Source organism: Hordeum vulgare, chromosome 7H, assembly GCF_904849725.1.
Source record: "Hordeum vulgare subsp. vulgare chromosome 7H, MorexV3_pseudomolecules_assembly, whole genome shotgun sequence".
NCBI classification, from domain to species: domain Eukaryota; kingdom Viridiplantae; phylum Streptophyta; class Magnoliopsida; order Poales; family Poaceae; genus Hordeum; species Hordeum vulgare.
The window spans coordinates 508,838,739-508,910,827 of record NC_058524.1 but is presented as its reverse complement, the minus strand read 5'-3'; the positions used below and the strand labels follow the sequence as shown (position 1 = coordinate 508,910,827).

Here is a 72,089-nt window from a genome sequence, read left to right as displayed (position 1 = left end):
AGTTTGTGAGATTTTATGTTTGTCTAGCTCCGTGTTAAATTTCATGCTTTTTCACTTCCTGTAGATATCGTTTTGGAGGCTGCCAAAATGCTTCAGAGCATAAGCAGCTGGTGAAAATCTGTGATTTTCACTAAGTCCCAGAATCTGTGATATTTTGTCCAAGTTTGTGTCCATAGATCTGCTCATGGGTGATTACTTTGTATTAACTTCTTGTTCAGGGTTGTAGAGATTTTGGATGGCTATTGCCTCATATCTTGCTTGCTTCATTTAGATGGATGTAGCTACTTCAAATATTGTAGACAAACTGCTATGATGCTGTTGAAAACAGATTGCATGTTTTTGTTGATTTGAAGTTTATGGGCATTGTTGATGGTGTGGTGTGTACCCATGCACCACCCCACTTATATTTTGTTGCTTGATCATGTGGCAACCTGGTAACACCAGGGGAGTGCCATTGGAGTGTGTTTGTGGCTGATTTGAACCGTAGGTCTCCATATCTTGTTTTGTAGTTTTCGGTTGATCCGTAGCTCCGTTCTCTACGTTCTTTATATGTTTTTGCATCATTTTCTCGTGATGCACATGTTCATGCCATATTCATGTATGTCAAGATAACTTAATATGAGGTTCTGTCCAAAATTCAGTTAACTCAATTAATGCATATGAAAGTGACTAGAATAGTGATGCATGCTTCCTTCTTCACACATGCATCATATTGCTTGTTGCATCATGTTGTGTTGGTGTTCATTGTCTGTTATCTTATCTTGGGTAGCATCGGGATCGGAGAGCGAGTACGTGGATTCTGGAGAGTACGTGTAGGAGGATCAAGAGCAGTTCCAACTGAAGACATCACATGCAAGATGACCGTTGATGGGGTTATAGTCCTAGGGTAGGGTCATAGGCCTGCCCTGTAGGTCCTACCCAGGGACTACCCCTCATAAGAGACAAGGCCCTTAGTCAGTTTCGACTGAACTAAGGACTTCCCATCATCCAGTCGGTAACGAATCCTCCACCATCCAGTCGGAGGTGAGCATTCGGAGTATATCAAACTAACCGACTGGATTCCACTCTGTGCATCGTAACCCCCCTGGAGGGAAACGGTCGTACGTTTCCATGTGCCTTTATTAGCATTGAAGACATACGTTACCTGTAACGTAGGCATTTATTCGCCACTACTTCACCCCTGTGCACCGAACCGTTGTGGAGGGCAGCGCACTCTATATAAGCCGCCCTCCCCCACTGGTGCAGGGGTTAGCAATTCATGTAATCCATATTCCACTCGACAACAAGCTCCGAGATCACTGAGACGTAGGGCTATTACCTCCACCGTAGAGGGGCCTGAACTCATACAACCTCGTCGTAGCTAAGGCTCTGCCCATCCTTTCGTACCCTACACATCTACTGTCAGACTTATACCCACGACAGTTGGCGCCCACCGTGGGGCAGGCGTCTAATCGACTTCCGACGAGTTTGCGACTACATCGTTTCGTCATGTCGTCCAGTGGAGATTCGAGCATGGGTCACGAGATCCTCTTCGGCGCTCTCTCCTTCATCGTCGATGATTCGGCATGGCTTCGGGACGCCCCTCTCGACGTCGAGGCGCTTCCCCGCCGCGGGGCTACGCACTTCCGTGCTGGCGCCCGCGGCATTCTTCTTCTCCAGCAGTCGGCTCCGGTGTCGACCTACACCGCCGTCACGCGCCGCAACAAGCGGTCCCGCCGTCCGCGGCTCCAGCGTTGGGTGCAACACGCCCAGGCGCGCCAGAACGCGTCTTCACAAGTAACGGTCCTAGAGTCGGTTGTGGTTGCCCCGCCGTCCCAGCGCTCGGACTCGGTTCCGACTGAGTTTCCTTCCGAGTACTTGGGTCGCGGGCCTGCTACAGAAGTACACATGGCCAACTCCCATGAAAGTCCCCATCAAGCTGGCCGGAACGAGCACGAGATCGCCGAAACATCCGGCGCTCGCCGTCCACCTCGTCGTTCTCCCAGTCGGCAGACTCGGCGGAGCAACGTGGAGTTGTTTCGCACACCCATCCTCAACTTGGCTGCCGCTGCCAAAATAGCCGATTCCCTTCAGCCGACTGATTCAGAAGCTGGCAGGGGGATCGAGCAAATCCGCGCACTGCTGCACACGGCGCAGCAGCAAAATTCGGCGGTCTCCCAGTCGCACAACAGGATGCACAATAGTTCTGTTCATGCGAACACGCATCGGTCAGTTCACAGCCCCGGTTCTCATCAGCGACCCAGGGGAGTCAGCCGTTCCATGAATCCCGAAGATCGTCGCCGTTCACGCACCCCTCCGCGGGGTGGGCCCTACAGGCCCCGACATCATGATGATCGGCGTTCAGTCGGTGACACTTACGATCCAAGGCCCGACGCGAGAGGGCATATCGCCCAGCGGAGGGTCGACAGGGGCCGAGCCCACCGCGATGGTTACGATATTGACCGTCCGAGTGGAAGCAGGACCATCGTTTCTGGTCCCGAGTGTTTCAGTCGAGCCATCCGTTTGGCTGACATCCCTCCCAATTTCCGATTGGCGACGGGGATCATCAAGTTTACAGGAGAGTCCAAGCCAGAAACGTGGCTGGATGATTGCCGAGTGGCAGTCCAGATCGGAGGAGGGGATGACCACGTCGCCATGAAGCACCTCCCTCTGATGCTCGACGGCTCGGCGCGAGCGTGGCTGAACCAGTTGGCCCCGCAAGCATCTACAGCTGGGCAGATCTGGCCCGAGTGTTCATCAGGACCTTCGAAGGGACGTGCAAGTGCCCTGCTGGCCTCGTGGAGCTCCAGCACTGTGTCCAGAAGCAGAATGAGCCCCTGCGCGATTTCATTCAGCGATGGACGACCCTCTACCACACGGTGGAGAACATCACAGAGCATCAAGCAGTCTGCGCCTTCAAGGCAGGCGTGCGGTACAAGGATCTGTACCTGAAGTTCGGCCGAACAGGCGACATCTCCATGAGCAAGATGATGGAGATAGCGGCACGCTATGAAAATGGCGAAGAAGAGGACCGCATCCGAAGCGGCAAGCACAAAACAGTCGCCGATGGAGATGGGAATAACACTCGGAAGCAGAAGCAGAAAGCTCCATCCACTCCGCAGGCAGAAGCTGCAGCTGTTACCAACGCCAAGTTCAAGGGCAAGGGGAAGGCTCAGTTCACCCCCAAGAAGAAGCAGTTCAACAACCCCATCCTGGACCAGCCATGTCCGATCCACACAAAGATGGATGAAGAGGGCAACACCATATATCCGAAGCATACCACTCGGCAATGTCGCCTCCTAATCCAGGGGTTCGGCGAAGGGCAACCGAGTGACAAGGACAATGAGCAGGATGAGGAGGACAAGGAGGATTCGTTCCCCCAAGTCCACGCAACACTGATGATTTTTGGTAAAGTTGAGAACAAGAGTCGACTGAAGCTGGTGAACAGGGAGGTGAACATGGCCACGCCTACCAACCCCAAGTTCCTCAAATGGTCTCAGACTGCGATCACCTTTGACCAGTCGGATCATCCAGCACACGTACCCACCCCAGGGAGACAGGCTCTGGTCGTCGACCCGGTGGTGGAAGGAGTCCGACTGTGCAAAGTCCTCATGGACGGCGGCAGTGGCTTGAACATCATGTACGCCGACACTCTCAAGGGGATGGGCATTCCGATGTCCAAACTCAGCGAGAGAAGCATGCAGTTCCATGGAGTCGTCCCTGGACGGAAGGCCAAGTCACTCGGCCAGATCGCGTTGGACGTCGTTTTCGGCTCCGACAAGAACTTCCGCAAGGAAAAGCTGACGTTCGAGGTGGTGGACTTCCAGAGCGCGTACCACGCAATTCTGGGCCGCCCGGCGTATGCACGTTTCCTGGCCCATCCATGTTACGTGTACCTGAAGCTAAAGATGCCAGGCCCGAAAGGTGTGATCACTATCACAGGCAATCGGCAGCGGGCCAAAGAATGTCTGCAGCAGGGGTCAAGGATCGCCGATCAGCAGATGGATGTCCTCGAGCTTCACGAGTACAAGAAAACAGTCGACCCGCTGACTTGATGCGTGCGAAGAAGCCAACTTCGGAGTCCGCATTCCAGTCGGCGGGAGAGACGAAGAAGGTCAGCATCTACCCGACGGACAATACCGCTGCCCCGACGAACATCTCCACCACCCTCGATCCCAAATAGGAAGCCGAGCTCACCCAATTCCTCCATGAGAACTGGGACATCTTCGCATGGAAACCCTCTGACATGCCAGGTGTACCCAGGGAGTTGGCTGAGCACCGACTGCATGTGAATCCCACCACTCGGCCTGTCCGAGAACGCATGCGTCGGTCCGCCGCGCACAAGAGGAAGGCAATCGGAGAAGAAGTGGCCAAGCTTTTGGCAGCCAACTTCATTCGCGAGGTACACCACTCCGAGTGGCTCGCCAATGTTGTCATGGTGCCCAAGAAGGACAAGTCGCTCCGAATGTGCATCGACTTCAAGCATCTCAATAAGGTCTGCCCGAAAGACCATTTTCCGATCCCCCGCATCGATCAAATTGTCGATTCGACTGCGGCTTGCGAGCGTTTGTCATTTCTTGATGCCTATTCGGGCTATCATCAGATCCGTCTGTATGGCCCCGATGAATTAAAAACCGCCTTCATCACCCCATTCGGGTGCTTCTGCTGCATCACTATGCCATTTGGTTTGAAGAATGCAGGAGCAACCTTTATGCGCATGATCCAAAAATGCCTCCTCGACCAGATCGGTCGGAATGTGGAGGCGTATATGGATGATATCGTAGTCAAGTCACGCAAAGGTTCCGACCTGCTGACTGACTTGGCAGAAACATTCGCCAACCTTCATAGGTACGATATCAAGCTCAACCCCGCCAAGTGTTCATTCGGCGTTCCCAGCGAAAAGTTACTCGGTTTCTTTGTTTCCGAACAAGGGATCGATGTAAACCCCGAAAAGATTGGGACCATCGTCTGAATGGAGCGGCCGGTCAGAATACACGATGTTCAACGGCTCACAGGTTGCCTAGCGGCTTTGAGCAGGTTTATCAGTCGACTCGGCGAGAAAGCACTTCCTCTGTACCGACTCATGAAGAAATCAGATACTTTCGAGTGGACAGACGAAGCTCAAGTTGCATTTCGACGACCTCAAAGTCCTACTTTCCACCCAGCCGGTTCTTACTGCTCCGCTCAGTAAAGAGCCCCTTCTTCTGTACATCGCGGCTACAAATCAAGTCGTCAGCACTGTTCTCACAGTCGAATGAGAAGAAGAAGGCAAAGCATATAAAGTTCAGCGGCCAGTGTATTACGTCTCTGAAGTCCTGACTCCTTCCAAGCAGAGGTATCCCCACTATCAAAAACTTATCTATGGGATTTACATGACTGCGAAGAAGGTGGCTCATTATTTCCAAGACCACTCGGTGTCTGTCGTTTCTGATGCTCCGTTGTCATCCCCGATTTGTGGGCTGAGTGGCGAAGTGGGCAATGGAGATGTTGTACTGCGACACCAGGTTCGAGGCCAAGAAAGCTATAAAGTCTCAAGCTCTGGCTGACTTCATAGCAGAATGGGTAGAACAACAGCAACCGACCCACATCTACTCGGCTCATTGGACAATGTTCTTCGATGGGTCCAAGATGTTGAATGGCTCTGGCGCTGGCGTTGTGATCGTATCGCCTAAGGGCGACAAACTCAAGTATGTGCTGCAGATACATTTTGATTCCTCCTACAATGAGGCATAGTATGAAGCTCTACTTTATGGACTGTGCATGGCCATCGCACTCGGCGTCCGTCTTCTGATGGTCTATGGTGATTCAGATTTGGTAGTTAATCAAGTGATGAAAGAGTGGGACGTCAGGAACCCCACCGTGACCACATACAGCAATGCAGTGAGGAAGCTCGAGAAGAAGTTTGAAGGTCTAGAACTCCACCATGTTCCGCGACTGAAGAACCAAGCAGCCGATGAGTTGGCAAACTCGGATCCACTCGGAGACCAGTCCCGAGTGACGCCTGCCTCGAGCACCTCCACCTTCCCTCAGTTAAAGAAGATCCTTTCACAGAGGAACCAGTACAACCAAAGAGCTCGACAGATCCGACTGAAGTCGACGTACCTGCTGTGGTTGATCTGATCATGGAGATTCTTGTTGTCATCCCCGATTGGACTGTGCCGATCATTGCATACATCCTGAGGCAGGAATTACCAGAAGACGAAGTCCAAGCTAGGCAGATCGGCGGCACGTCAAAGTCGTTCACTGTCATTGATGGCCAGTTGTACAAGGAAAGCGTTTCAGGTGTTCTTCAACGATGCATCTCCCCAGAGGAGGGACAATTAATCCTGGAAGAAATTCACTCGGGAACCTGCGGTCATCACGCCTCTTCAAGAGCAATCGTCGCCAAAGCATTCAGAGCTGGCTTCTTCTAGCTGCAGGCGAACGAAATGGCTAAAGATATGGTCGACCGATGTGAAGGCTGCCAGTTCTACTCCAACAAGTCCCACAAGCCAACGTCTGCGTTGAAGACAATCCCTCTAGTTTGGACGTTTGCAGTATGGGGATTAGATACAGTGCTCCATTCAGGACAGGCCAAGGGGGATACACACATCTGTTGGTGGCAGTTGACAAGTTCACAAAATGGATTGAAGCCAAGCCCATCAAGAAGCTCGACGCCCTAACAGCCATCAAGTTTGTCAGGGACATCATCTCCAGATTCGGGGTACCTCACAGCATAATCACGGACAATGGGACAAACTTTGACTCAGAAAGATTCAAAGGTTTCTGTGGAAGCCAAGGTATCCGAGTGGATTTTTCATCTGTGGCGCATCCTCAAACAAACGGACAAGCAGAGCGGGCGAATGGACTTATTATGTTAGGTTTGAAGCCCCGACTCCTGCGAGAGGTGGGACATGCCGCTGGCGCATGGGTCACCGAGCTACCTTCAGTGCTTTGGGGTCTCCGCACAACCCCGAATAGATCTACAGGGCGATCGCCGTTCTTCCTCGTTTACGGAGCAGAAGCGGTCCTTCCGAGTGACTTGCTCCACAATGCTCCACGAGTCGAACTCTTCTCCGAAGCTGAAGCAGAACAAGCAAGGAAAGACGGAGTGGACCTTCTAGAGGAGGAGCGCGAGATGGCACTGACTCGCTCAACCATTTATCAACAAGATCTGTGGCGCTTTCACGCGCGACACGTCAGGAGTCGTACATTCCAAGCAGGCGACCTGGTGCTCCGAGTGCATCAGCAAAGACCTCACAAGTTGGCTCCCGCCTGGGAAGGGGCCTTCATCATCTCCAAGGTGCTGAACAATGGAGCATACAGACTCTACAACATCGACAAGGAAACAGACGAGCTGTGAGCATGGAACGGAGGTCTCCTGAAGCGCTTCTACACGTGACCGTCGACTGAAGCAATGTAAAGAACAAGTATTGGTGAAATAATACAAAGCAGATTGAGTTTTTGCAGATTCATAATTCTTCCGCGGTCGCAGACTCCGGTCTAAAAAAAACTTAGGTGCCATCAAGAATCGCCTAAGTACTAACTTTCTCCGAGTGTGCACTAAACGTCGCACTCGGAGACTTAGCTGCGATCAAGAATCGCCTAAGTACTAACTTTCTCCGAGTGTGCACTAAACGTCGCACTCGGGGACTTAGCTGCGATCAAGAATCGCCTAAGTACTAACTTTCTCCGAGTGTTCACTAAACGTCGCACTCGGGAACTTAGTTGTGATCAAGAATAGCCTAAGTACTAACTTTCTCCGAGTGTGCACTAAATGTCGCACTCGGGGACTTAGCTGTGATCAAGAATCGCCTAAGTACTAACTTCCTCCGAGTGTGCACTAAAAGTCGCACTCGGGGACTTAGCTGCGATCAAGAATCGCCTAAGTACTAACTTTCTCCGAGTGTGCACTAAACGTCGCACTCGGGGACTTAGTTGCGATCAAGAATCGCCTAAGTACTAACTTCCTCTGAGTGTGCACTAAAATTCGCACTCGGGGACTTAGCTGCGATCAAGAATCGCCTAAGTACTAACTTTCTCCGAGTGTGCACTAAACGTCGCACTCGGGAACTTAGCTGCGATCAAGAATCGCCTAAGTACTATCTTTCTCCGAGTGTGCACTAAACGTCGCACTCGGGGACTTAGCTGCGATCAAGAATCGCCTAAGTACTAACTTCCTCCGAGTGTGCACTAAAAGTCGCACTCGGGGACTTAGCTGCGATCAAGAATCGCCTAAGTACTAACTTTCTCCGAGTGTGAACTAAACGTCGCACTCGGGGACTTAGCTGCGATCAAGAATCTCCTAAGTACAAACTTTCTCCGAGTGTGGACTTCACGTCGCACTCGCGGACTTAGCTGCGATCAAGAATCGCCTAAGTACAAATTTTCTCCGAGCGTGCACTAACCGTCGCTCTCGAGGACTTAACTGCGATCAAGAATCGCTTAAATAGAAAGCTTCCTTCGACTGTATCCTACAGATACACTCGGAGGCTCAGCAGACCCTCATTGAGGCTCATGTGGATGTCAAGACCACTGACAATTACATGAGTAGCAGACCCTCATTGAGGCTCATGTGGATGTCAAGACCACTGACAATTACATGAGTAGCAGAACCTCATTGAGGCTCATGTAGATGTCAAGACCACTGACAATTACATGAGTAACAACTCGCTCCGAGTACGACTTGACAGTCACACTCGAAGACTTAGCCGCGATCACGAATCGCCTAAGTACTCAAATGCCTTCGACTGTATCCTACAGATACACTCGGGGACTCAACAGACCCTCAGTGAGGCTCATGTAGATGTCAAGACCAATGACAATTACATGAGTAGCAGAACCTCATTGAGGCTCATGTGGATGTCAAGACCACTGACAATTACATGAGTAACAACTCGCTCCGAGTACGACCTGACAGTCGCACTCGAAGACTTAGCCGCGATCATGAATTGCCTAAGTAATCTATTGCCTTCGAGTGTATCCTACAGATCCACTCGGGGACTCAGCAGACCCTCAGTGAGGCTCATGCAGATGTCAAGACAACTGACAATTACATGCTCCGCATGTTTGCCATTGGCTTCACCAAGAAACGCCAAACAAAAACACGAGCCAAAATCGTATAAACAACTCTTTGGAAAAAGAAGAGCAAAAGGTTCGATTCAAATTCAAAGTTCACCTAAGGATAGTTGGCTCGGTGTAGATCAAGCTTATCCACACCGAACCAAGAATGTGACAGCCAACAGCAGTGGCCAAAGTTTATTACAAGCAACACTCGGCATACCGAGGTAAAAGTTTTCTCAAGCTTCGTCAGGACTGGCGCTGGGACTGGCAGGCTCTACGAATGTGTCAAGGTCGATCCCGTCGGCGATGCGGGTGGTGCTCTCAAGGAAGGTCTCCATGAAGTCTTCGAATTGAAGATTTTTCGTGTTGGAGACCTGCAACGCCTTCAGCTTCTCTTCGCGCACCTCCTTGCAATGCACTCGGACCAGAGACAGAGCGACGTCCGCACCACAGCGAGCCGCAGACTTCTTCCATGACTGCACTCGGTTCGGGACCTCCTCCAGCCGAGTCATCAAGCCTTCCATCTCGTGCCGAGACTCGTCTTCAGGCCAAAGCTCCTTGTCGATTCGGCCGACGACTTCTCTCAGTCGACCGATGAAAGATCCAACTTTGCCCTGGCGAATGTGTGTTCGGAGCAGATCTCGATTGGCGTCCTCGCCGAGTGGAATGTTCTCAAGCATCGATCGCTCAACGTCAGCTGCTTCAATCTCAGCGTCCATGCAAAAATATGCAAAGACACGACGAGCAAACAGTCAGCGCAGAATGAAATGCACAGTCCACAAGCACTCGGAAGAACAAGACTTACCATCGAGAAGCGCTATCATCTTCCGGGCCCAATCACTGACGTAATTCTCCTGTGCTATGCACCGCCTGTTCAGCACCTTCATTTGCCCCATCAGCTCCGTCCTTTGTTTCCCCATTTTTTCCACCTCAGCAGTCAATGCCTTGTTTGCCTCACGGGCCTGCTCCAAGGAATTTTCTCGTTCCACCAGAACATCCTTCATTCCAGCCATTGCAACCATTGCTGCATCCAGTTCCCCATCTCGCAAGTTTTCTGCAAGTCAGCGCCAAGAGACGGTCAGACAAATTCAACAAGGACAACAATACAAATTCTAAGTTCTTTAGACCCCTGCCGACGCAAGCAGTCGACAGCTGTCTCAGGGACTACACCCAGTGGGTTCGCTAAGAGTGACCCCATTGGCATGAAACTCCAACAGGTCCGCCCTATTGAGCTACATGACAACACCTAAGCCTATGAGGCTACTACTACCCGACCTGAGTAAAATTACTCTCGGGGACTCATCCAGTAGGTGCACTCCGAGTGCCCCAACTGTTAACATTCGAACAGATTAATTTTTGATCTGATCAAGTTAAAGAAAATGTGTATAAAGACAACTGCCGGTGCAAGCACTCGACAGAAGTCTCGGGGACTACACCCACTGGGTTCACTACGAGTGAACCCATTGCACAAAATCATATGATATCCGAGCACACCCAGTGGGTTACAAGAGGAAAGTAAATACTTACTAGCCCACTTACTCGGATATCGTCCCGCAGTTCCAAGCTTCGCTTGTACAAGGACGCGATGGAGTCGTACGCCTTCTTGGCCTCTCCCGCCATCAGCTCCGCCTGCACCATGGCCCCCTTGGCAGCTCCCACCTGATCTTCTGGGAGGCGGTGGACGTTGTACTCGACAGTCGACGGGCCTGGCATCGTAGGAGGCTCCTTGGGCATCCCAAGGCCTGCTCCAGTCGGTTCAGCAACAATCAGCGCCGGTTCAGTCGACGGCATCACCTCAGTCGGCGGCGCGTCCATGGTGAGAGTGGTAACCGGCGGAACAGCCTCAAGGACAGGCACCGCAGCTTGCTCAGACCTCCCCTGGTCGCCCTCCTCCACAAAAATCACACCTGAGAGAAACCCGACCGAGCGGCGTGAGACCACAGGAAAAAGGCAAGACCAAAGACAGAATTAGTGACGCAATAACGTAGACTCTCGGAGTCACTACGACGCACCTGGCTGGGATGTGGCGACGTTGTCCATGTCCATGGGATCGTCCCCCTGGCGTGTCGGAGAGGTGGCAGAGGTGGCAACTCTGTCGAGTAAAATTCATTCAACCAATAAGCAGGAGTTCAATCAAATACTGAAGGAAGATAGAAAGACAATGCACTTACTTTGAGGTGACGGGGACCGTGACCCTCATCCGCGGCAAGGACTTCCGAGGCTTAGATCCACTCGGTTTGGCCACTTTGGAGGGTTGGCCCGCGAGCTCAGCAGCAGAGTCCTTGGTCCTCTTTGTGCTCCGAACACTCAGAACCACAAGAATGGCTGGCGAAGCACTCGGTACCACAAGAGCAGCGGGCGGAACTGGCGGCGCACTCAAGGATGCTGGAGGAGCTGAAGGAGCCACAGGTTCATGACGGCGCTTAGTCCGAAGCTCTGGCGGTGGAGGTGGCGAGTTCTGCTCCTCATCTGCCTCTTCTTCTTCTGCGGACTCCTCTTCCGTCTCCCCGCTGTCGGAGACGTACTCGCCGCTCTCCACGCTGCCCTCCTGGCTGCCTTCCTCCTCCTCGGCCGGATTCCCGTTCGAGACGGGAGAAAACCAGTTAGTCCACTCCTGCACAAGATACAGTCGACGACATCAGACGTCAGACAGTGATTCAAGAAAGCAATAAAACTAAGACAGTTGTGTGCACTCGACAAGTTGTACTCACTGCGTTTGGAGGAGGATTGTCCGCCCGGAAAGCCTTCACTCGCCGAGCTCCTCTGGGGTTTTTGCAGGCGCCGATGATGTTGAGGACCCATGACGCCACCATCTCCCCGGTCACGCACTCGACGTTGGTTCGAGTGGAGTCCTCAGGCCCTGTGTAATGCCACATGGCGTGGTGTCGAGCTTGCAGAGACTGGATACGCCGACCCAGGAAAACCTCCAGCAAATCTATGCCAGTGACTCCCCTTCGGACGACCTCTACAAGCGCGTCGACCAGAGGCTGGATCTCGGTTTTCTCCGCCTTCATGAGCGCGAGCTTCCTAGGAGGAGCCAGTCGGTCTAAGCTAAAAGGAGGGAGTCCAGTGGTAGCATTTGGGCAAGCAACGTCCTGGCAGTAGAACCATGTCGACTACCAGTTCCTAACAGATTCACTCAACTGCAGAGCAGGATAGCTACTTTTACTCTTCTTTTGGAAGCCTAAGCCTCCGCAGAGCTAGAGAAGGTGGGTTTTGTCATCCGACTGGCTAAGCCGTTTGATGGTCTGGGATCTAGCAGAGAAGATATGTTTGAAAAGCCCCCAATGGGGAGGACAGCCAATGAAACAATCGCACAATACGGCGAAGGCAGAGAGATGAGCTATGGCATTGGGAGGAAAATGGTGGAGCTGCGCCCCGAAGTGGTTCATGATACCTTTGAAGAAGGGGTGTGGAGGCAGAGAAAAACCTCGGTACACGTGGCTGAGGAGCAAGACGCTCTCCCCCTCCCGGGGCACCGGTTCGGTCTCGCCTTCCGCCGGCAACCTCCACGACTTGTGCGTGATCATCCCGTGCTCCACCAACTCCAGCAGGTTCTCCTCCGTCACCGTGGAGGGGAGGAAATCCCCCTGGATCCACCCCGCCGGGAGCGTTCGCTGCCGCCGCTCAGCAGGAGCCGCCGCCTTCCCCTTCTTCTTCTTCGCCTCTAGCTTGCTAGTTTGCCCCTTGGTCATGGCGGAGGGTGCGGATTCGTGGGGGAGAAGAAGGAAGGAGCTTGGGGTGCGCAGGAGGTGGCGAGAGGAGCGGAGCAGGCAAGTGCAAGATATCCGGCGAGTGTAACGGAAAAACCCTCACCGCTGAGGTTTAAGTAAGGTTCCGACTGGGTCACTGGCAAGTGGCCCCGAAATCTTATCCCCCGACCGGTCGCGGCGATATCAGTGGAGAAGATGAAGGCGCGGGAATCGAGGCGTCAGGTACTACTCGAGCGCGATGTCGTTATCCCCGCTGAGCGCGCGGTATCCGAAATTTGAGGATCCCGGAAAATCCGCCGCTGTCAGTTGACTCGTCACGTCAGAAGATACCACGGAAGCACTCGGTTTCCCACAGTTTGTTTCACAAATACTTCCACTCGGATCATTGGTCAAAGAAGATAAAACGGATCGAGGCAAGCAACGCCAAAGTCGCATCCGTACCAGTCGGATCCACACTTCAAGCATCGCTTCGTCGTTCCAACCCCAATCCATTCAGGGACTAATGATGGGGTTATAGTCCTAGGGTAGGGTCATAGGCCTGCCCTGTAGGTCCTACCCAGGGACTACCCCTCATAAGAGACAAGGACCTTAGTCAGTTCCGACTGAACTAAGGACTTCCCATCATCCAGTCGGTAACGAATCCTCCACCATCTAGTCGGAGGTGAGCATTCGGAGTATATCAAACTAACCGGCTGGATTCCACTCTGTGCATCGTAACCCCCATGGAGGGAAACGGTCGTACGCTCAATGTGCCTTTATTAGCATTTAAGACATACGTTACCTGTAACGTAGGCATTTATTCGCCGCTACTCCACCCATGTGCACTGAACCGTTGTGGAGGGCAGCGCACTCTATATAAGCCGCCCTCCCCCACTGGTGCAGGGGTTAGCAATTCACTGTAATCCATATTCCACTCGACAACAAGCTCCCAGAGCACTGAGACGTAGGGCTATTACCTCCACCGAGAGGGGCCTGAACTCATACAACCTCGCCGTAGCTAAGGCTCTGCCCATCCTTTCGTACCCTACACATCTACTGTCAGACTTATACCCACGACAACCGTGACCTTGATACCGTATCTAGCTTTGTTATGCTTAGAATCACGTTTCCTTCATTACATGCTCGCTATCTACCACTTGATATAACTGCCTCCTGTCTCTGCCATGAACCCCAAACACCTCCCTCTCCTAACAAATGTTGTTTGGCTAAGTAGGCTTTCTAAACTCCTAATGAGTAGCTTTGCTAGTTGCAGGTGCTAGCTGTCTCATGTGATAACATGACTATATTGATATCATTATGTTTAAACTGCTATTAAATTAATGCACCTATATACTTGGTAAATAACGGAAGGCCTAGCCTTTTGCCGGGTGATTTGTTCCGTTGTTACCACCTTAGTTTTGGTTACCGCACTACTGGAAGAACCTAATTTGCCGACAACTTTTGGCTTTGCCGTTAGCATTTTCACGGGGCTGACGGCATAGAGGCTTTACCCTCAGCCGAAAATAATGCTGACGGCATAGGCGCGGCTGACGGCATAGAAACTCTATGTCGTCCGTTCTATCTAAGCCGTCAGCCAGCTGATGGCAAAGGAGCGAAAGACTGACGGCAAAGGGCGGCTAACGGCATAGGGAGGTTCTCGGTCCCACGTTCGACCACGGCATAACGGGAGCCGTCTATGCCGACAGCCAGCTCACGGCAAAGCCTAACGACTGTCTTTGCCGACAGCCAGCTCACGTCATAGTCGGGTGGTTATCCCCCCCGTGCAGGCCACGACCTAACCCCTCTTCTCTCTCACCTCTCCCACCCTGCTCTCCCGACCAGCCGCCGTCGTCGACCCATGCCCGAGGCATCGCCCCCCGCGCCAGCCCCGCCCTGCGCCGCCCCGTGCCGCCCCTACTCGCCGGCGCCGCCCCGAGCCAGCCCCGCCCCGAGGCATCGGCCCCCGCGCCGCCCCGCGCCCGCCCGTACTCGCCGGCGCCGCATCGCGCCGCCCCTACTCACCTCTGCCCCGCACCCACCCCTACCCGCCTCTGCCTCGCGTGGCCCCTACTCGCCTCTGCCCCGCGCCAGCCTCGCCCCGCCGCCGCCCCACGCCAGCACCGCCCCGACTCGCCGGTGAGCTCCTCCTCCCATTCTTTCTTTTTTTAGTTTATTTTTTCTATGTTAGGGCCTCTGTTGGCACAATCATTTGTATGTGGGCGTCCTCCATGTCATCTTAAAGTGGTTTGCCTAACCTCTGGTCATAATTGGTTGAACAAATTATGGAGGACCCTCGCCTCTCGAGATGGACACAGAGGTAATCCTCTGATCCTTTGATTGGCGGAGAAGTAGGGGCAGCAGATGTACCCTTCCCTAAGGTCTGGTGGCAAAGCTGACAAAAAAAAGCAAGGACCCGATGCATGTTTGGCATCTGATCCCCCAAGGCAACATAGGAGTCCATGATGAGTGTCCATGGAAGTTGTTGGTTTCAGCTATAGGGCGGCAATCATCACGCCATTTGTTGAGACGGTCGTCCCGTCCTGATATGTTGTTGGAACAGCGAAAATCTGAGGAAATTAAGGGCATCGTCAGCATAGAGCACAATACATGTCCTGGGAGCGGCGTTCCGAGTTGCGTATAGTGAATCGGGTGGCGGTGATGCTCGACCAGATGATGTTTACCGCCGTACCTCTACCTAGTACTCCAACTAGGGTGCTATACTATACTGGAGTAGTGCACTTGTACTGTTGTACAGGATCGCAAAAACATAGGAATAGGAAAAATGTAGGAAAACTATCGGAATGCATGTGTAAAACTAAGGATTGAAAAAAACAGAGGAAAAGTACAGGCAAAGTACAGAGGAAAATTTAGTTAGCAATTACTTAGTGGTAGAGTTTTAGTTAGATTTAGTTAGCAATTGATGTTAGTACATGTAAGTACTAGTTAGCTAGCTGTTAGTATTAGTTAGCTAGCTGTTAGTATTAGTTAGCTAGCTGTTAGCAATAGAAATAAAATAATAAGAAGAAAAGAAATAGAAGAAGATAAGAGTAACAAAATTTGAATAATAAATTATTAATAATAGATGTTAGTATTAGTTAGCTTAATTACCGCGAGTGTGTATTTGTGTTGATTGAGTGCATTTAAATGTGCAGTAGCTTCTCCGCGAGGGTTTGGTTTTTGACGACCTCCCCTGCATTCGAAAGTGAGCACATTTGTTAACTCCTCCTCCACCCCCTTTATTTTGCTCTGTTCCGGCCTTCATGCTGATGACACTATCTAGCTAGGTATTTTTAGTATTAAAATGCAAAGTTGTTGCGTAACCAATATGCGTCTCCCATTCGAAAGGGTTCCTGTCATAAATATGCATGCATTTGCATATTTATAACGGTGATTCTTTCGAATTGTCCAACGTTATCCATGGACAGCCTGGGTATGTGTAGATTGGGTCGTTTCCCACGCTTTGCTCCGGATCCCATGCAGAGTTTCGACAGCTCCTCCTTTTTGTTCTCCGGGTACACATCCTCTCGGTTAGTTGCCGAGACGTGTATCAGGAGAGCAGCGGGGAGGTGCTGCCGAAATTTTGTGTTGGGTCGGGAGTAGAACATTGGGAAATTACCCAATCTACACATACTCGGGTGGGATTAGGACCCATCTTTACCTAGTAGGTGGTAGGTGTGCATGCCGTGCATCCCAATGTATTAACCATGATTAAAAAATGGCCATAATTAATTTAATATACTTGATGAACTCATAATTTATATTGTTTTATATGTGGATACCATGTAGCTAGCTTGCCAGAATGACTGATCGTGAATGGATGTACACCGGTCACCATAGTCAGAGAGATATGACCGATGAATGGTTGAGCAAAACCTATGAATTCGTGGAAATGGCATTTTCTAAAGGCCAGCCAAAAACATGGTGCCCCTGCACTAAGTGCAAGAATTATTCGCGACAGACAAAGGATGTAATGGGTAAACACCTGCAGAGGCGTGGTTTTACTCCCGGCTATACCTTGTGGACATTTCATGGTGAGTCGGCCCAACGTAACAGAGACGAGGTGTTGCGTCGGCGCACCGATGATTATGGTACAGGGATTGAAGACATCGTGAATGACTTTGATGATGCTCGGAACAAGGACGAAGAGATGGAGGAATCCGCGAAAGCCTTCTATGCCATGTTGGAGTCTTCAAAACGTCCTCTTAATGAGCACACTAAGATTTCTCAGTTAGATGCCATGGCACAAGTAATGGCTCTGAAAACCCAATTCAACATTGGAAGAGACCTGTTTGACTCAGTGATGACCCTATTTGGGCGCTTTCTACCAGAAGGTCATATTATGCCTTCAATCCTATATGAGTCAGACAAAATCCTTAGTGCACTCAAGATGCCGTATGAGCAGATACATGCTTGTGAGAAAGGATGTGCCTTATTTAGGAAAGAGTATGCGGACGAAACATATTGTCCATTTTGCAAGTCCTCCAGATATGTTGAGGTAGAAAACGTTGAAGGTGAGAAGAAGAAGAGCAAAATCCCCGTGAGTGTCCTACGGTATCTGCCGATCCTACCAAGACTTCAACGACTTTACATGCTCGAAGAAACAGCAAAACAGATGACATGGCACAAACATGGAATTAGGAAAGAGTTAGATGAACATGGAGCTCCGATGTTGGTACACCCTTCAGATGGTGACGCATGGAAGGCATTCGATAGTATACATAAGGAAAAAGCTAAAGAACCAAGGAATTGTTGAATCGCCATCAGCCTCGATGGGTTCAATCCTTTTGGTATGACGGCTACCCAATATAGTTGCTAGCCTGTATTTGTCATTCCCCTCAATCTTCCACCATCATCCATTATGCAAAGAAAGCACATATTTCTGATGTTGATAGTTCCAGGGCCAAACTACCCGGGGAAGAATATGAGTGTGTACATGCAACCGCTGATGGATGACTTGAAAGAAGCTTGGGTGAATGGGGTCAACACATACGACGCATCTAAGAAAGAGAACTTTCAAATGTATGTTTGGTACCAATACTCGTTGCATGATTTGCCGGCATTTGCGCTTTTCGTTGCCTGGTGTGTGCATGGAAGGTTCCCATGCCCACAATGCAAGGCAGCTCTTAAGTTTCATTGGTTGCCGGCGGGTGGGAAGTATTCCTTCTTTGACTTGCATAGACAGTTCTTGCCTATGGACCATCCATTCAGAAAAGACAAGAAGAATTTCATGAAAGGTAAAGTTGTCAAACACTCAGCACCACCTGTGTTGACGGGAGCACAAATTAATGAACAGTTAAAATCTATGGAGCCTGATCCAAACCGTCCAGGGTATTTCTTGGGTTATAATGAGGAACACGCCTGGACCCACAGGCCATGCATCTGGGATCTCCCCTACTTCGAAGACCTCTTACTTCCACACAACATTGACATGATGCACACTGAAAAGAATATCGTCGAGGCCCTTCTTGGCACATTTTTCGGCACTGATAAGGGCAAAGATAATACAAAGGCTAGAGTTGACTAGGAGACTCTGTGTGATAGGCCATCACTAAACATGCGAGAACCGAAAGGAAGAAAAAATTGGTCCAAACCACCTGCCTGGTACAATCTTGAGAAGGGAGCAATAAGGGAAATCCTCTTGTGGGTGCAAAAAAAGTTGTTGTTCCCCGATGGGTATGCTACGAATCTAGCGAGGGGAGCGAGCATTGAAAAAATGAAAATTTTTGGGCTCAAGAGTCATGATTGGCACATATGGCTTGAGCGGATAATGCCGATGATGTTGCGCGGCTATATCCCCGAGGCTGAATGGCTAGTATTGGCCGAGTTGAGCTATTTCTTCCGTGTTCTTTGTGCTAAAGAGTTGTCACGTGCCTTGATAGATGACATGGAAGAGTTGGCGCCTGAGTTGCTCTGCAAGTTAGAGAAGATTTTTTCACCGGGCTTCTTTAATCCGATGCAACACATGATTTTGCATCTCCCAATCGAGGCAAGATTGGGTGGCCCTGTGCAAAATCGTTGGTGCTAAGCAACTGAAAGAATGCAGAAGACACTTCGAGGAAAGTGTAAAAATAAACGTAGAATTGAAGCATCGATGGCCGAGGCGTTCATTACCGAGGAGGCGGCAAACTTCGTAACAGCACACTATGATGCCACTATGCACAGCTTGCATAATCCAAAGCCTCGGTACAATCTGGGCGACCCCAAACGACATGAATCCAATCTCAGCTTCTTCAAAGGGAAGCTCGCACCTTCTGGTGTGGGAAAACCAAAGTTGCTGTGCGTCGAGGAGTGGCGCACACTAACGATGTATATGTTGAACAACTTAACAGAAGTTCGGCCATACATCGAGTATGTGCTTTGTACATTGTTTCACAACTTTTAACAAGTTTTGTGTCTAACAACTATTATTAATTGATACAGTCGATACGTCGAACAATTCTCGAATGGTGTTGCAATCGAAAAAGAATCCATTCTCGAGTATGAACTTCTTGAAAAGACAGGAGACGGCTATCCCGGTTTCATCTCTTGGTTCAAAAAAAGGTACCTCCCTTATATATAATAAGTGATTTCCTTTGTTGTTATTACTCATGAGTAACACACCAAATTCTATCTTTTCTTAACTTCTAGGCTAATTCAGATGAGCAAATCGATGATGAATTGAGACAAATAGCTAATGGTTTTGACTTTAAGGTCCGTACATTTCAGAAGTACGACATCAACGGGTATCGCTTTTGTACTGCTAGCAAAGAGCTTTCAATGCCCGGATGAAAAACAAACAATTCTGGTGTCTCTGCTATAGGCGAGGGAGGTGTCGAGTATTATGGAAGACTTGAAGAAGTCTACGAACTTCATTATTATGGTGAAAATCCTTCGAACGTTGTTGTGTTCAAATGTCATTGGTTCGATCCTACTAAGACAAGACGGACTCATGAACATCTTGGGATTGTTGAAATTCGACAACACAGGCAGTTAAGCGGTGCCGATGTCTATATTGTGGCTCAACAGGCCACCCAAGTTTTCTATCTGCCATACTGTCGTCAAAGTGTTAAGAACCTGGAAGGTTGGTATGTCGTGTTCGATGTGCCGCCACATCTTAGACCACCTCCCCCAAATGAAGACGATTATGAACCTCAAATTGACCCAATAACATATGATGGATAATTCTTCCAAGAATCACGTGGCGTCAGACGTCGTACCCGAAACTGCTCTACGTCCACCCTGAACACGGAGGAACAAGACTCACGTGATGATGAGGAAGAAGTGGAAGTAGAAGAAGTTACCAATGCCGATGAGCTACCAATGCTTGATCGGTTACAAAAAGGCCTTCCACATGATGTCCCTGAACCCGATGACGATATCAGTCATGACGACACGTGTGATACTAATGATGCTTTTGCTTCAATTGACCATGGAGAAGAGACAGATGATCCAGACTATTAGTACTTTGTATGCATCCAAACATTGTTGTTTAATTATTCAATTATTAGTTGAATTATTCATGTATTTATTATTGTTCATTTAATTATTGTCCTTGAATTTGTACTAATTATTTAACTATTTATCGTTACAGGTGGTGAGACATGGCAGGCGGGGATAAGTTGAGGATAGCACCTGGGCAGCTACGGAGAACTTTATTGCAGAGCTTTGCCGAGGAGCCCCGTGGGAGAGGCGTAGGAAAGAAGAGAGGCAGAGGACGTGGTCGTGGGAGAGGGAGGCTGCATGATAGGAGCCAGTCGCCACCACCCTCGGCTACTTCTGTCTCAGCCACTTCACCCTTGCAGATGAGGGTGTCACCGGTGCGGGATCCTCCGTCCAGGAGCAGACACCGATGCAAGGGGCTGAGGCGAAGGCTGAGGCGGAGGGTGCTGAGGCGGAGGCTGAGGCGGAGGGGCTGAGGCGGAGGGTGCTGAGGCGGAGGCTGAGGCGGAGGGTGCTGAGGCGGAGGCTGAGGGGGCTGCCAGCAAGTCGGTCTACCAACGTGGTATGACACGAGTTCCAGACCGATTGGAGTTGCAACACAGGGCGTTCATTAAGCGATGGCGAGAAGTAAGTTGATATATATTGTGTACCTTATATCATTATATTTCACCAAGTAGCTAATGTCTTTGCCTTATCATTATGTAGGGGGTGGGATTACCCGAAGAATACCCGGAATCCAAACTGCCTCCTTGGTGCTTTACTTAGGGAGCACTTCCCCGGGATAGTGCAGTTGCCCAATGAGGGTATGGTTCCCGAGCCAAGACTCAAGTGGGAGCACTACCAAGCCGCTCTGCTCCCGGAAAACACACATGTCAATGGTGTTGTTTGCGTGAGCGTGGCCGACAAGGTGTTGGCTGATTTTTGGGTAACTATTATTTTACCCAGTAAAAAGTATACAATGTTATATATTGTTATTTCCTTCCAAATCATTTCACTATTCATCTGTGCATATATTTGGCATAATTGCAGAGTTACTTTAGGGTCGAGGAGCGGATGGAGGAGGCGGCCAAGAAGAACATCGTGAAAGAGTGCAAGAGTTTATTGAATAACACGAGGCACGAGCTGCGTGTTCAGGCTGTTCGAGATTGGTACGCCATGCAAGGGAAGCCGAAGACAAAGACTGAATGTCGAAAGATTTACCTTGATAAGACCGAGTACATGGAGGTATGTACATTCCAAAGATCAATTCTTAGGGCTAGTTAGGTCTATTTAGTTATAATACTTAGTTTCATTCTTCATTAACTTACATTCATAGGTGCCCCCGAGATGGTTAGCCGATAAGATGGATTGTTGGGAGATGATAGTGGACAGGTGGTGCACAGAGGCTTGGTTGAGCACCCACACTATGGCCAAGGACCGTCATGCCCAATTGTTGGTGTGCCACACCACCAAGGCAATGCCAACATCAAGCAATACGCCAAAAAATGGGTATGTGTGCCTTGTTTTGTTTCATCAATAATTCATTCGTTCATGATTTTTGTTGTACTAATTCTTTGTCTTTTTGTGTGGGCCAAACACAATAACCAGCCCGAGCCTGAGGGATACGCCGCGTTTAGCATGGCCCATAAGGGATCGTACAAGACGGCGAAGGCATATTCTGAGGGGGACGGGTCGTCGGCGTACACAAGCCTGTCCGCCTACAACAAGATGACGTCTTATTCTGAGGTGGTCAAACAGCTGCGCGGGCCTGACTTTGACCCGAGCCAGAATCCTATCGATCTAGAGGCATTGATGATCTCTGGTGGTGGTAAGAGTCATGGCACGCTGGCCATGTGTGATGGCTTCGTCCCTATCACTCAGACTCTATCTCAGATCAAGGCGAGGCAAACGAGCTCCGCTCCTGTAATACGGCAACGCGCGAGGCTAGTTGATCTTGCCATCGAGGTTAGTTTTCTTCATTATTTCTTTCGCTCTTTTGTCCCTGGATGGATGATGAAAATTCCTTTTGAGGAGTGGTTGCAGGCCCCACTTACGAAGGAGACGGAGGCCACCAAGCTCTTGTTGAAGGAGAGGGACCGGAATATGCAGAGGTTGCTTGAGGAGGAGAGGGCACACAATAATGCCCATGCGAAGGCCATGCATGACTTCGTTGCGGTAAGTCAGTTGTGTGAGAAGCAAGACTATGTGTGAGACGCAACAAGGCTATTTCTTTGATTCCTCGAAAACTAATTTGCAGGCTATGTGTGAGAAGCAAGGTTTGCCGCCCCTCCGCCGATGACTTCTCCGGTGGGAACGGTTAGTTCCCTTTCAATGACCAACCTTGCACGGTCTTATACCATTGTCTGTCGCCGTGCTAACCACATATTTTAACTCTTGCCTTGTTGCAGCATCATTCCAGAGTTGAATCCCACGATCCCTTTACTTCTCCTGGTGAGAGCCCTAGCAACCCAGCGACCAACGGAGATGGAGCTTCTCCTTCGTTTCTTAGCATTCCGTAAGTTATTCCTCTCCTTCTTATTCTTCTTATTTTTTAGATCAACTTAAATTATGCCATGCTTTAGTTAGCTTAGTAAATTCTAGTTGATATTAGCCATGCTTTAGTTAGCTTAGTAAATTCTAGTTTATATTAGAGCTCAAAAATGACATAATTAGTTTAGAAAGTTTTAAAAGAAACCAGAAGAGAAGAACAAACAAGAGATGAAGAAATAAGAGAAGAAGAAAGAGGAGAAAAAGATAACTTCTCTTCTTTCTTTTTCTCCATCTTCTTGTTCTTCTTCTTCCTCTTCTTCTTCTTCCACTTCTTCTTCTTCTTCTTCTTCTTCTTCTACTTCTTATTCTAATTGTTTAGCTTAATTTAGATAACTTCTTTCTTATTGTATTCTTCTTCTAACTTCTTTCTCATTATGCAGATTTTGATAAAGCAGCATGACATATGGATGGATGCTCGAGGGACTTTGTAATGCACTTGTGTAGTCTTAGATGAACTTTGTAATGCACTTGTATTTGCGGATGCACTTGTGATGCTTTGTAATACTTTGTGATCTTGTTTGCACTTTAATTACATATATTCGTGTTGTTTGCACTTGGTGATGCACTTGTGTTGTGCTGTTTGCACTTTGTGATGCACTTGTGGTGCTGTTTAGGGGCTGGGCAAATATATATATGTTGTTGTTTGTATCTATGTTTTGCAAATGCAGGGAATTAACAGAAAACAAATATGAAAAAAAGCAGAGAGGGTCTTTGCCTACAGCTTACTGACGGCAACGGCTTTGCCGTCGGTGGACTGACGGCAAAGAAGACACGTGGCGGCAGCCTATGTATCCTGGCAACTCTGGGAATACCAAATTTTCCCAGATTTAAGGCTTTGTCGTCAGCTGTGCTCCAGCTGTCGGCAAAGAGGCGACCAAGGGGACCCAGGTTTTCGGCGTTGCCGTCAGCTTTGCTACGGCTGTGGGCAAAGAGTGGACCCAGGGGACCCAGGGTTTCAGCTTTGCCGTCAGCTTTGCTACGGCTGTCGGCAAAGCCTACCGTTAACCTTCTAACGGGGCTCGGCATGCGCCGTTGCCGCCATTGCTCTTTGCCGTCAGCCCGTGCCACAAAGCTGATGGCAAAGTCTTTGCCGTCGGTCGACCTTCAGCTGACGGCAAAGAAGGTGATTGCCGATAAAATCTTGGCCGGTTCCTTTGCCGACTACACACTGACGGCAAAGCCTTTGTCGTCCGTTAAACTGTCCTTTGCTGTCAACTCTAGCTGTCATCAAACCAGCACATTCCAGTAGTGTTGGTGTTTGATTCCATAACTGATCGGTCCTAACACGTTCGGGGTTGTTATGGGGACCCCCTTAATAAATCGTGTAGTGTTAAGGCTTGTCCGGCCGGACCCAACATTGATTTTAATCTGCTAATCACCTAATAATAATTTGCATAGGGAATAGTTACCCCGAGGATTTAATCAACAACCCGGGCCAGTGCTCCTCATGAGTGTTGGTCCAACCCAGAGGAGCTTATTGCGCTCCCCGGGGCAACTCGGTGTTTTGGCATGGTAACCATCCCTCATCCGTCGTGTCTTGAGACTGAGATACGCGGCTCCTATCGGGGTCGTCGACACGACGGGAGGTCCTGCTAGATTTGTCTTACCTTACGATATATCTTGCGTATACGGATTCCGGTGAAACTTTGGGTCTCCTCAAAGTTGAGGTTTTCCTCTAAGGAATCCGACGAGATCATGGGTTTCGTGATAGAGGATGATTTTTCGGCCCGTGGCAGTTTGTGATGGACTAGTTGGAGCACCCCTGCACGGTTTAATCTTTAGGAAAGCCGTGCCCGCGGTTATGTGGAAAATGTGGATATTTTGTTAACATCCAATTCTAGACAACTTGAAATAACTCTAATAAAACTGCCAACTGTGTGCGTGATACGTCCATTTTGCATCATGCTTTCATGTTGATATTTCTCGATTTTTGAGCTGTTATTACACTTCACGGAACAATAGTTATGCCTTTTCTCTCTTATTTTGCAAGGTTTACATGAAGAGGGAGAATGCCGGCAGCTGGAATTCTGGCCTGAGAAAGGAGCAAGTTTGAGATACCTATTCTGCGCAACTCCAAAAGCCATGAAAATCAACGAGGATTTATTTTGGAATTTATAAAAAATACTGGGCCAAAGAAGTACCAGAGGGGAGCCAGCAGGAGGCCACAAGCCTGCTAGGCGCGGCCTACCCCCCTGGCCGCGCCTAGGGGGCTTGTGGGCTCCCTGCTGGCCCTCTGGCCCCCCTCTTTTGCTATAAGGAGGGTTTCGTTCCAGAAAAAAATCAAGAGGAGGCTTTCGGGAGGAATCGCCGCCGCCACGAGGCAGAACTTGAGCACAACCAATCTAGAGCTCCGGCAGGGTCGTCCTGCCGGGGAAACTTCCCTCCCGGAGGGGGAAATCATCGCCATTGTCATCACCAACACTCCTCTCTTCGGAGGGGACTCATCACCATCAACATCTTCATCAGCACCATCTCATCTCCAAACCCTAGTTCATCACTTGTAACCAATCTCCATCTCGCGACTCCGATTGGTACTTGTAAGGTTGCTAGTAGTGTTAATTACTCTTTGTAGTTGATGCTAGTTGGATTACTCGGTGGAATATTATATGTTCAGATCCTTGATGCTATTCATTACCTCTCTGGTCATGAATATGATTATGCTTTGTGAGTAGTCACTTTTGTTCCTGAGGACATGGGATAAGTCTTGTTATAAGTAGTCATGTGAATTTGGTATTCGTTCGATATTTTGATGCGTTGTATGTTTTTTCCTCTAGTGGTGTTATGTGAACATCGACTACATAACACTTCACCCTTATTTGGGCCTAGAGGAAGGCATTGGGAAGTAGTAAGTAGATGATGGGTTGCTAGAGTGACAGAAGCTTAAACCCTAGTTTATGCGTTGCTTCGTAAGGGGCTGATTTGGATCCACTAGTTTAATGCTATGGTTAGGCTTTGTCTTAATTCTTCTTTCATAGTTGCGGTTGTTTGCGAGAGGGGTTAATCATAAGTGGGAGGTTTGTCCAAGTAAGGGCAGCACCCAAGCACCGGTCCACCCACATATCAAACTATCGAAGTAGCGAACGTGAAACATATGAACATGATGAAAACTAGCTTGACAGAAATTCCCATGTGTCCTCGGGAGCGCTTTACCTCCTATAAGAGTTTGTCCAGGCTTGTCCCTTGCTACAAAAGGGATTGGGCCATCTTGTTGCACCTTTGTTACTATTTTTACTTGCTACTTGCTGCGAATCATCTTATCACACAACTATCTGTTACCGATAATTTCAGTGCTTGCAGAGAATACCTTGCTGAAAACCACTTGTCAGATCCTTCTCCTCCTCGTTGGGTTCGACACACTTACTTATTGAAAGGACTACGATAGATCCCGTACACTTGTGGGTCATCAGTGTGTAACCGTGACTGTCTCCTTCGGAGATCTCTCTTCGAACGAGAACATGGTGGGGTTATGTTTGACGTAGGTAGGTGTTCAGGATCACTTAGTGATCAATCTAGTCTTCGATCGCTCACGTAGAACACCATATAATTACTTTGATCATCGTAAGTTAGCCACCATATATGCTTAGGTTGCTGCAAACCCATACACTAAACCTTTCTCACCTAATAACTTGGCTAGATTCATTACCAAGGTCATTAGATTGCTGAGTCCCCGTGGCTCACGGATTACTACAAACCCCAACAGGTACAGGTACGCCCGACGCGGGAGATCCTGATGACAACCAGCTGAAGTGGGAGTTTGATGAGGACTTTGGCCATCTGTATGTGAACTATCTGGAGGACTGAGGCCGTGGTCGTGATCGTGGGCTAGCATACGGGATGTGTTAGATCATCTGTTTTCTATTTAAAGTCCGTAGCTGGACTTGCTGCTACTCTGAATAATGTGTGTCTGTAAGCTATATGATATATTCTTAACAGATGGCAAGTGTATGCCCTACTTGTTACTCTTTAATTATGTATTGTGATGATTATCCTGTTTGCGAAACGCGTAGATGCGCCCCTTTCCCCTTTTGAGGCCTCGCCCCCAATTAAGGAAAGGGCCGCATCTTAGTCGTTACACTGATAGTTAGAGGTTCAATAATAATGGGTAGTACGCCAAGACAAGTAGACCGTTTATTCATTAGTATCTACTTACTAATCATCCACCTTGAGATATCTATCCAGAACATCTCTCCGGTATTAAGTTGCGAGCCCCACCCAAAGTGTAAACTCAAAGCAACGGGCAACTTCATTAACGAACTATGTGTAAGGTAAACAATCCTTGCAACCGTGGTCACAAGCACCGTTGTTTTCTCCCTGGTGGCAACAACACATCCCCTAGTCTCATGTTTCTATCACTCAAGCTAGACATCGAGGGGCATGAACCCACAATCATGCATGACGCTCCCTCTTGGAGTTACAATCTACTACCAGGCCCAAGCAATAAATAGCAATGGAGAACAAGCATGAATCACTAAGGAACATAATACAAAAGGATAATCAAATATATAACTCATAACAATCTGAACATAATCTCATAATCCATCGGATCCCAACAAACCGAGCATAGAAATAGCAAGAGAATTACATAGATGCCTTGATCATGTAGGGCAGCTCACAAGGACTAACCATTGAAGCACAAGATTGGATAGAAGACATCACATACCTACTGGTCATGGACCCATAGTCCAAGGAGAACTACTCACAGCACGTCCGGGAAGCCTCCATGGTGGTGGAGAAGCTCCCGGAGGTCAATCCTCCCTCCGGCAGGGTGCCGGGAAGAGGTCTCGTGACGCTCCCGATCTCGGAAGCGCTGTGGCGGCGGAATGATGGAGAAATTCACGATTTTGGAAGTTGTGGAAGGGTTTCCTCTTGGAGGACTAAATATAGGCCAAAGGAGGACACCGAAGGAGGTGGGGCCCACCCAGGCGACCTGCTGGCGCGGCCAGGCGGTCGGCCACGCCAGGAGGTTGCCTGGGTTGCCCTTTGCCCCCTCTGGCCCATCTTTGGTGATCTCGAAGCTTCTGTGACGCTGATTTTTTATATATTTTTCCTGGAATTTTTTGGGCTTCGGAAAATTGTATAAAAGCCCCTGCAAAATAGACATCAATAGACAGAAACTAGCACTGTGTGCACTGAGTTAGTAGGTTAGTCCAAATATGTGTAAAATGATATAAAAGTGTAGCAAAACATATAGCAATGTCACCCAAAAGATCATGGAACAAGCAGAAATTATAGATACGTTTGGGACGTATCACAACGTGAGAACCCATTAGACTCGGCAAAAGAATTTCAGGTCCTGTTGAAAAGTTCATAAATGAGATACATCTTTTGTAACCAAAAACAACAGGTTTCCTTATTACCCATAATATCTCTAGTAGTATATGGAATAACAGTATATGGAACTCAATCTACAACATGTGTCATGCTGGGGCATGTACCTTTCCCCTCTCTTCTTCTGAATGTTGGAGCATCATCCATGCGGAGCTGACAATTTGTAAATTAGAGATGAATACAAAGATGCAATGCAATGGTTCAAAAATGTTGAGGTTGAGAAATTTGTTGAGTTTGTAAATGTTGAGTTTGAAAGTATGAAATGTTCCTCTTTTGCTAAAAGGTTACATGTTGTCATTAATCAAGCCCCAACATGAATCTACTTAACCATGTTGCTGCAAGAATGCACAATCAAGCCCCATCATCAATCATCCATGTTCCTGCAAGAATGCACAATCAAGCCCCATCTACATAACAATTTATCCCTCTATATATTAACTTTTTGTGTGCACCGGTAAAATGCAATCGCAACATGAGCACATGATATATATGCAATGTGAACTATCTCATTTTTTATGTCATAACACATGTTTCAACTTTGATATTGAACTTAAAGACATCATGAAGTTTGTAAAAAAAAAACTTAATACGTGTATCTTAAATACAAGAAAGGGATGATGAAAATAAAACATATTTTTTTAAGCAAGAACGTGTCCCTCATTTCTGTAATCTTGTCGAGGGCTTTAGTTGCGGCCCTTGAGCATTTTTTGGGATCATTTGCCATCACGACTCTCAAATACGGACAAGTTGGTACCGCATGTTTTGGCTCAGACCAAAACTACCATTTAGGGGTGATGCCGCTGCCTCTGCCGCTTATGTTGCAGCTTTTAGGGGTGCACATGTCTAAACATTGTGCCCTTCTTGATTGCAGTACTTGTAGTGAACAGTCCTATTTCCAGCTCTTGGCTTCCTTATTTACATTGTCTTCTTCTCTTGTTGTTTCGCCTTCTACTTTTGCTCATCGTCATGCTGCTCTGCCAGTGTATTCTTTCTCTTCTCTCTTTTAGTTGGTTGCCCTTACTTAGGCACACGAGCCAAGTTTTGTAGCATCTCTGAGTGTTGAGATTGTGGTAGGTCATGATGCATTGTTCCTGTTGCGGTAGTGGGTGGTGTTGGTGGTTTTATCTGCTGTTGTTTTGGCAGCACTCCCCTCTTTGCTACTGCTATGGAAGGTTCAAGAACCTTTATTTCTTCATCGAAAATTTGTAGGCATCATCATTAGAACATGCATTGGAGGCGAGCCATGTTAATCTTTAAACACAAGGAGTTGTATTTCAGCATGTTTGTTGAGGGGTGCCCGAAGTCCAACAAACGCTCAGTTCTGCCCATGCTCGTTCTTGCTGCTTCAGACCACCTATCCAACAAGTATCGTTGTGGAATAACTTGCACATTCAGGTGCACCATCACCCTAATTATGTGTGTGCAAATCAAGCCTTTCATCTCAAAGTAGTGGAAACTACATTAAAACACAACTTCTTCCATCATAACTTGCATAAAAAAGAGCTTTGGGTTCTCATAGAAGCTTGATGTTAGCTGGAACTGTAGGCCTTGTCCTTGGTACTCAAGGTCTTGGTTGATGATGTAGCCGGTAGATGTAGTTACTTGTTTCTGGAACTTGCCAGAGGCATTCCATGTGTAGTAACCAGCAGTTTGGAGCTCAATGTTGTACCCGCAACATCACAAAATGAAACAAAGGTCAGAAACAAAATCACAGACATGCTCAACCTAGCACAAACATTTTTGGTGTTCTTTTGGTATAGTGAAGCTCCCATACCAAGCGTATAGTGGCGGAGCGGCTGTTTCACCGGTGAAGCCAGCATTGTCCTCACGATCATGCATTGTTTCCTAGCACATTTCGTATTGCTACACAAACCTCCAAACAGAATCAGTCGGATGAATCAACGTCTTGAAATATGAGTTGAGTCCCTCGGACGTGCCTATTGTGCTCGTGAATGGGAATACGTTGTTTTTGAAGTATGTTGGAGCCCACATGTGCCTTGTACGCCACATGTTCTTCATGTGTTTGATTTTGCACACTTCAAAACAATGCAACATGTGCTGCCATGTGACCTCAAATTCCTCAACAGTTCCTGATTCATTGATGCAAGTGTAAAACATGTCTACAAATGCCCCATCTCTGCTCAGCAGCCTCCCTAACTTAGAGCGTGTGTTTCTAAATACATGAAACTTGTAAAACCTATGGAAGGTGTTTGGAAAAACTTGCTCGATACTTGTTTTCATCGCCTGGTCCTGGCCGGTCATTATATTTTTTGGATGCTCGTTATCCATTGCAACCATCCACTGCTCAGACACCCACTTGAATGCTTCAATTGTCTCATCCGGAAACAAGGTACATTCAAGAGCAATGGTCTCGAGGTGGTTGTTGACCCCAACTATAGGAGCAAAAGGCATGTTGTACCTATTGGTGCAGAATGTTGTATCAAAGAATACATAATCTTTATACTTCCAGTACAACGTCCTTGTTCTTTTATCAACCCAAAACAGCGCAATCACCGAGTTTGTTCCGGGATATTTCTACACCGCAAAGAAAAAAATGGATTCTCGGCCTTCCCCCTCTCAAAGTACTTGATTGTCATATCCATGTCTCAGAATGATATCCCTTGTGGGAGCTTCGCATGTTCATAAGAAACATCTCTCTTTACATATGGGAGTATCCTCGGGTCACCTCCATGGATTCCTCCAAGGACACCCATGCAATCTGAAGTTGACACGTTGACATCATGCAATGTCAACAAGAGCTGGTAATCCTCGGTAGGTATTTTCTGGTGTAGCGGTAGTACCTAACATGCTCAGATTGCTCCATCAACGGATGTGTATGCTCCACAACAAAGTAAGTGATGGTACATCTCTCATTACTAAGCCCAACAATCATATGTGCCTTACAATAATGACAAGACATCATATTCTTCTGACATGTTCTTGTTACATTCATTCCGGCGCTAGGCTGCCTGCTGGAGTTGTTGTTTTCGGTTTCAATGCTCTCTCAGATGCTACTTGTTTCCGCTTTATCGGGTTTTCTAGCTTGTACACACTCAAATATCCTCTTGATTATTATTGCATCCTATTTCTTTCTTGTGCCCCCTCTTCTGGTTAAACTTTGTGGAAGATATATGTGTCGCAAACCCCAACTTGAAGGTGTAGTCATTGTAGAATTTTTGGGCATCGTCAAGTGTGTCAGACACCATGCCAACATAGGGCCGCAGTGGTTGCGATGAGACCCTCCATCATCTGAATTGCCTTGCACTGAATCATCAGCATGCAACAAACTTTCCGAATCTTCACCACCACCACCAAATTTGCCTTCGACATAGCTCTCTCCCTCTTCAGCGCCAGCTTCCTGCAAACAAGCCATATTTTTCTTAGAGAGAGAAACAAAGAAGTGTTGTGCATTCATTTTTTCCTCTGCATGGAATCAACCATTCCTGCCTTGTTTCAGAAATAGAGTTATCATTTTTCTGTCATGCTTCATGGGTTAATTAAGATGCAACTTCTTTTCCTGTAGCATTAGATAAACTTCCACTCACTGTGGTTCTCCTCACATAAGCACACACAATCAGATGATATCAGAGGCATTGACACCTGAGTTATTTATTCCTTTTTTATCATCAAATATGATGATCAACAAGTAACAAACAAGAGATAAATGCAACTAAAAATAAAGGCCATGTTTCAGTTACACAAGGAGCAGACTGGATGGTGGGATTTGCACTGTTTGTACCACAAACAAAAAAACCATAGTGCTTTAGGTTTACACAAGGAGGTATGTTTCTGTACACTGTGTTTTAGGTTCACAGGCACATGTGTTCATGTTTCACAGATATGGGACTCCCCAACTCCCTTGATGCGATCCGGTCGTAGGACCTTCTGGAAACACAAAGGGGGAGGGAGTTGTGAACCAGGCTGAAACTCCAGCTCACGGTGGAAGTACCCCGACAACGGTCGAAGCTGAGAATGATTGTCGTGGTTGTTCTCGAAGCAGGGAACCTCGGTGAGGTCGAGTCGCATCGGATCCAACCATCTGACGAGCGACATGGCGCGTCATGGTGTTGTTGGAGGAGGGACACACGTTGGAGGAAGCAAATTTTTGCGATGACTGGGGCGGCGCCAAGCTGGCCGCAGCTGCGTCGGGTCCGGGCGGATAGGGCGTGCTTTCTGAAACAGAGCTCAGGGCTCCATTGTGGCATGAAGCTATTAATGGTCAACTGGGCGCGGGTTGTTAGATCCAGCTCATAACGAAAAAAAACATCGGACGGACCTTCATGTGGCGGATGTTTCTTATACTTCCTTCGTTTCTAAATATAAATCTTTTAATAGATTTTACTAAAAAATTACATAAGAATGTATATAAATATATTTTAAAGTATAGATTTATTCATTTTACTCCGTATATATATTTAGAAACGAAGGAAGTACATCCGCCGGCCGCACAACACGGCTCACTGTAATTATACGAGGACGACCTTTACTAAAAAATAGACGAACTATAAAGTTGACCCTTGCAGACCCACCAACCAAACCCATCCACCCGTGCATTAAAGGAAAGGGTTAAAATCTCAAATCAATCAACTTGTCGTCATCATGGAGTTCCACAATAACTCGCCTCGAGGCCTCGTCATTCCAAGTACTCCCTTGGTCACGGTTTAGAAGACACAGTTAAACTTACGTGGGTTTTCAAAATAAACAAGGTTTAAGGCGCGAAAGCAATTACTCTTATTAATTAGTACTAGTACTACTCATGCATGCGTCCTCCCAATTTGCTGATCACACATTAGTACTACTATTTTCTCAGTTGATTAGGCGCATTAGCATCTACACCTGCTACATCTCACAACTAATCGGTGACTATCTTGGTTCCAAAGATTTTACAAATATGCTTTCTAAACCGTGACGGAGGGAGTACTTACACTTGAGCAAGCCCTTCACAGACCTTGCCCATACATGGAGCAAAATAGCACGCTTCTTTGGCGCGTGCTGCAGAAGGCAGCACAAGCAGCAAGAACCATTGCTTACCTCCGCCAACACCGTCAGCTCCCTGCCGCTATCTCCCACTGAGCCTGCTAGACTGCACCGACGACGACGATGACGACGACGGGTCACCGAGCTTCCACACGGCGGCGAGCACGCCAGCGGAGGCGCCCCCGTCCGTCCACTCGAGGACGGACAGCCCTGACACCGCCGACATCGACAGCCGCGCCGCGGAGTTCATCGAGCGGTTCCGGCGCAACGCGTCCCTCGAGCTATCGTACTGCTCCCCGGTGACCCCCGCCAGGCCACCCGCGTCGCCGGACGCCTACTTCAACCTCTCGAGGCTGCACGGACCGGCACTGGCACATGCGCGGCCGGTGTGCGGGAGGAGCTCGCCGGGGGCGAGGGCGAGCGCTACGTCCATCAAGTGGCCGACTAGCACGTGCCTCGGAAGAAGGCCTACTGTTCAGGTGTGGCAGTAGCGCGCGGTGCACCGGTGGTGATCCGCATGCAAACCGGAAGAGTCGGGGTTGATCGGCGGACAAAGTTTGGTCAGCCCTTGCCGAGATGGTTTTTGTTTTCACGACATTTTGCGGTCTTTGTGAATATTGTGACTATTTTCTTTCGATCTGTATCAATAGCTATGGGTCTCTCTTTTCACTTATTTACTAGTATGACGCTAGTGCGTTGCTAGGGATTAAAAAATGATTCAGTTGTATTAAACTAGTACTTCCTCCGTCCTAATAATTTTGTTTTAGATTTGTCTAGATATAAATGTATGTAGTCACGTTTTGGTATTTAGATACATTCATTTTTAGATAAACTTAAGACAAGAATTTTAAAACGAATGAAGTAATATATAATATACTGAAGTGATAGTATATATATAACTACCAATGCGTGTGAACATTATAGAGAAGAAGTTCAATCAAGTAGCCAACATTGTGGAGTACTGGCGTAACTTCGCCAAGGACGGAAGCACCATTGCACTATACAATTTCTCTCTTCAAACTCGAAGAATTGGGTTCTAAATAGATGAGGGAGATTGGGGTGTAGTGGGGAAGTGAACACACCACCAACAAAGCAACTTCAATTTTTAAGGTAGGACAGATTTTTTTATTGTTAATAAAGTTCAAAGAAAGGCACTTTTTAGTTGAATTTTTAGCCTTTTTTAAGTCAAACTTCTAGTTTGAAGGTCCATCCCGTGGGTGACTGTTACTTAATTTACGGAGGGGCGATTTAAGGGCCGTCTGGTGAGAGGCGTGTGAATCATCTCTCGCTAGGGTTTCTTGATCTTGAATTCTATCCAAGCACTACAACCACTATGATTCCATCATGGGGCCACGTCCCACATCGTTCTCATTATTCTGTTCTACAGCTCACAACTAAGTCGCCCTTAAGCCCTAACTCCCACCACCCAAACCCTCTCGTGTGTCCTAGGGCGCATGACCGTAAGACACCATACCTAGATCGATTGCAAGTACTCATGATCCATGGAGAAGGTTCAAGGATTGTTGAAGAACATGCGACTATCAGATGCGAAGAAGAAGGGTCGAGATTTAGATGGATCATAGGAGAAAAGTACGGAGAAGTGGAATCACATGTGTTCGAAAAGCTTCTCACAGAGAAATTGACGTGTGTGGAAGGGATGGTGTTGTCTTTGAGGAGAGTTTGGTGTGTGCTTAAGGGAATATCTTCTTATTCACTTCCTTGTGAGCATCAGGTAAAAGTGAGGAATCAATGGAAGATGCATATAGAGTACGAACATACTTGCTCAATTTAAATTCATCACATATATCAAGCATTTCATATCTTCAATGAATATAGTACTTCTCATTGAGAATGCACACTCTACATCTAATACTCTCCAAAGTGGACATACACATCTTCCTCCAATGATGATAAAACCAATGAAAAGGGGACCAAAGCTCTGATACCAATTACGGGATCGAGCAGTGGCGTCTAGAGGGAGGTGAATAATCACTTAACAAGATATATGAGCAATTTTTAGTTTTCTTGAATTTTAGGCAGATTTTGCACAAGTCAAGTTGCACCCAACTATTTCTACACATGCATATCTAGAGACCAAGCACCAAAAAAGTAAACATCATGCATTTGCAAGAAACATAAAGGATGGTAGAGTAGGAAGATCGAACGCAACAATGACACCGAGATTTTTGGCGTGGTTCCGATAGGTAGTGCTATGTACGTCCATGTTGATGGAGATTTCAACCCACGAAGGGTAACGGTTGTGCGAGTCAATGGAGGGCTCCATCCATGAAGGTTCCCTGATGAAGCAACCTTGTTTATGCCATTATGGCTTACATCCACGAAGGACTAGCCTCACTCAGGGTAGATCTTCACGAAGTATGCGATCTACTTGACCTTACAAACTTCTTGGTTTAGCTCATGATTTGGAGGCTCCCAAGCGACATCTAACCAATCTAGGAGACATCACTCTCCAAAAGGTAATAGGTGGTGTATGTATGATGAACTCCTTGCTTTTGTGCTTTAAAAGATAGTCTCCTCAACACTCAATCACTCTCTCACAGAATTTGGCTTGGTAGAAGAGGATGATTGGGTGGAAAGCAACTTGAAAAGGCTAGAAATCAAGATCCATATGGTTGGAATAGAATACCTTGATCTCAACACATGAGTAGGTGGTTCTCTCTCAAACATTGAATGATGTAAGTGTGAAAATGTTTTGAGGGCTCTCGCCAGGAAAGAGAGGGGGTGGGATGGTCTTTATAGCCATCTTCGAAAGTCTAACCGTTAAACCATTATTGCCCAACTTGGTGAAATAGAAGTAAAAACTCGGCTGTACCGACTAGTGCAAAATGTCCTAAATTTTGGATTCTCGGTGATACTGAAGAGAACATCTTGATGAGACTGATTTGGGTTTGCGTAAGCTACTCCAGTACTCTCGTGGCTCCGAAAAGTAAAGCTCTGAAATTCTGAATTTTAACAATACGATACAAGCAACTTGGTCACTACGTTCCGGCTTCACGGAACCAAACCTCGATTGTACCGAGGTGCTAGGGTTTGTCTTGGACTCTGTCTAAGGATAACTTGATGGGATTGATATGGAAATGTTGGTGTCACTGAATTTGGTAGTTTAGGTTTTGGACATAATATTTTTGTGAGAAATTGGATGGGATTTTTGGTGGCATATGTCTCTAAGCACTTGAGCAACCATATCATCATTAGTACCTCATCCACTTTTAATAGTATTGGCTTTCCGATGGGCTCAATAGTGATTTCTCACATAAAACAAAATGTAGAGTCTTGAATCCTTTTCCAATAGGTGTTCCTTTCCATCTTTAGGGATCCTTCTCACATTTCCTACCCATTCCAATCTTTGGACTTCTCCTCAAGTATATTAGATAAAACTGTTAGTCTAAGAGACAATGTGTGTTGTCATTAACTATAAAAACCACAAAGGAAGCATTTGTGCTTTCATAGACCCAAAATGTTCTATTTTAGGAGGCCAATGCTGCTCCATAGTCACGCAGGATGGTGACGCCTTTCTTGGCAAGTAACGAAAAAGATGGGGGTATCTCACCCAATATAGGTTCGGGATACAATATCCTCAACAAAATGGATTAAGGTAGACTTCATAAACTGACACTTTAGGATCCTCCAAGGCTTTCTATAGACCACCTAAGTGGGCAAGGTGCTAAAAATCCATTCGGGAGGTGTCTTTCTTCGATACCAACGTATGTGAAGTGGGTACTCTGATGGTCGTGGAGTAAAGTTTGATATGCAAACATAATTGTTAAATGAAATTTTAAAATATCGAGATAATAAACATAGCCTAGAAGCCTAGAGTCTATACATATAAATTGCCCTCAAAGTAGCAAAATATTACCCATGATGCCACCTACCTTTCCTACTTATATAGGTTTGAGTTGGTGCTGAGTTCACTCCTCCTTCTCCTCTTACACATGGGACCTACTACCACCATAGCTGAAATAATTTTTTTGGCCAATGATAGTTGAACCAACATGTCTCCTGCATCTTTCCCATCTAGAAAAATGTGAGAATTGTTCACACATATAGAAAAATGTGGCAGCAGGCTTCGACCCACAATCAACTCGCCTAAATGCCACTATTCACCACCTCATAAATAAATAAATAAAGCAAGGCTACCATTCACACATTGCACAACACGAGGGTTGTAGGCCCCATGCGTGCATGCCTAGGTTCTCCTTGTATCTTCAGCATTTTCTTGATATTTCTCTGTTTTCCTCATTCTTATTTCATTGATGTTTTTCTCTATATATAACACTACCAACACATCGGCGGCTTGCCATAGGAACGCCGCTTCTCCCCACAGTTGGTAGCTCATGCGCTATTCCTCATTGTCGTAATCACCCACTTCACCTTTGGTCATGAGGACATTTCCTACTTGTAGTACTTGTAATACCAAACACACATTGTAATTTTAGAATGTGGAGAAAGCTATGAGATTGAGCAGCTACAACAGTAAAGCATCGTGAGAGCATTTGGACAATTTTTATAATCAAGCACACACAAAATCTGGAGCTAAGCGCAACAAGTCTTGATAGATGTTATTGTTTTGTCTGTAATCTTGCGGTGAATTATTATGTCGTAGTCTAGGTTGACGTAATGACATTGCACCTAACTCATGATCAATAAAAAACAAACATACTCAATTCAGAAGTTATCCTTTTTTTTCTTTATCAATAGTAAAGTACGGACGAGTTATGCTTTTTCATAGCTCCATAGCAAAGCACGAGCACTATGCTAGTAAGTGATAAAAAATGTTCCGCAGAGGGAATCCACCCGCCTCCTCTATCGACCCATGCAGTAGGAACCTCTTATACAGCTATCTGCTCCTTGGAAGAAGACACGCGTGCCTGTTTGGATCGGCCCATGTCCAAGCACCTGTTTTTAAAATTTCATTTTTATTTGATTTTTCGTCTTCCTTTTTCATCTTTGTTTTTCCACTTCAAATAATTTGGGACTTCCAAAAAGTTTCAAAATAAAAACATTTTTTTTGATATAAAATGTTTAATAACCTAAATATTTGTGGATTCAAAAAAAATCTCATATTCAAAACATGTTCGCAATTTTGAAAACAAATGTTTAGAAAATCCAAAAAAGTTTATGATTTTTTTTAAAAAAATGTTAATAAATTGAACAAAATTTTGCCAATTCAAAAAAATGTTCATGAACTAAAAATATCCTAAATTTTTTTAAAAAATTCTTGGCTTACAAAGTGTTTATTGATTAATAAAATGTTCACCGATTCAAAAAATGATCATGCATTTCAAAAAATGTTCGTAAAATAAAAAAAATCTTCATGGATTTCAAAATTGTTACACCAATTTCCAAAAAAACTTTCGTCCATTTTAGAAATGTTCGCCAATTGAAGAAAAATGCTTATTTTTTCTCAAATGTTTGGTTTCAAATAGTATAAATGTTCATTAATTTTAAAAAAATATTCAAAAATCTATAAAAATGTTCACGAATTTGAAAAATATTCTTGAGTTTAAGACATTATTCGAGATTTTCAAAAATAAGAGCGATAGTGTGATAGAGCATATTTCTCCATGTGTGATTTTGGTAATTGATGGCAATCCCTATGGACTAATAGTTGCCTTAAGTTATATTGAAAGGATTTGTCCAGAGACACTTTGTCGAAGTCCATCTGTTGGTTTCAAAGAATTTATATGGTTACCAAGGTGGTATTCAAGGTTTTATTTAAATATTATTCATGTGAGAGTTAGGCTTATTGCAAGCATGTCTTAAAGAAGAAGATTTTGTGAGCATTCATGTTTGCCTTCAAGACATCATCTTTATGAAGATAGAAGATAAGATACAAGGTTGATCAAGACTAAATCAAAGAGTGAATCAAGTGGATCAACACGCAAAGCGTACAAGATGTATCAAGAAGGATAAAGTGATCCAATGGTATGATAAGAATTGTACATTATGCTTTGTGTACTAACTCATGGTCTACGTGAGAGTTCTATGTGGGGTTAGGTATATTTTCATGGGCTTGCATCAAGAGGAAGATGTCATACAATCCATGGGGGATGACAATAAGTGGTGATCGTCATCAAGAATGCGGTGTGCAAGTTCAGGTGGAGCATCACGAAGAGATTATGCTTGAAGTTGTCGTCCATTATGATGACAATGGACTTGTGAAGATGTGTCGAAGAGTGTCTCATCCATAGTGGAGTATCGGGGAGCAATCAACTAGTCTTCATCGAGCCAACGCAATCAAGAAATGTGGCCCATCTTGAGAAAGTCGAGATCGTCATCATCTAGCTCAAGTGGACTATTTGCAAGGTATATGTTTGCCCTTGATAGGTTTTCTATTTTACCGGTCTCGTGGTGGTAGCTGGGAGACCGGGTTATAGGATCGAGTATGTACTATCAAGGGGGGCTCTCATATGAGTAGCTTGATAGTATCATTAGTTGAGATCTCAAACCATTTTCATCCTTGCATCATCTTTCTTGGTTCTTATTTGCTGCTTCTCTTTGTGAGTTTTAGAGATTATGGTCATCTTCATTAGCTTGAGTTCATCGAAAATGGAGTCAATATTCTTCATCTATGATGTTTTCAATGTTAGAGTTTTTGTCGATTCTTCATTCATAGAGGTTTCACATCTCTTCTTATTATCATTGTTGGATAGATCTTGTCGTCCCGAACCCAACAAACTTGAGTTTTCTCAATTCGGAGTTCATTTGCTGAAGTTATGGTAGTTCTGGTGTTCCTGCATTCATGTGTTGCTTCCTTTCTCGTCCGTAAAGATCCCAGCAGTAGTACCGCCCAACAGTGGTACTACCTCTTTTCTGCGGTAGTACCACCCTGGTTAACGATAGTACCGCTCTCGGGCGGTAGTGCCCCCTGGCTAGTGTCGCTGGTTGTGCCGATGCCCTTGGGTCTCGACACTTTTCATGTCGGACAGAGAGGTTTCTGGAGTGGTAGTTCTGGGCGGTAGTACCGCTTATTACTACCGCGCCACTTATGCACATGTTTTCTTGGGCTGGATTCTCCATGGATCTTGAGCGGATGTAGGAGGTGGTACTACCCTTTATGGGCGGTAGTACCGCTCCTGGCAGCGGCAGTACTGCTCCGGAGGAACTACCCCTATTGCCTTCCCTCCTGACTTGCTAGTCACAGCCGCAGCGGTAGTACCACTGCCAGGAGTGGTACTACCTCTTATCTACGGTAGTACGGCTCTCTCGAGCGGTAGTACGGCTGAGCGGGTAACGGTTGGATTTTTTCCTTCCTATAAAAGGGGTTCTTCTTCCCCACTGAACTCTATCTTTTGAGATGTGCTCTTCCCCCATTGTTGACCTTCTTCGAGCTTGCTAACTCTCAATCCCTCCAATGATTCTTGATAGTTCTTGAGGAAAAAAAGATGGTAGATCTAGATCTACATTTCCACCACCCACTTTCTCCTCTATGTGAGGGGAACCCCTTGGATCTAGACCTTGGAGTTTTTTGTGAGCTCCTTGTTCTTCCTCTCATATTTCTCCATAGCTTTTGTTATTGTGGAGGGATTTGAGTGTAAGGGACTTGACCACTTCGTGTGTTCTTGCCATTGCATTAGTTGCATCGGTTTGAGTTCTCCACGGCGATACGTGGAAGTGGAGTTTGAGAAGCTTATTACTCTTGGATGCTTGTTACCCTAGAGCTTATTCATCTTGGGTGCTTTGGCGTCATAGAAGCTTGGTGGTGTCACCGAGCTCAATCATTGCGGTGTATAGCTCCGGGCAAGCGTCGGGGTCTCCAATTAAGTTGTGGTGATTGCCCCGAGCAATTGATGTCACCCAGGAGCCACAATCCATTATGGTGAAGCTTCGTGGTGTTCTTGGGAGCCTCCAATTAAGTTCTAGAGATTGCCCCAACCTTGTTTGTACGGGTTTGGTGAACGCCCTCAGGGGTCGCTTAGTGGAATCACGATATCTTGCATTGTGCGAGGGCGTGAAGAGATTACTGCGGCCCTAGTGGTTTCTTAGGGAGCATTGTGCATCCACACCGTTTTAAACGGAGCTTAGCATCCCTAACAGTGTGGAATTCGGGATACATCGTCGTCTCCGCGTGCCTCAGTTATCTCTTACCCGACCCCCTTACTTATGCACTTTACTTTGTGATAGCCATATTGCTATATATCTTGTTATCACTTAGTTGTTTATCTTGCTTAGCATAAGTTGTTGGTGTTCTTAGGTGAGCCTAGTTGTCTAGGTTTTGTGCTTACTTGTTCAAGTCTAAACTGTAATTATTCTAAAGCGTCTATTCACCCCCCATCCTCCCCTCTAAGCGACATCCACGTCCTTTCATAGTGTATGTGGGTGATGCAACAAAATGCGGACATAGTCATTAAAGATTATGAAAAAAAAAATTCTATCGTTGCAACACACGAGCCGTTTTGTTAGTAAAACTAAAGGAACATACTGAAAATCTAGGAAAATTTTAAAAAAAACATGAATAGTTTATAAAAGTTAATAAAATTATTGAGAATTTGAAGGATAAAAAAATAGATGCATCAATTGTCCAATTCCACGGTTTCCCACAATATCTATGAAATGTAAAAGCTTCTACAAAGTCAAATAATTGTTGGGGGTATTTTAAGGGGTGTCTATATATGATCTTTTTTAAGAAAGGTTGAAGAAAATAGAAAAGGAATATGTACCATGGGAAATCCTGTAACTAGCAATCATGCTGACCTCGCCCATTGGGCATGTCAAAAGAGGTCGCTATTAACCTTTTTTTATATATTTTGAAAACCTCTTCCAGTACGGCTTGATAAAAAAACAGATAGTTTCGATTTATGGGCAAAGAGTGTGAGAATTCTTTTTACTGCTCGGGGTCCATGGATCTCTTTTATGATGGAAAACAGAATCAAAAACCATTTTCTTTCCATGTTTCAATAAGTTCTAGAAATAAATCGGCATATGCATATGGATGTATTATACTCCCTCTATTCCAAAATAACTGTCTCAACTTTATACTAGAGCTAATACAAAGTTGTATTTAAGATACTTATTTTGGGACGGAGGGAGTACGTGTTTATCAATTTGCATGATGAAATGACTTAAGATCTAACTTAAAATGGATTTTAGCGCATACGGTCCACTACTTTTTCTAGGCCATGGTTTCGTTGAGGGGTTAAAATTCTTGATTTTTAGCTCTGATTTTTAATCAATCATTTGATATATGTGGGCCGTACAGATATACAGCTTCGGTCCCAGCCCAGCCCAGCCGAAACTTGAAACATGGCCGATTCTTCCGAGCAGTCACGCCATTCACTAAAAATCTACTCCTGCGGGCCGCTCGACATAATAAAGCCGACTCACGAGTGAGCTCTAGCGGCCCTGAGAAACTTCCAAACAAAATATCCGCCATTCGGCACACAATCATCCCCTCTGTCTGGTACTTTCCAGAATGTTCTATCCCACTCCTATAAATACTCCAACCCCCACGCTCGCTCCCGCCAAATCAGACATCACTCACGAACGAACACTTGCACCAGCTGCGCTCCAGCAAAATGGACTCCGCCGCCGCCATGACCATGGACATCAAGCAGGAGGAGCCCGAGATGATGGTGCTGGACGACGACGACGACGACGCGGGCTGCTGCCTGGCGCCGACGCCGCTCGACCTGGCGGCGGCCGCGGCGGTGGCGCCGTTCCTGGCGAAGACGTTCGACATGGTGGAGGACCCGGCGACGGACGCGGTGGTGTCGTGGGGCGCGGCGCGGAACAGCTTCGTGGTCTGGGACCCCCACGCCTTCGCCGCCGGCCTCCTCCCGCTCCACTTCAAGCATGCCAACTTCTCCAGCTTCCTCCGGCAGCTCAACACCTACGTGAGTGCGTCTGCGGTGGTTCCATTCCATTCTTTGTCGATCGCTGTTTTCTCTCCATTGCTGCTGAATGTGGTGTGATCTCATCTCATTGCAGGGATTCCGCAAGGTGAACCCGGACAGGTGGGAGTTCGCCAACGCGGGCTTCCTCGGCGGGCAGCGCCACCTCCTGGCCGGCATCCGCCGCCGCCGCGGCGCCGACACCGGCCGCCGTCCCGCCGCGGCCTTGTCGCCTTCGTCGTGCGCGGAGGGCGCCGGCGGCTTCGGCTCCGTTGAGGGGGAGCTGGAGCGGCTGCGGCAGGACCGGGAGGCGCTGAAGCGGGAGCTGGCCGGGCTCAAGCGGCAGCAGGAGGAGGCGCGCGCGACGCTGCTCGACATGGAGCGCCGCGTGGAGGGCACCGAGCGGCGGCAGGAGCAGTGCAAGGCCTTCCTCGCGCGCGCCGTCAGGAACCCGGCCTTCCTGGCCAACCTGGCGCGCCGCAACGACCTCGCCGCGGCGGCTCCGGCGCCCGCCGTCGACGGCAAGAAGAAGCGGCGGCGGCTCGACGCCATCCCGTCACCGCTGCCGGCGGAGGATGGGTTCACCTTCCAGGAGCTGGCATTGGCGGCCGGCGTCGTCGAGGAAGCGGCCGCGCCGACCCAGGGCTCGGGAGCGGGCGGTGTCACGACGGACATGATATGGTACGAGCTGCTCGAGGAGGGGCAGGCGGAGATAGACGTGGAGGTGGAGGACCTCGTGGCCGCCGCGGGGGACATGGCGCCGTGGGAGTTCGGCGAGGAGGAGGTGCAGGACCTGATGCAGCAGATAGACTCCTTTGCCGGCTCGCCCAGTTCTTGAACCTTGATCATCTCATCAGCTCAGCTCAGCTCAGCTCAGCCCAGCAGAATTCAGTATTATCATTAGTAGTAGCTAGCAGCAGGGCATAGTAGCTTTGCAGTTTGATTATGATTATTACTATTACTACATGTGTGCTTGTCGTTGCTAATTCGGATTCTGCGTGTGTTCGTGCAGGATCCGGATGATGGAGTCTGTCGGGATGCAAGGCGTGGAAGGGAGTGACAGACAGTCAGTCAGGCCTCGTTTGGTTAAGGAGATTGGGGAGGTTTTGAGAGGAAAATCTCCAGGAGGGTCAGAAACCTCACAAATCCTCGGGCGTCCATTTGATAGGAGGGGTTTACTTAGTCCAATCCTCTCCGTTTTCCTTCAATCCCTTTCTATCCATGTGTTTCAAAATCCTCCTCGAAGGACTAGTGGAAGCAAAGCCCCGGGGATTTGAGAGGATTGGGTGAAACAAAGGGATTCACCCAATCCATTAAAATCCCTCCCTCTTAAAACCTCCCCAATCCCCCTTAACCAAACGAGGCCTCAGTGTGCTCTAGAAGTTCAGATGCTTTAGGTACCGCCGATGCATCCATATTCATTACTTGTATTGAGCCGACGATTTGCTCTACGAATATATACTTTTTAAAACTCCATTCTAATTTATTTCTTCAGCGTTCGATTACCAATCTGTGATGGTTACCCTTGCATTAAAAGGTTGTGATGATGATGTGTGTTTTGATTTGTAGGAAGGTTGCAGAATTGCAGACAGCCTGGTGAATAAGTGGTGTTTTCAGGGCTGCTCCATTTCAAGTTTATTTCAGTGACTTGCAAAAAAAGAGTCTATTTCATTGATCCCTTAAAAAAGAATTCTAGTATGTCATTGATGAGTGACACCAACATGGATAACTACTGTGGACACCTGTGTCACCTAACATGTTGCGTTGTTTCTTCAGCATGCTCACTGGCTTCTTTTACATGGAAAATCGTCTTGACATCCACAGAGGTTGCCGTTATGCAGAAGCTTACCAATATTATCTGCATCTGCAAGCATTAACCCAATTGCAAATAATAGACGATAATCAACTCATCTGTGCTGAGAGATGAAATAGGGACAATCCATAACATGAGCAAACAAAAGTAACTGGATGTAACAACAGCCGAACAAGCATTTTCACAGCAGTTTCAAGACAGCGAGAAAAGCACACAATATGTACACAGTTTCAGTATGGGACGTGCTACTGGTTAACACTTGCATTACATCTTCATATGGGAGTACAAAAGCTTCATCGTCGGTGTTATCGGTTGTCATCGTCTTCACCATCGAATTCATGACATCTTCAAGTCAAAGCACAAAAGCCTTATCGATGTCGTTATCAGTCGTCCTCCTCTTCGTCATCGAATTCCTCTTCCTCTTCCTCTTCTTCACTCGGCTCTTCCATAGGCTCATCCTCTTCTCCGACTATAAAACCTCCCAGTGTCTCATCTGCTTCATCATCTTCATCTGTCTCATCCTGTTCATCCGTGGTATCCTCATTTTCTGTTTTAGATTTCTCCTTGCAAGGTTTTTTGGGGTCTTTCGATCTTGTTACATAATTTTTTGGTCTCTTCACACTAGCGCCTGTTAGCAGGGAGTCTTTTCCATCCTCGCTCTCATCAGTCCACTCATCATCATCTTCACCCTCTCTCTTTTTCTTCTTCTTGTTTGCACCACTACGACCCCTTGATTTACGTTCCGTGTTACTAACATCGTCATCATCTTCATCATCACTGGTCTTCTTTATTTCCTCTAGGAACCAGTTCCAATCTTTCGGAGGGCGAATCCTGCCCTTAGGGTAATTGTCAAATTCATGACCCATCAACAAAAACCCGAACTCTGCAGCCAAAATTATACTCGGTCAATGACACAGAAAAGGCAAAGTGTAAAAGCAGGAAGATCTTCTGATAATATGGAAGCATCAACAAATTAGCTTTAGATTTCAGAGAAGAATGCATAACTTATTTCAAATCAGGAATGACTTTTTTTAGATCACAACTTGAAAAATAGCATGTATGAAGCAGTCTCGGATTAATTGTAAATTTCAGCGAACCCAATCAAGTCTTAATGTATAGCAATTATTCTTCCTAGCTTCTGGCATTTCAAATGAACATATTGTATGCAGAAATTAGCAACCGTTAAAAATGTACCATCAACAACCAATAACCAACACATCCTAACCATAAGAAGCAGGGTTAGAAACACAGGCAATGCAGTAATGCAAGCTACTCCAGCGTAACCTGACCCGAATGGAATGCCATAACAATTTATCTCTGCAACATTGCCCCCAACAAATTCCCCGGCACAGAGATTGCATTCTCTCTCTGAAAGGAAGAACCCAACCCAAGCTCACCTTGGACCGGGTCGATGCTTTCAAGATCAATTTTCAGATCCTCTACTTCCTCATCCAACTCGTCATCACCGGACGGCGCCATAACCTCCTCCTTCGTCACCTCCATAGCCTCCGCCGCCGCCTGCCTCTCCCTTTCCCTCTCCTTCCTCTCCTGCGTCCGCTTCTCCCGCCTCGCCACCGCGTCCAGCACCGCGGTGTCTACCTCCGCCTCCGCGCCCGCGCCCGCCTCCGCCCCGCCGCCCGTGCTCCGCGCCGTCCAGAACGACGGCGCCTTCAGCGACAGAGACAGCCCGTCCCCGGGCCGGAGCTCGCCCGCCTCGCCTCGGCGGTACACCTTGTCTCCCCCGGCCGACGAGCGGACGAGCACGGGGTTCCTCCCTACGACCTCGAAGGCGACCCCGGGCTCTCCGCCGCCCACGAGGCGGAGCGAGACGTGGCGGCGCGACATGTTGCGGTCTGCCAGAACCACGTCGCCGCGGCCGAGGTCGGCCTCCGGGGACTCGCTGGAGAGGGAAACCACTCTTCTGCCGCCGCCGCCGCCGACTGCGTCGAGCTCCAGCTCCATCGCGCCTGCCCGGTTGGCGGTGAGGAAGTGGGAGATTTGGATGCTTCGAGTGGGAGGCGACGACCGGGAGGAATGGATGGAGGGAGAGTGGGGCGGGGTGGTCTTTTCGGGAGGCGGTGGTGAGATCTGGGCTTTTTAAGCTTTGTGCTTCGTGCGTAAACCAGGCTGATTTTATTCGGCCCGGTAACGGAACCGTCTGCACTTGTGGCCTGCTTGGATAATCGCAAGCGGGAACAAATATAAACACGGGCCCTTCCTGAAGATAAAAAAAACGCCCAACTTCATTAGTACAATACTCAATTTCTCAAATAAAATACTTAAACCCCCAGTCCCCTCCGCGCGTAGGTAGGGTTCCTCCTTCCTCTCGGCGACTCTCGAGACACCGTTGAGATCAATCGTCCCCTCGCCTACTTCCTCGCTGGATCGCTGGCCGGATTCAGAATGACTAAGGGACGATCTTGCATCCTTGCTTGGTCTTGATCTGGGTGCGCTTTCCTTGGTGAGGGGTGGGTCGGTTAGGGTTTTATCCACCCGGTGGCTTCGTGTTCGTTGGGTTAGGGTTTTCAACAATGGGTAGCTCGGCCTCGGGGTCAGGATCTAAGACATGAAAGGTGGAAGACATGATGAAGCTACTCGGCTCATAGAGAATGATCTTGAGATGTGGTCTTCGAGGACGAGCAGGCTCCTCCGACAGAAGTGATCAAATGGATGGTTATAACTAGGGTTCATACTCCTAAGACCAACAACCAATATTGGTTTTTTCGCAACATGCGTGCAACATGGGACTCGGCGCACGAGGTGAAGATCCGTCCTCTCGAAGAAAACTTGTACTTGATGCAATTCACTTGTGTGGGCAACTGGGAACGCGTCATGGCGGATGGACCGTGGACGTTCAAGGAAAACGCAGTTGTAATGGCCGAATACGATGGTTTCACAAAACCATCCGAGATTTGTTTGGACGAGATTGAGATCTGGGTGCAAATTCATGACCTCGATGGCTATTCCGCTATGATTAAATCTTTGGCAGGCAAAGTGGGTGTGTTCATCTACGCAGAGCCAAGCTCTCACGATTTTGAAGGAAATTTTGCCCATGTGAGGGTAAAGATCAATGTGAATAAGGCACTCAAGAATGTTGTGTCAATGGTGAAGGGCAACAAGAAGCAGTTCTTCATGGTTAAGTATGAACGCTTGCCCGACTGGTGTGCAGTCTGTGGTCACTTGGTCATCGGTTCAAGGAGCATGGGGATGTAGTGCATCCCCGAGAAGCCCTAGTTTTCAAATATATGTGTGCGACATGGTTCAAAGGGCCAGCCAGAGGCCCGGGTGAAGGGAGAGGCCGTAGACGTTCAGGACGTGGCCAGGGACGAGGAAGAGGCGACGGTCCTTTCAAAGGGAATGCAAATAATATGGAAGAAGATGAGTAGTTTGATGCGGGAGACCCAAACCACAGAATGATGGAGGCAACGGAAAACCGGAAGAGGACTGTTGCACACGAGTTGAATTGAGGGGCCCGACTACCACCCTGCTCGCTCTCCCACCGACGAAGATGCCCCCAAGTCCACAATCAAAGCAGGAGCCCAAGTGCTCTAAAATTAGCAACAATGATAAGGATGGAACAAGGAAGATAGAACCAATGACCAAACCCACTGATACAAGATCGACGGCCTCCCCAGAGGAGGACCGTCGCGCACAATGAGTCTCATGTGTTGGAATTGTCGTGGGGCGGGAAAACATGCGACAATTCAAGAGCTTCGTGATCTCACGAAGAGTTTTCCCCCACGATCCTGTGTATTCTTGAAACTCGGATTGAGGGGTCTAGGATTCAAGGCTACACTGGCTTGTTAGGCTTTAATAAAAGTTTTTCATTTAATAGCTCTCGTAGAAGTGGTGGTCTTTGTATTTTTTGGAATGATTCAATAAAACTGTCACTTATTGGTTATTCTCGTTACGAAATTGATGTTGAAGTTGATGATCTTGGTGGGTCACCTTCGAGAGTCACTTTTGTCTATGAAGAAGCTCAACTTCACGAGAGATATAAGACATGGGATACACTCAAAGGTATCACGAATTCTAGTTCTTTGTCAAGGATTGCAAATGGGGGACTTCAATGAAGTATTGCATGCCCATGAACACGATGGGGTTGGTAATCGAAGCCAAGCCTAGATGTATAATTTCAGAGAAGTTGTTGACACGTCTGGTCTCACTGACATAGGCTATTGTTGGGGAACGTCGCATGGGAAACAAAAAATTTCCTACGCGCACGAAGACCTATCATGGTGATGTCCATCTACGAGAGGGGATTTCCGATCTACGTACCCTTGTAGATCGCACAGCAGAAGCGTTAGTGAACGCGGTTGATGTAGTGGAACGTCCTCACGTCCCTCGATCCGCCCCGCGAACCGTCCCACGAACCGTCCCACGATCTAGTGCCGAACGGACGGCACCTCCGCGTTCAGCACACGTACAGCTCGACGATGATCTCGGCCTTCTTGATCCAACAAGAGATACGGAGAGGTAGAAGAGTTCTCCGGCAGCGTGACGGCGCTCCGGAGGTTGGTGATGATCTAATCTCGGCAGGGCTCCGCCCGAGCTCCACAGAAACGTGATCTAGAGGTAAAACCGTGGAGTTATGTGGTCGGGCTGCCTTGGAAAAGTTGTCTCAAATCAGCCCTAATTGCTTCATATATATAGGAGGAGGGAGGGGAGGCTTGCCTTGAGGCTCAAGGAGCCCCAAGGGCTGCACCACCAAGGGAGGAGGACTCCTCCTCCAATCCTAGTCCAACTAGGATTGGAAAGTGGAGTCCTTCTCTCCTTTCCCACCTCCTTTTTTTTCTTTTCTCTTTGATTTTCTATCCTTGGCGCATAGGGCCCTCTTGGGCTGTCCCACCAGCCCACCAAGGGCTGCTGCACCACCCCCAAGGCCTATGGGCTTCCCCGGGGTGGGTTGCCCCCCCGGTGAACATCTGGAACCCATTCGTCATTCCCGGTACATTCCCGGTAACTCCGAAAACCTTCCGGTAATCAAATGAGGTCATCCTATATATCAATCTTCGTTTCTGGACCATTCCGGAAACCCTCGTGACGTCCGTGATCTCATCCGGGACTCCAAACAACATTCGGTAACCAACCATATAACTCAAATACGCATAAAACAACGTCGAACCTTAAGTGTGCAGACCTTGCGGGTTCGAGAACTATGTAGACATGACCCGAGTGACTCCTCGGTCAATATCCAATAGCGGGACCTGGATGCCCATATTGGATCCCACATATTCTACGAAGATCTTATCGTTTGAACCTCAGTGCCAAGGATTCATATAATCCCGTATGTCATTCCCTTTGTCCTTTGGTATGTTACTTGCCCGAGATTCGATCGTTAGTATCCGTATACCTATTTCAATCTCGTTTACCAGCAAGTCTCTTTACTCGTTCCGTAATACAAGATCCCGCAACTTACACTAAGTCACATTGCTTGCAAGGCTTGTGTGTGATGTTGTATTACCGAGTGGGCCCCGAGATACCTCTCCGTCACACGGAGTGACAAATCCCAGTCTCGATCCATACTAACTCAACGAACACCTTCGGAGATACCTGTAGAGCATCTTTATAGTCACCCAGTTACGTTGCGACGTTTGATACACACAAAGCATTCCTCCGGTGTCAGTGAGTTATATGATCTCATGGTCATAGGAAAAAAATACTTGACACGCAGAAAACAGTAGCAACAAAATGACACGATCAACATGCTACGTCTATTAGTTTGGGTCTAGTCCATCACGTGATTCTCCTAATGACATGATCCAGTTATCAAGCAACAACACCTTGTATATAATCAGAAGACCGTGACTATCTTTGATCAACTGGCTAGCCAACTAGAGGCTTGCTAGGCAGAGTGTTTTGTCTATGTATCCACACATGTATATAAGTCTTCATTCAATACAATTATAGCATCGATAATAAACGATTATCTTGATACAGGAATTATAAAAATAACTATATTTATTATTGCCTCTAGGGCATAATTCCAACAGCTATAAGGGTGTTCCGTGGACTTTTGAGAAGAAGGTGACATGCGGAACTTTCACCAGAGCCAGGCTAGACCGGTGTGTGGCGTCTGTAGGTTGGTTCTTCGCATTCCCATCAGCTCAGTTGGAACACCATACAACAACAACATCCGATCACCCCCTCTCATATTGAAATTGAGCGATGTGTAGACACACAACCGCGGGCCTCGGGTCTTCAAATACGAGTTAATGTGGGAGACTGGCGATGGTCTAAGCGTAGTAATTGGAGACAGTTGGGGTAGTCGGCAGGAGTCATCGGTTCAGACAATCAAGGAAAAACTACAAACACCGTCGGGCGATCTTAGCGCTTGGGACAGGGACGTGTTTGGCAATTTCCGACGTGAGATCACGTGTTTGGAGCAGGAACTAGCACACTTGCATGTGATCCCAAGGAGGGCTAGACTGCCGCATGCTGAAGTTAAAATATGTGACAACTTTTTAGCAGAGAGGAAATATTACGGAGGCAAAGAGCTAGAATTGAGTGGCTAGCACATGGAGATAAAAACACATATTCTTCCATCTTAGGGCGAACAGGCACCGTAAAAAGAACCAAATTAAAGCTCTTGAGATGCCTAGCGGAGTGCTAATGGAGGACAGGTATGTCATGGAGGAGATTGTTGGGGAATGTTGCATGGGAAACAAAAAATTTCCTACGCACACGCAATACCTATCCATGGTGATGATCATATATGAGAGGGGAGAGTGAATCTACATACCCTTGTAGATCGCTAAGCGGAAGCATATATGTAATGCCCCAAGTGTGTAACCTTCCCTTTTTGGAACCTTCTTCATGTGGGTCCAACTTGTCATTGGCATGAGGATATGTGCAATGTGATATTTCATGTGAAGCTCCCCTTGTTTATTTCTCTTTTTCATGCATGCATCCATGCCATTCCATTTCATGCCATGGTGTTATTTGCTTGGTGATCTTTGTGGTGTTGTGATTTCATGTTTGTGTTGGTGTGATGTTGGATGTGTGGATGAGGTGGATGTAGATGGTAGTAGGTAGTACTTGTGGTTTGCATAAGATTTCAAAACTTCTCCCTCTTTATTATCTCAAGCTCATTTTTCCACTTGTTCCTTTCCTGATTTAAAAATGCCCATTTTTTGCATGTTTTGTGATGGATGTGGAGAGGTGTTATTGCTGTTTTGACTATGTGTTTAAAAGGTGCAAATAATTACAAAACAGATCATACAAATGCTGTTTTGTAAATATTTATTTACCCCAAATATTTCTTTCCCATTTTATTCAAATAGGTCATAATTCCTTATGACTAGGGGTGTTTTTATCTTTATTTTTGAGCCAACAGTTTGGCCTGTGTTTTATTTTCTTTTTCTGTTTTATTTATAATAGATAAGCCAGGGGATTTCCTTCTCCTCTATCTGGCGCCATCTTGTGGGCTTTCTCCCACAAGCCGGCCCACTCCCTCCTCTCTCTCGCGCAGAAGCCTAGGGCGCGTCCCTCTTCTTCCTCCTTTCCAGCTCGACACCTGGGCCCACTCGTCAGTGACCCAGTGTCGTTCCCCTTTGCTCTCCACCGGAGCTCCCTCGCGCACATGGTCGCGACGCGTCCCTCTCCTCCTCCTTCCCCTATTTAATCCCCCTTGGCGTCCGTGCCGAACGTAGGGTTCCTCCTCCTCCGCCACCACTTCTTCCCCATCTCCCTCTCTCACTATCGACGACCTCAGGTAAGAGGATCGGCACTTCCGCCATGGCCGGTCCGTGAAGAAGCTCGTCGCATTGTTGATGTGCCTATGCTTCCTCTCCAAGGCTTCGTCGAGCTCGCGGGATCTCCATGGAGTCCATTCCCGCAGCTAGGACAACGACGTTGCCTCTTCTTCCCCTGCTTCGACGACGGCCCCTCAGCTCTGACGTTCTTCCCGACGCGGCTTCCTCCTCTTCTTCCCCTGCTCCCTCTCCGACCAGGATCGGCTTCTTCGTCCATTGGGTGAGCAGAGCCTTCCTTCCCCCTTTCCTGTCTCTCATCGAGCGTAGGATCCGGGGATTGGTCGTCGTGTTGTTCCCTGTTGCCGGAGCCGCCACGCAGCGTGGTCCCGTAGCTGTAGGCCTTCCCAAGGCACGATAGGTGTAGAAATGGAACCGTGGGTGCATGAGCATCCTTCCATCAACGCGTCGAATCTTGATTTTGCTTGTGTCACCAGCGTTGTGGCTCCCCTGTTCTGGCCATCGTGGGTCTGAAGTGCATCCTGAAGGGGTTACTCAGATAAACTCCCCTCTCCTGTTAAGCTCCGAAGTAGTAGCGCAATGGTAGGCTGGTTTTGGTGCTAAGCTGGAGGTTGCGGGTTCGATTCCCCCCTCGGCACCCTTTTGTTTTTAATTCTTTCGGAACAGTAGCCGGCAGAGAGCATTCCCTGCTCTCTTGCCTTTATCTGTCGAGCAAGTGCATCTCAGTCCAGTGGCATTGTTGCAGTGTTGGATCTAGGAGGTCTAGGCTTCGAATCCTACCCTTCCTGTTAATTTTTTTCCCTTTTGCTTTCCTGTGCACTCTTCCCTTTGGCTATTGTATATTTTGCTGTGATGTACTTGCACCATGGAGGAATTTTATCTTCCTAAAAATCAGCATGTGGTGCTTGGTGGATTTGCTAGTTTGTGTTTATATATATATGTGTGTGTGTGTGTGTGTGATGGCACACATACAAGTGGTGCATTGTGGTGCATGTGTGTGTGCATCTCACACACATGAACTAGAGTTCATGTTGCACTTGGTGATGTGGGTGTGTATGTGTGTGTGAGTAGACTCAAATACATGTGTATATGTGAGCAAGTGCTATATGATTATGAGTGCCTAAGTGTGTGTCATTTTGTGTGTAGGTGCTTTGGAGTTAGATATGTGAGTGTGTACTTGTGTGGGTGTGTGTGTGTTCACCCCCACCTACTAAGGCAAGTGTGCACCATCACATGTCCATATGTGAGTGTGTGCATACTCTCTTGGATGGTGTGAGTGTTTTTCCCATGAGCATGTTAGATGTGTTGCATGTGAGAGTGTGGTGGTGTGCCAAAGCACATGGGCATGAGGTCTACCCCTCATGTGCCACTTTGATGTTGTGTGAGAGTGCATATGCTTGTGTAGATATAGTTCTAGTGAATAGCACATATGATGATGCACTATTCACTATATGTAATTCTATGTAGTTTGTCTTTTCTAGTTTGTGCTCTTTTGTTCTATACAAGTGCATATGTTTTATATATGTTTTTGGGGGTAGAATCATCCCAGGAATCCATTGGTGAAGTCAGCTTTACCATTGGAACACTTTCTAGAGATGACTTATTACAGTTTTGTCCTATGTTTAGAGCTTGGTTCCATGAGGTGTGGTGAGCCCAAGAGTTTGAATCCTTGTTGTGGCATTAGAGGGTAACCCCCTCTACCCCATATTGGTTTTGTTTCATGCTTAGGAATTCTTATGTGCAAGTTGTCCCATTCAAAGTAGGCATGTGGCTGAAATTCCAGATTAGATTTTCACTAAGTCTGAGAATCTGTTTATATTTTCTTCTCGTGTTGATGAGCTTGTGCAGGTCAATGTGTTGCGATTCAGCCTTAGCTTTCAACTAGGAAGTTATAGCTTTAATGTTTTTCTAGCTCTTTGTAAATTTTCATTCCATTTGGAGTCCTGTAGATATTGTTTTGGGTGCTGTCAAAATGCTTCAGAACATAAACAGCTAGTGAGAATCTGGAATTTTCACCAAGTCCCTGAAATCTGATATTTTTGGGCAAGTTAGCAGCTGTGTAACTTTCTGTGTGAAACTCCTTTGCATTCTCTTTTTGCTTGTGCTTGTAGTACTCTTGGATAGCTACTGCCACATATCTTATTTGGCATGTTTGGGTGGCTGTAGGTGCCTTGCATGTAGCTCTCAAAGTGCTATGATGTTGTTTATGGCAGATTGTGTAGTTTTGGTATTTTGATGTTTGTGCGTGCATAGATGATGGTGTGGTGTTCTTATTTGCTCCACCCCATCCATGTTGGTTTGTTTTATGTCTTGGCAACCTGGAAATGCCAGATTTATGCCATTGGGGTGTGTTGTGATGAATTTGACACGTAGCACTTCATTTTCTTGTTTCGTTGATTCCCGTTGATCCGTAGCTCCATTTGTAATGTTCTTTATATGGTTTTGCATCGTTTTCACATGATGCATCTGATCATGTCATTCTCAGGCATGTCAAGATAGCTTATAGTGCATTTCTGTCCAGGAACTTGTATTTCCTTCTCATGCTTGTGCTAGTGAATAGAATAGAGATGCATGCCCATATTCATCTCATGCATCATGTGCTTGTTGCATCTTGAGGTGCTGTTGTTCATTGGATGCTATTTTTATGTTGGGTAGCACCGGGATCGGAGAACAAGTACGTGGATTCGGGAGAGTACGTGCAGGACGAACAAGAGCAGTTCCAAGCTGAGCATATCACAGGCAAGATGATATGACCTTGATTCCATCTCTAGACTTGTTACGCTAGATTACGTTTCCTTTGTCATATGCTCGCTGCCTACCACTGAAATAATTGCCTCCTGAATTGCCATGAAACCCAAACACTTATCCCTTCCTAGCAAATCTTGAATGGCTAAGTAGCTTTGCTAAGATTCTAATGTTAGCGTTGCTAGTTGCAGGTGCTTTGTCTCATGTGATAACACGAGTTGATATCATTATGCTAAATCTGTTATTTAATTAATGCACCTATATACTTGGTAAATAACGGAAGGCCTAGGCTTTTGCCGGGTGTTTTGTTCCGTTATTGCCGCCATAGTTACCGGCTACCGGTGTTTGATTCCATATTGATCGCTCCTAACACGTTCGGGGTTGTTATGGGGACCCCTCGATAAATCGCGTAGTGTTAAGACTTGTCCGGCAGGACCCAACATTGGTGTTAATTTGCTAATCACTTAATAATAATCTGCATAGGGAATAGCTACACCGAGGAATTTAATCAACAACCCGGGCCAATGCTCCTCATGAGTGTTGGTCCAACCCAGAGCAGCTTATTACACTCCCCGGGGCAACTCGGTGTTTTTGCGTGGTAACCATCGCTCATCCGGCGTGTCCTGAGGCTGAGATAGCGGCTCTTATCAGAGTCGTCGACACGTCGGGAGGTCCTGCTAGTCTTGTCTTACCTTAGCGATATATATTGCGTATAGGAATCCCGGTGAAGCTTTGGTTCTCCCCAGAGTTGAGGTTTTCCTCTAAGGAATCCGACGAGATCACGAGATTCGTGATAGAGGATTACTTTGCGGCCCGTGTACGTTTGTGATGGACTAGTTGGAGCACCCCTGCAGGGTTTAATATTTAGGAAAGCCGTGCCCGCGGTTATGTGGGAACTTGGAATATTTGTTAACATCTGGTTATAGATAACTTAAACATAACTCTAATAAAATTGCCAACTGTGTGCGTAACCGTGACTGTCCCCTTCGAAGATCTCTTTTCGATCGGGAACACGGTGGGGTTATAATTGACGTAGGTAGGTGTTCAGGATCACTTATTGATCATCTATCATCGACCGCTAGAATAGACCACCTTCAATTCAAGTTCTACGTAAGTTAGCCACCATATAAAGCTTAGGTCACTGCAACCTAAATACTCCACCTTTCCAACCTAATAACTTGACTAGTTTTGGCACCGAGGTCATAGATTGCTGAGTCCCCGTGGCTCACAAATTCCTTCACAACACCAACAGGTTCAGGTACCCCCGAGACAGGTGATCCCGACGGCATGCAGCTGGCGTGGCAGTACGATGAGGAGAACGACCGCTTGTACGTGAACTATCCAGACAAGTGAGGCATGGTCATGATCGTGGGCCAGCATGCAGGGTAGCATAGTCATTTCTCATGTTTTGTAGTCCATAGTGGAACTACCTTGTTTGGATGCTTGATGTACTCTGATATATTAATGAGATGACAGTTGAATCCCTTATTGTCATTCAGTTATTATTATGTATGTGCTATGTTACCGTGCTTGCGAAACGCTTAGATGCGCTTCTTTGCAATTGGGGGCCTCGTTCCCCAAATCGGAAAGGACCGCATCTTAGTCGTTACAAGTTGGTAATCAGAGCCTTACGACCATAGGAGCCTTTGTGTGATCGTACTTGGCCAAGTCGAGTCCAGTAAAATGTTTTGAGTCTTACTTATATCGGAGAGTAGGATTCTTTTTTATCCTCTTCCATGCTCTGGTGAGGTTCCCGTCTTAGGAAATCTTAATTCTACTCCTTTTCTCGCTCAATTTTTTTAGGATCACACAGGTATTTGTGAAATCTATATGATTTCGATGTGACGGAGTTCTGTCTTGGTGCCTCCTGTCTGCCTTGATTTCTTCCGGGGAGTTGAGCTCCAGGGGATTCTTGCGCACGTTGCCATCATTCAGATTTCTGAGTATCTAAGAATGAAGGATGTTCGTTATTGCTTCAATACTAGTAGTGGCGAGATAACCCTAATGTCCCCAGTACTGGTGCAGATTGTTCGGGAGTACTGCCATACTTTGTATCGTTGTGATCACGAGGGTGTGTTGTAGATGAAGGTCCAAGATTCTGGTTGTGTGTTGATGGATGTGATACAGGTGACGGGTTAGTATAGGAGTTGTGTGATATTACTCCTTGTATCCGTGTACCAGATTGCATGACCAAATATTTCGGGAATTCATAGGTGGGATATCAAGTAGTAACTTATAGGACATTCTTCCTACAGATGCACGATGTGAGGTTGGGATTCGATGTTCAGTGGGTATGTTTGTTCACGGTCGTCTTATAGCGGTTCTCGTTGTGTCTTAAAGAGTCCTTGTAGCTCGCTACGACTCCGGGATACTTCGTATGTCGTGTGCACTACCTTGCACAGGATGGCTACTGTAAATTCGAGCCCGTGCAATCATATCCACGAAGATATCGGATGAAATCTCGATCATATGTTTGTTCTGAGCAATTCTAGCTCATACTTGTTTGCAGTGGTCTTAATCAGAATTTTGTCGACCGTCACTTTGAGGAAGCATTCTTACTATTTTTTTAGAGTGCAATTGCTTATTCCTGTTCAGATATTCCTGTCATTTTGATTCAGCTATATCTTCAATTTATTCTGTGGCCTAATCTGTTGTCCATCTTCAGGATGGCTCCACCAACTCGTCAGAACCCAGGGCGTGAGGATATGCCGCCACCACCTCCTCCTCCGTAGAATCCTCCTCTGCTGACGCCTCCTCCTACAGAGGCCTGGCAAGCGGTGATGGCTGCTACAAATGCAAACACCCAGATGCTGCTACAGTTTTTGCAAGAGAGAGCTAATCAGCAGCAAGGCAATTTTGAGCATGGTGGCAATCAGTTTGCTAATCTGAGTCAGTTCCTGTCGAATCAGTCGAAGACTTTCACTTCCTGTGACCAGCCGTTTGATGATGAGGATTGGATCCGCGACATGAACAAGAATTTCGAGTGTAGCAATGTTCATCCTGAGTAATTTGTGAAATTTGCAACTTTCCAGTTGAAGGGGCAAGCATCTATCTGGTGGCAACAATTGAAGGATTCCAGAGGCGCTAGAGTGATCACTTGGGATGAGTTCTGCCGTGCTTTCAGATCCCACTACATTCCTTCCAGCTTCGTGGAGGAGATGCGTGAGAAGTTCAGGCGCTTGAAGCAGGGTGGTAACTCCATGTACAAGTACAACGTTGAGTTCCACGAGCTAGCCCGATACGCCTTGCAGGATATCCCTGATCAGAAGAGCAAGATTTATCAGTTTAGAGGTGGCTTGAAAGAAGATTTGCAGTTAGCTCTTGCTTTGCATGATCCTGAGGAGTTCGACAAGTTCTACAACTTAGCACTCAGGGTAGAGGCAGCCTTGCTCAGGGTGGAGAATTCTAAGAAGCTCTTCAGAGATTCCAGCTCTTCCTCTTCTCAGGTGGTTTAGAAGCAACATAAGTTTTGGGTGTCTCCTCCTCCTCCTCGGCACTCGCAGCAGCTCAAGCCCTCTGGTGGCCGTGGTTCTTCCCACCCACCCAGCCCTGTCTTTCAGCAGAGATTCCAGCATCAGAAGCAAGGGCCTCCTGAGACTCAGTACCGACAGCCAACAGAGGTTACTTGTCACAAGTGTGGGCAGAAGGGTCATTATGCCAACAAGTGCACTTCTGAGCTCCTACTGCCGCCTCCTCCTCCACGCAAACCTCCAAGTATTGCTCTTGTCAAGTTCAACCCCAGATCAGCTCGAGTCAACATGGCGAATGCAGCTGAGGCAGAAAACTCGTCAGATGTGATCATGGGTAACCTCCTCCTCAATGATATTCCTGCTAAAGTGTTATTTGATTCTGGTGCATCGCATTGCTTCATATCCAAGCCTTTCATTACTAAGCATGATATTCGTGCAATTCATTTGGATAGTCCCTTCCGTGTGGTTTCTCCGGGCATGCGCATGAGTTCTCACATGTTGGTTCCGGATGCTTCTGTCAAGATAGGCAGTTATTCTTTTCTGGCGTCTCCTATTGTCTTGGGCAATTCCGCCATTGACTTGATCCTTGGTATGGACTGGCTGGCCATGAACAATGCATCGATTGATGGTGAAGCTAAAGAAGTGAAGCTTATTGATACGTCACCAACGTATCTATAATTTTTTATGGTTTCATGCTATTATCTTGTCAAACTTTGGATGTTTTGCATGCCTATTATTTATTTTTTGGGACTAACTTATTAATCCAGTGCCAAGTGCCAGTTCCTGTTTTTTCCATGTTTTTGACCCCTTTCAGAGGAGATTTTGAAATGGAGTCCAAACGGAAGAAAATCCCCGAAAAGATTTTTTCTGGAACGGAAGAAGATCGGAGAGCTTGGGGGCCAAGCCAGAAGAGCCCCAGGGGCCCCACAAGCCCCCACCCGACGGCCAGGGGGGCCCCACCATGCAGGCTTGTGGCCCCCCTGGAGGTCCCCTGACCTAGATCTTGCGCCTATAAATTCCCAAATATTCCCCAAAAAAATCAGAGGAGCATCGTAATCACTTTTCCGCCGCCGCAAGCTTTTGTCTCCGCAAGATCCCATGTGGAGCACGTCCTGGTGCCCTTCCGGAGGGGGGATTCGGACACGGAAGACTTCTCCATCAACACCATGACCTCTCTGATGATGCGTGAGTAGTTCACCATAGACCTACGGGTCCATAGCTAGTAACTAGATGGCTTCTTCTTGTTGGAATTATGCCCTAGAGGCAATAATAAATGTATAGTTATTATTATAATTCCTGTATCAAGATAATAGTTTATTATCCATGCTATAATTGTATTGAATGAAGACTCATTTACATGTGTGGATACATAGACAAAACACCGTCCCTAGCATGCCTCTAGTTGGCTAGCCAGTTGATCGATGATAGTCAGTGTCTTCTGATTATGAACAAGGTGTTGTTGCTTGATAACTGGATCACGTCATTGGGAGAATCACGTGATGGACTAGACCCAAACTAATAGACGTAGCATGTTGATCGTGTCATTTTGTTGCTACTGTTTTCTGCGTGTCAAGTATTTATTCCTATGACCATGAGATCATATAACTCACTCACACCGGAGGAATGCTTTGTGTGTATCAAACGTCGCAACGTAACTGGGTGACTATAAAGATGCTCTACAGGTATCTCCGAAGGTGTTAGTTGAGTTAGTATGGATCAAGACTGGGATTTGTCACTCCGTGTGACGGAGAGGTATCTCAGGGCCCACTCGGTAATACAACATCACACACAAGCCTTGCAAGCAATGTAACTTAGTGTAAGTTGCGGGATCTTGTATTACGGGACGAGTAAAGAGACTTGCCGGTAAACGAGATTGAAATAGGTATGCGGATACTGACGATCGAATCTCGGGCAAGTAACATACCGAAGGACAAAGGGAATGACATACGGGATTATACGAATCCTTGGCACTGAGGTTCAAACGATAAGATCTTCGTAGAATATGTAGGATCCAATATGGGCATCCAGGTCCCGCTATTGGATATTGACCGAGGAACCTCTCGGGTCATGTTTACATAGTTCTCGAACCCGCAGGGTCTGCACACTTAAGGTTCGACGTTGTTTTATGCGTATTTGAGTTATATGGTTGGTTACCGAATGTTGTTCGGAGTCCCGGATGAGATCACAGACGTCACGAGGGTTTCCGGAATGGTCCGGAAACGAAGATTGATATATAGGATGACCTCATTTGATTACCGGAAGGTTTTCGGAGTTACCGGGAATGTACCGGGAATGACGAATGGGTTCCGGGAGTTCACCGCGGGGGGCAACCCACCCCGGGGAAGCCCATAGGCTTTGGGGAGACACACCAGCCCTTAGTGGGCTGGTGGGACAGCCCCAAAGGGGCCTATGCGCCAAGAGAAAGAAATCAAAGGAAAATAAAAAAAAAGAGGGAAGAAGTGGGAAGGGAGGGGGACTCCTCCCACCAAACCAAGTCCAACTCGGTTTGGGGGGGGGGAGTCCTCCCCCCCTTGGCTCGGCCAACCCCTTGGGAGTCCCTTGGACCCCAAGGCAAGGTCCCCCTCCCTCCTCCTATATATATGGGGCTTTTAGGGCAGATTTGAGACGACTTTCTCACGGCTGCCCGACCACATACCTCCATAGTTTTTCCTCTAGATCGCGTTTCTGCGGAGCTCGGGCGGAGCCCTGCTGAGACGAGATCATCACCAACCTCCGGAGCGCCGTCATGCTGCTGGAGAACTCTTCTACCTCTCCGTCTCTCTTGCTGGATCAAGAAGGCCGAGATCATCGTCGAGCTGTACGTGTGCTGAACGCGGAGGTGCCTTCCGTTCGGTACTAGATCGTGGGACTGATCGCGGGATTGTTCGCGGGGCGGATCGAGGGACGTGAGGACGTTCCACTACATCAACCGCGTTCTCTAACGCTTCTGCTGTACGATCTACAAGGGTACGTAGATCACTCATCCCCTCTCGTAGATGGACATCACCATGATAGGTCTTCGTGCGCGTAGGAAATTTTTTGTTTCCCATGCGACGTTCCCCAACAGTGGCATCATGAGCTAGGTTCATGCGTAGATGTCTTCTCGAGTAGAACACAAAAGGTTTTGTGGGCGGTGATGTGCGTTTTGCTGCCCTCCTTAGTCTTTTCTTGATTCCGCGGTATTGTTGGATTGAAGCGGCTTGGACCGACATTACTCGTACGCTTACGAGAGACTGGTTTCATCGTTACGAGTAACCCCCTTTGCTCAAAGATGACTGGCAAGTGACGGTTTCTCCAACTTTAGTTGAATCAGATTTGACCGAGGAGGTCCTTGGATGAGGTTAAATAGCAACTCATAGATCTCCGTTGTGGTGTTTGCGTAAGTAAGATGTGATCCTACTAGATACCCTTGGTCACCACGTAAAACATGCAACAACAAAATTAGAGGACGTCTAACTTGTTTTTGCAGGGTATGATTGTGATGTGATATGGCCAACGATGTGATGTGATATATTGGTTGTATGAGATGATCATGTTGTAATAGAAATATCGACTTGCACGTCGATGGTACGGCAACCGGCAGGAGCCATAGGGTTGTCTTTATACTAACATATGTGCTTGCAGATGCGTTTACTATTTTGCTAGGATGTAGCTATAGTAGTAATAGCATAAGTAGCACGACAACCACGATGGCAACACGTTGATGGATGATCATGGTGTGGCGCCGGTGACAAGAAGATCGTGCCGGTGCTTTGGTGATGGAGATCAAGAAGCACGTGATGATGGCCAGATCATGTCACTTATGAATTGCATGTGATGTTAATCCTTTTATGCACCTTATTTTGCTTAGAACGACGGTAGCATTATGAGGTGATCTCTCACTGAAATTTCAAGACAAAATTGTGTTCTCCCCGACTGTGCACCGTTGCTACAGTTCGTCGTTTCGAGACACCACGTGATGATCGGGTGTGATAGACTCAACGTTCACATACAACGGGTGCAAAACAGTTGCGCACGCGGAACACTCGGGTTAAGCTCGACGAGCCTAGCATGTGCAGACATGGCCTCGGAACACATGAGACCGAAAGGTCGATCATGAATCATATAGTTGATATGATTAGCATAGGGATGCTTACCACTGAAACTACTCTCGACTCACGTGATGATCGGACTTGGGATAGTGTAAGTGGATCATGAACCACTCAAATGACTAGAGAGATGTACTTTTTGAGTGGGAGTTTAGCATATAATTTGATTAAGTTGAACTCTAATTATCTTGAACATAGTCTAAGTCCACTTTGAATATATTTGTGTTGTAGATCATGGCTCACGCAAGTGTCATCCTGAATTTTAATACGTTCCTAGAGAAAGCTAAGTTGAAAGATGATGGAAGCAACTTTGTAGACTGGGCTCGTAATCTTAAGCTAATCTTACAAGCTGGAAAGAAGGATTATGTCCTTAATGCCGCGCTAGGAGATGAACCACCCGCTACGGCTGATCAGGATGTTAAGAACGCTTGGTTAGCACGTAAGGAGGACTACTCAATAGTTCAAAGTGCAGTCTTGTATGGCTTAGAACCGGGACTTCAACGTCGCTTTGAGCGTCATGGAGCATTTGAGATGTTCCAGGAGTTGAAGTTTATCTTTCAGAAGAACGCCCGGATCGAGAGGTATGAGACCTCCGATAAATTCTATGCTTGCAAGATGGAGGAAAACTCGTCTGTCAGTGAACATGTGCTCAAAATGTCTGGGTACTCAAACCGTCTAGCTGAACTGGGGATTGAACTCCCGCAAGAAGCTATCACTGACAGAATCCTTCAATCACTGCCGCCAAGCTATAAAGGCTTTGTGTTGAACTACAAAATGCAAGGGATGAACAAGTCTCCTGGCGAGTTGTTTGCGATGCTGAAAGTCGCAGAGTCTGAACTCCGTAAAGAGCATCAAGTGTTGATGGTGAGCAAGACCACTAGTTTCAAGAGAAACGGCAAAGGCAAGAAGGGCAATTCGAAGAAGAGCGGCAAGCCTGTTGCCAATCCGCCGAAGAAACCCAAGGCTGGACCTAAGCCTGAAACAGAGTGCTTCTATTGCAAGGGTATGGGTCACTGGAAGCGCAATTGCCCCAAGTATCTGGCAGATAAGAAGGCGGGCAAAGAAAAATCAGGTATATTTGATATACATGTTATTGATGTGTACTTAACCGGCTCTCGTAGTAGTGCCTGGGTATTTGATACCGGTTCTGTTGCTCACATTTGCAACTCGAAGCAGGAACTGCGGAATAGACGAAGGCTGGCGAAAGACTAAGTGACGATGCGCGTAGGAAACGGTTCCAAGGTTGATGCAATCGCCGTCGGCACAGTGTCACTTCAACTACCATCGGGATTAGTGATGAACTTAAATCATTGTTATTTATTGCCTGCGTTGAGCATGAACATTATATCTGGATCTTGTTTATTGCGAGACGGTTACTCTTTTAAGTCTGAGAATAATGGTTGTTCTATTTCTATGAGTAACATCTTTTTTGGTCATGCACCGAATGTGAGAGGATTGTTCATATTGAATCTTGATAGCGATACGCATATACATAACATTGAGACCAAAAGAGTTAGAGTAAACAATGATAGTGCCATATTTTTGTGGCACTGCCGCCTAGGTCATATTGGTGTAAAGCGCATGAAGAAACTCCATGCTGATGGACTTTTGGAGTCACTTGACTTTGATTCACTTGACACGTGCGAACCATGCCTCATGGGCAAGATGACTAAGACTCCGTTCTCTGGAACAATGGAGCGTGCAAGTGAATTGTTGGAAATCATACATACCGATGTGTGTGGTCCAATGAGCGTAGAGGCACGCGGCGGATATCGTTATTTCCTCACCTTCACTGACAATTTAAGTAGATATGGTTATGTCTACTTGATGAAACACAAGTCTGAAACATTTGAAAAGTTCAAGCAATTTCAGAGTGAAGTGGAAAATCATCGTAACAAGAAGATCAAGTTCCTACGGTCTGATCGTGGGGGTGAATATCTGAGTTTCGAGTTTGGTACTCACTTAAGATAATGTGGAATTGTTTCGCAGTTAACACCGCGTGGCACACCACAGCGTAATGGTGTGTCCGAACATCGTAATCGTACTTTGTTAGAGATGGTGCGATCTATGATGTCTCTTACTGATTTGCCATTATCATTTTGGGGTTATGCATTAGAAACAGCTGCATTCACTTTAAATAGGGCACCATCAAAATCCGTTGAGACGACACCATACGAACTGTGGTATGGCAAAAGGCCAAAGTTGTCGTTTCTTAAAGTTTGGGGATGTGATGCTTATGTCAAAAAGCTTCAGCCTGAAAAGCTGGAACCCAAAGCGGAAAAGTGCGTCTTCATAGGTTACCCAAAAGAGACAGTTGGGTACACCTTCTATCTCAAAACCGAGGGCAAAGTGTTTGTTGCTAAGAACGGAACTTTTCTCGAGAAGGAGTTTCTCTCGAGAGAATTGAGTGGGAGGAAGATAGAACTTGACGAGGTTGTCGAACCTCTCATCCCTCTAAATGGTGGCGCAGGGCAAGGGGAAACCTCTGTCGTTGCGACGCCGGTTGAGGAGGAAGTTAATGATGATGATCATGAAACTCCAGTTCAAGTTTCTGTTGAACCACGCAGGTCGACGAGATCACGCACTGCTCCAGAGTGGTACGGTAATCCCGTCTTGTCAATCATGTTGTTAGACAACAATGAACCTGCAAATTATGAAGAAGCAATGGTGGGCCCAGATTCCAACAAATGGCTAGAAGCCATGAAATCCGAGATAGGATCCATGTATGAGAACAAAGTGTGGACTTTGGAGATACTACCTGAGGGCCGCAAGGCTATTCAGATTAAATGGATCTTTAAGAAGAAGACGGACGCTGACGGTAATGTGACCGTTTATAAAGCTCGACTTGTGGCAAAGGGTTTTTCACAAGTTCCAGGAGTTGACTACGATGAGACCTTCTCACTCGTAGCGATGCTTAAGTCCGTCAGAATCATGTTAGCAATAGCTGCATTTTTCGATTATGAAATTTGGCAGATGGATGTCAAAACGGCGTTCCTTAACGGTTTCCTTAAGGAAGAGTTGTATATGATGCAACCCGAAGGTTTTGTCGATCCTAAAAATGCTGACAAGGTGTGCGAACTCAGCGATCCATTTATGGACTGGTGCAAGCATCTCGGAGTTGGAACAAACGCTTTGATGAGGTGATCAAAGCATTTGGGTTTATACAAGTGGTTGGAGAATCTTGTATTTTCAAGAAAGTGAGTGGGAGCTCTGTGGCGTTTCTAATATTATATGTGGATGACATATTACTGATTGGAAACAACGTAGAGCTTTTGGAGAGCATAAAAGGTTACTTGAATAAGAGTTTCTCTATGAAGGACCTAGGAGAAGCTGCTTACATTCTAGGCATTAAGATCTATAGGGATAGATCGAAACTCCTGATAGGACTTTCACAAAGCACATACCTTGATAAAGTTTTGAAGAGGTTCAAAATGGAACAGTCCAAGAAAGGGTTCTTGCCAGTTTTACAAGGTACGAGATTGAGTAAGACTCAGTGCCCAGCAACTGATGAAGATAGAGAGCATATGCGCTCCGTCCCCTATGCTTCAGCCATAGGTTCTATCATGTATGCGATGCTGTGCACTAGACCGGATGTTAGCCTGGCCATAAGTATGGCAGGTAGGTTCCAGAGTAATCCAGGAGTGGATCACTGGACGACGGTCAAGAATATCCTGAAGTACCTGAAAAGGACTAAGGAGATGTTTCTCGTGTATGGAGGTGACGAAGAGCTCGCCGTAAAAGGTTACGTCGATGCAAGCTTTGACACAGATCCGGACGACTCTAAGTCGCAAACCGGATACGTATTTATTCTTAATGGGGGTGCAGTAAGCTGGTGCAGTTCCAAGCAAAGCGTCGTAGCAGATTCTACATGTGAAGCAGAGTACATGGCTGCCTCGGAGGCGGCTAAGGAGGGTGTCTGGATGAAGCAGTTCATGACAGATCTTGGAGTGGTGCCAAGTGCACTGGATCCAATAACCTTGTTCTGTGACAACACTGGTGCCATTGCCTTAGCAAAGGAACCAAGGTTTCACAAGAAGACCAGACACATCAAACGACGCTTCAACCTCATCCGCGACTACGTCGAGGAGGAGGACGTAAATATATGCAAAGTGCACACGGATCTGAATGTAGCAGACCCGCTGACTAAACCTCTTCCACGGCCAAAACATGATCGACACCAGAACTGTATGGGTGTTAGATTTATTACAATGTAATTCACATGGTGATGTGAGGGCTGGATTATTGACTCTAGTGCAAGTGGGAGACTGTTGGAATTATGCCCTAGAGGCAATAATAAATGTATAGTTATTATTATAATTCCTGTATCAAGATAATAGTTTATTATCCATGCTATAATTGTATTGAATGAAGACTCATTTACATGTATGGATACATAGACAAAACACCGTCCCTAGCATGCCTCTAGTTGGCTAGCCAGTTGATCGATGATAGTCAGTGTCTTCTGATTATGAACAAGGTGTTGTTGCTTGATAACTGGATCACGTCATTGGGAGAATCACGTGATGGACTAGACCCAAACTAATAGACGTAGCATGTTGATCGTGTCATTTTGTTGCTACTGTTTTCTGCGTGTCAAGTATTTATTCCTATGACCATGAGATCATATAACTCACTGACACCGGAGGAATGCTTTGTGTGTATCAAACGTCGCAACGTAACTGGGTGACTATAAAGATGCTCTACAGGTATCTCCGAAGGTGTTAGTTGAGTTAGTATGGATCAAGACTGGGATTTGTCACTCCGTGTGACGGAGAGGTATCTCAGGGCCCACTCGGTAATACAACATCACACACAAGCCTTGCAAGCAATGTAACTTAGTGTAAGTTGCGGGACCTTGTATTACGGAACGAGTAAAGAGACTTGCCGGTAAACGAGATTGAAATAGGTATGCGGATACTGACGATCGAATCTCGGGCAAGTAACATACCGAAGGACAAAGGGAATGACATATGGGATTATACGAATCCTTGGCACTGAGGTTCAAACGATAAGATCTTCGTAGAATATGTAGGATCCAATATGGGCATCCAGGTCCCGCTATTGGATATTGACCGAGGAACCTCTCGGGTCATGTCTACATAGTTCTCGAACCCGCAGGGTCTGCACACTTAAGGTTCGACGTTGTTTTATGCGTATTTGAGTTATATGGTTGGTTACCGAATGTTGTTCGAAGTCCCGGATGAGATCACGGACGTCACGAGGGTTTCCGGAATGCTCCGGAAATGAAGATTGATATATAGGATGACCTCATTTGATTACCGGAAGGTTTTCGGAGTTACCGGGAATGTACCGGGAATGACGAATGGGTTCCGGGAGTTCACCGGGGGGGGGGGGGGGGGGGCAACCCACCCCGGGGAAGCCCATAGGCTTTGGGGAGACACACCAGCCCTTAGTGGGCTGGTGGGACAGCCCCAAAGGGGCCTATGCGCCAAGAGAAAGAAATCAAAGGAAAAGAAAAAAAAGAGGGAAGAAGTGGGAAGGGAGGGGGACTCCTCCCACCAAACCAAGTCCAACTCGGTTTGGGGGGGGGGAGTCCTCCCCCCCTTGGCTCGGCCAACCCCTTGGGAGTCCCTTGGACCCCAAGGCAAGGTCCCCCTCCCTCCTCCTATATATATGGGGCTTTTAGGGCAGATTTGAGACGACTTTCTCACGGCTGCCCGACCACATACCTCCATAGTTTTTCCTCTAGATCGCGTTTCTGCGGAGCTCGGGCGGAGCCCTGCAGAGACGAGATCATCACCAACCTCCAGAGCGCCGTCACGCTGCCGGAGAACTCTTCTACCTCTCCGTCTCTCTTGCTGGATCAAGAAGGCCGAGATCATCGTCGAGCTGTACGTGTGCTGAACGCGGAGGTGCCGTCCGTTCGGTACTAGATCGTGGGACTGATCGCGGGATTGTTCGCGGGGCGGATCGAGGGACGTGAGGACGTTCCACTACATCAACCGCGTTCTCTAACGCTTCTGCTGTACGATCTACAATGGTACGTAGATCACTCATCCCCTCTCGTAGATGGACATCACCATGATAGGTCTTCGTGCGCGTAGGAAATTTTTTGTTTCCCATGCGACGTTCCCCAACACTTCTCTCTCTTGGATCTTCAATACAAAGTTCTCCATGATCTTCATGGAGATCTATCCGATGTAATCTTCTTTTGTGGTGTGTTTGTCGAGATCCGATCAGATTATCTTTGAATCTTATTTGAGTTTCTTCTGATCTCTCTTATGCATGATTTCATATCCTTGTAATTCTCTTCGAGTTGTGGGTTTTGTCTGGCCAACTAGATCTATGATTCTTGCCATGGGAGAAGTGCTTGGTTTTGGGTTCATACCGTGCGGTGACCTCACCCAGTGACAGAAGGGGTAGCGAGGCACGTATCGTGTTGTTGCCATCAAGGGTAAAAAGATGGGGTTTTCATCATTGGTTTGAGATTATCCCTCTACATCATGTCATCTTGCTTAAAGCGTTACTCTGTTCGTCATGAACTCAATACACTAGATGCATGCTGGATAGCGGTCGATGTGTGGAGTAATAGTAGTAGATGCAGAAAGTATCGGTCTACTTGTCTCGGACATGATGCCTATATGCTAGATCATTGCCTTAGATATCGTCATGACTTTGCGCGGTTCTATCAATTGCTCGACAGTAATTTGTTCACCCACCGTAATACTTGCTATTTTGAGAGAAGCCTCGAGTGAACACTATGGCCCCCAGGGTCTACTCCACACCATATTTTCAGCCTTACACTTTTTACTTCGTTGCACTTTCCGGCTTCAGGTCTCACTTTGCAAACAATCTTGAAGGGATTGACAAGCCCTTTGAAGCGTTGGGTGCAAGCTTGTTTGTGTTTGCGCAGGTATTCTGGACTTGACGAGACCCTCCTTCTAGATCGATACCTTGGATCTCAAACTGAGGGAAATACTTACTGCTCCTCTGCTGCATCACCCTTTCCTCTTCAAGGGAAAAACCAACGCAAGCCCAATCTCCGTCAACGTGTCAATTTCTGGCGCTGTTGTTTGAGAAGTAGCAGAAGGATTTTTGGCGCCGTTGCCGGGGAGGAAGATCAAGTCAAGAACTCATCCAAGTAAGTGTCGCGATCTCATCTCTTGCATTTACTTTGTTTGCCAGTTGCCTCTCGTTTTCCTCTCCCCCACTTCACCAATTTGCCTTTTTCGTTCGCCTTTTCGTTCGCCCTTTTTCTCACCCGCTTTTTGTTTTCTTGTTTGCTTGCTCGCCTGCTAAAGCCCGAATGGCCCCACTAAGGGATTTTGATGCTCTCTTTGCGAAGTTAGAAGAGATTGAAACTAGTGTTAAAGGCTTCATGTCTACACAGTTTGAATATAATAGTTACTTCCGTAGAGAGCTGAAGGAGCAAAATTCTTTTCTGGCTTTTATGAGTAGAGAAGTTGATGATAAGGCCAAAGAATTCCTTGTGCTGAATTCCCAGTTTTCTCGTCTTGATAAGCTAGCGGGCCAGATTTCTGATAAGCAAGCTACTTTAGTCAATAAAATGGCTGCTAAACCCGAAACTCGTGATGAGAATCATGAAGATCTTAAAGTGCTTGGTGTGACTCCCATTGAATCTTTGTTTTCTTGTGTCAAACCTAATGATTATGGGGCTGGATATGAATCCACTTTGGTTGAAAAGTGCCCCAATGATTCAGAGTCCATCTATCTTGATGCTAAAAGCATTAAAAGTGGAGTAGAAGATGTTAAAACTTTGAGTAGTAATGAAATTACTACCGTGGATTTCAAGGAATTCAATTATGATAGTTGCTCCTTGATTGAATGCATTTCTTTGATGCAATCCATGTTGAACTCTCCACACGCTTATAGCCAAAACAAAGCCTTTATCGATCATATCGTCGAAGCTATGATGAAATCTCTTGAAGAGAAACTTGAATTGGAAGTCTCTATCCCTAGAAACTTCATGATGAGTGGGAACCTACCATCAAAATCAAAATCAAAAACTATGAGTGCAATGCCTTGTGTGATTTGGGTGCTAGTGTTTCTGCGATTCCAAAGTCTTTATGTGACGTTCTGGGTTTTAATGAGATTGAAGAGTGTTCTCTTAATTTGCATCTTGCTGATTCTACTGTCAAGAAACCCATGGAAAGGAACAATGATGTTCTTATTATTGCAAATAGGAACTATGTACCCGTGGATTTCATTGTGCTTGACATTGATTGCAATCCTACATGCCCTATTATTCTTCGTAGACCTTTCCTAAGGACTATTGGTGCTATCATCGATATGAAGGAAGGGAATATTAGATTTCAATTTCCTTTAAGGAAGGGCATGGAACACTTTCCTAGAAATAAAATAAGATTGCCTTATAAATCCATGATGAGGGCCACTTATGGTTTGAGCACCAAAGACGACGATACGTGATTCTATCGCTTCTATGCCTAGCTAAGGGCGTTAAACAATAGTGCTTGTTGGGAGGCAACCCAATGAATTTATCTTTTTCTTTCTCTTTTGTTGCGTCCACACTTTCATAATTCTGTTGTGATTGTGTTTTTTGTGTTTCTTTTTGTGTTTGAGCCAAGCAAAGCCTTTATGATCAGTCTTGGTAATGGTTGTTTGATCCTGTTGGAAAAAGACAGAAACTTTTCGCTCACGAGATGATTTTTCATTTTTATTCAGAAAGAGATTTTGAGTTGATTCTTTTTTATGCTGATTTATATGCTTTTTCCCCAGACCTTCGTAATTGTTCAGATTTTTTGAGGTACCAGAAGTATATGAAGTATACAGACTGATACAGACTGGTCTGTTTTTGATAGATTCTGTTTTTGTTGGGTTGGTTGCTTGTTTTGATGAAACTATGGTTACTATCAGGGGGTACTAGCCATGGAAAAGTGAGAATACAGTATCCCATCATCAATATAGATGGAATTCAAGTTTGCTACAGTACCAAAAGAAGTGGTAGTTTGTTTTCTTGTACTAATGTTATCACAGGTTTCTGTTTAAGTTTTGTGTTGTGAAGTTTTCAAGTTTTGGGTGATGTTCTCATGGACAAAGAGATAAGGAGTGGAAAGAGCTCAAGCTTGGGGATGCCCAAGGCACCCCAAGACAAATTCAAGGAGACCAAAAAGCCTAAGCTTGGGGATGCCCCGGGAAGGCACCCCCTCTTTCGTCTTCAATCCATCGGTAACATTACTTGGGGCTATATTTTTATTCACCACAGGATATGTGTTTTGCTTGGACCGTCTTGTATCATAGGAGTCTTTTATTTTTGTTGCGTCATAATCATCCTTGCTGCACACCTTTTTGAGAGAGAGAGAGACATGCACTCATCGTGATTTTGCTAGAATGCTCATAGTGCTTCACTTATATCTTTTGAGCTAGATACTTTTGCTCATAGTGCTTCACTTATATCTTTTGAGCTAGATACTTTTGCTCATAGTGCTTCACTTATATCTTTTT

At 46.7% G+C, this 72,089-nt stretch overlaps 2 protein-coding genes across 2 annotated transcripts; one reads left to right on the top strand and one right to left on the bottom strand.

Moving 5' to 3' along the window:
- Positions 1-42,461: 42,461 nt before the first annotated feature.
- LOC123407595 (putative heat stress transcription factor A-6a) lies at positions 42,462-44,668 on the top strand. The gene is made up of 4 exons (XM_045100758.1): positions 42,462-42,820; positions 42,915-43,601; positions 43,830-44,214; positions 44,391-44,668. The coding sequence occupies exons 1-3, from the start codon at positions 42,503-42,505 to the stop codon at positions 43,875-43,877; spliced, it is 1,053 nt and encodes a 350-aa protein (XP_044956693.1). The 5' UTR covers positions 42,462-42,502; the 3' UTR covers positions 43,878-44,214; positions 44,391-44,668.
- Positions 44,669-44,764: 96 nt separating this feature from the next.
- LOC123407594 (uncharacterized protein DDB_G0286299) lies at positions 44,765-46,672 on the bottom strand. The gene is made up of 2 exons (XM_045100757.1): positions 46,028-46,672; positions 44,765-45,513 (listed from the first exon to the last, which is right to left on the bottom strand). Exons 1-2 carry the CDS (start codon positions 46,590-46,592, stop codon positions 45,014-45,016), a joined length of 1,065 nt encoding a protein of 354 aa, XP_044956692.1. The 5' UTR covers positions 46,593-46,672; the 3' UTR covers positions 44,765-45,013.
- Between the last annotated feature and the right edge of the window lie 25,417 nt (positions 46,673-72,089).

Excerpts from the sequence above, each read along its gene's own strand:
- LOC123407595 (XM_045100758.1), top strand. The coding sequence starts at position 42,503 with ATGGACTCCGCCGCCGCCATGACCATGGACATCAAGCAGGAGGAGCCC. Across the intron at positions 42,821-42,914 it reads TCCGGCAGCTCAACACCTAC|GGATTCCGCAAGGTGAACCC; the intron begins GTGAGTGCGTCT and ends ATCTCATTGCAG. Across the intron at positions 43,602-43,829 it reads GGGAGTTCGGCGAGGAGGAG|GATCCGGATGATGGAGTCTG; the intron begins GTGCAGGACCTG and ends GTGTTCGTGCAG.
- LOC123407594 (XM_045100757.1), bottom strand. The coding sequence starts at position 46,592 with ATGGAGCTGGAGCTCGACGCAGTCGGCGGCGGCGGCGGCAGAAGAGTG. Across the intron at positions 45,514-46,027 it reads AAGCATCGACCCGGTCCAAG|AGTTCGGGTTTTTGTTGATG; the intron begins GTGAGCTTGGGT and ends TTTTGGCTGCAG.